General features: G+C 44.9%; 4 protein-coding genes across 5 annotated transcripts; 2 read left to right on the forward strand and 2 right to left on the reverse strand.

Annotated features, from left to right (window-relative positions):
• Positions 1 to 12,959: 12,959 nt before the first annotated feature.
• Positions 12,960 to 15,855, forward strand: LOC147974621 (uncharacterized). Its single transcript, XM_087519521.1, has 3 exons — positions 12,960 to 13,487; positions 13,574 to 13,746; positions 15,795 to 15,855. The coding sequence occupies exons 1-3, from the start codon at positions 12,960 to 12,962 to the stop codon at positions 15,853 to 15,855; spliced, it is 762 nt and encodes a 253-aa protein (XP_087375647.1).
• Positions 15,856 to 16,733: 878 nt separating this feature from the next.
• On the forward strand, positions 16,734 to 39,690 carry ILA (putative protein kinase regulator ILITHYIA). Its single transcript, XM_048713447.1, has 60 exons — positions 16,734 to 17,032; positions 18,363 to 18,736; positions 18,825 to 18,956; positions 19,123 to 19,504; positions 19,727 to 19,870; positions 19,950 to 20,134; positions 20,290 to 20,416; positions 20,506 to 20,579; positions 21,211 to 21,287; positions 21,376 to 21,412; positions 21,579 to 21,745; positions 21,862 to 22,045; positions 22,114 to 22,191; positions 22,831 to 22,950; positions 23,036 to 23,095; positions 23,956 to 24,078; positions 24,402 to 24,477; positions 24,552 to 24,730; positions 25,253 to 25,558; positions 25,665 to 25,781; positions 25,871 to 25,972; positions 26,043 to 26,183; positions 26,306 to 26,470; positions 26,589 to 26,765; positions 26,858 to 26,980; positions 27,212 to 27,292; positions 27,375 to 27,491; positions 27,579 to 27,751; positions 30,491 to 30,568; positions 30,641 to 30,788; positions 31,315 to 31,437; positions 31,523 to 31,579; positions 31,662 to 31,772; positions 31,894 to 32,085; positions 32,215 to 32,388; positions 32,800 to 32,910; positions 33,000 to 33,069; positions 33,143 to 33,221; positions 33,305 to 33,407; positions 33,491 to 33,661; positions 33,790 to 33,912; positions 33,993 to 34,106; positions 34,450 to 34,556; positions 34,627 to 34,678; positions 34,761 to 34,867; positions 34,958 to 35,017; positions 35,109 to 35,223; positions 35,408 to 35,518; positions 35,612 to 35,749; positions 35,825 to 35,947; positions 36,104 to 36,175; positions 36,370 to 36,482; positions 37,243 to 37,401; positions 37,475 to 37,571; positions 37,648 to 37,830; positions 38,304 to 38,498; positions 38,583 to 38,750; positions 38,837 to 38,969; positions 39,172 to 39,259; positions 39,403 to 39,690. The coding sequence occupies exons 1-60, from the start codon at positions 16,903 to 16,905 to the stop codon at positions 39,440 to 39,442; spliced, it is 7,866 nt and encodes a 2,621-aa protein (XP_048569404.1). The 5' UTR covers positions 16,734 to 16,902; the 3' UTR covers positions 39,443 to 39,690.
• A 573-nt stretch (positions 39,691 to 40,263) lies between these two features.
• LOC125550452 (hypothetical protein At1g04090-like) lies at positions 40,264 to 42,948 on the reverse strand. 2 transcript variants are annotated; one of them, XM_048713448.2, is made up of 3 exons: positions 42,382 to 42,948; positions 42,178 to 42,313; positions 40,264 to 42,033 (listed from the first exon to the last, which is right to left on the reverse strand). In XM_048713448.2, exons 1-3 carry the CDS (start codon positions 42,712 to 42,714, stop codon positions 40,376 to 40,378), a joined length of 2,127 nt encoding a protein of 708 aa, XP_048569405.1. In that variant the 5' UTR covers positions 42,715 to 42,948; the 3' UTR covers positions 40,264 to 40,375. The 2 variants fall into 2 exon arrangements, with proteins under 2 accessions (XP_048569405.1, XP_048569406.1); XM_048713449.2 differs by having other exon boundaries at positions 42,178 to 42,948.
• A 138-nt stretch (positions 42,949 to 43,086) lies between these two features.
• On the reverse strand, positions 43,087 to 46,515 carry LOC125550453 (uncharacterized). The gene is made up of 2 exons (XM_048713450.2): positions 45,813 to 46,515; positions 43,087 to 43,347 (listed from the first exon to the last, which is right to left on the reverse strand). Exon 1 carries the CDS (start codon positions 46,408 to 46,410, stop codon positions 45,814 to 45,816), a length of 597 nt encoding a protein of 198 aa, XP_048569407.1. The 5' UTR covers positions 46,411 to 46,515; the 3' UTR covers positions 43,087 to 43,347; position 45,813.
• Positions 46,516 to 70,465: the final 23,950 nt, after the last annotated feature.

Here is a 70,465-nt window from a genome sequence, read left to right on the forward strand (position 1 = left end):
TTACCTACGCATCAAAACCACAACGATAGTTTGTCAAGTTGGTGCTGTTTTAACCTTCGCAAGGACCGGGCGTAGCCACACTTGGTTCAACTAAAGTTGGAGAAACTGACACCCGCCAGCCACCTGTGTGCAAAGCACGTCGGTAGAACCAGTCTCGCGTAAGCGTACGCGTAATGTCGGTCCGGGCCGCTTCATCCAACAATACCTCCGAACCAAAGTATGGCATGCTGGTAAGCAGTATGACTTATATCGCCCACAACTCACTTGTGTTCTACTCGTGCACAACATCAACGCATAAAACCTAGGCTCGGATGCCACTGTTGGGGAACGTAGTAATTTCAAAATTTTCCTATGCACACGCAAGATCATGGAGATGTATAGCAACGAGAGGGGAGAGTGTTGTCCACGTACCCTCGTAGACCGAAAGCGGAAGCGTTAGCACAACGCGGTTGATGTAGTCGTACGTCTTCACGATCCGACCGATCCAAGTACCGAACGCACGGCACCTCCGAGTTCAGCACACGTTCAGCTCGATGACGTCCCGCGAACTCCGATCCAGCAGAGCTTCACGGGAGAGTTCCGTCAGCACGACGGCGTGGTGACGGTGATGATGTTGCTACCGACGCAGGGCTTCGCCTAAGCACCGCTACGATATGACCGAGGTGGAATATGGTGGAGGGGGGCACCACACACGGCTAGGAGAGATCAACTGATCAACTTGTGTATCTAGAGGTTCCTCCTACCCCTGTATATAAAGGAACAAGGGGGGAGGGGGGCTAGGGGGGCCGCGCGCCCTGCCTCCTCTCTTCCACCACTTGGCCCATGAGGCCTGAAGGAGTCCTGGATTAGGGGGTATTCGGGTAGCCGGACTATACCTTCAGCCGGACTCCTGGACTATGAAGATACAAGATTGAAGACTTCGTCCCGTGTCCGGATGGGACTTTCCTTGGCGTGGAAGGCAAGCTTGGCGATGCGGATATTCAAGATCTCCTACCATTGTAACCGAATTTATGTAACCCTAACCCTATCCGGTGTCTATATAAACCGGAGGGTTGTAGTCCGTAGGCAATCAACTCCATACACAACAATCATACCATAGGCTAGCTTCTAGGGTTTAGCCTCCTTGATCTCGTGGTAGATCTACTCTTGTACTACCCATATCAGCAATATTAATCAAGCAGGAGTAGGGTTTTACCTCCATCGAGAGGGCCCGAACCTGGGTAAAAAACATCGTGTCCCTTGTCTCCTGTTACCATCCAGCCTTGACGCACAGTTCGGGACCCCCTACCCGAGATCCGCCGGTTTTGACACCGACATTGGTGCTTTCATTGAGAGTTCCTCTGTGTCGTCGCCTTTAGGCCCGATGGCTCCTTTGATCATCAACAACGATGCGGTCCAGGGTGAGACTTTGCTCCCCGGACAGATCTTCGTCTTCGGCGGCTTCGCTCTGCGGGCCAATTCGCTCGGCCACCTGGAGCAGATCGAAAGCTACGCCCCTGGCCATCAGGTCAGGTTTGGAAGCCTAAACTACACGGCTGACATCCACGGGGACTTGATCTTCGACGGATTCGAGCCACAGCCAAGCGCACCGCACTGTCTCGATGGGCATGATATAGCTCTGCCGCCGAACAGCGCCTTGGAGGCCGCATACGCATCGGTTTCGACCATTGATTCAGAGCCTACTGCGCCGATCGAGGATCAGCGGTTGGACGCTGCCTCAGGGGCTGCGATCTCAGAGGCGATCAAGCCGAACGCTAGCCCCGCACTCTGCACTACCCGTGACTCCGAGGATCCAGACTCCTCCCCGGACTCCGAACCCCCCGCGCCCCTGCCAATCGAATCCAATTGGGCGCCGATAATGGAGTTCACCGCCGTAGACATCTTTCAGCATTCGCCTTTTGGCGACATCCTGAATTCTCTTAAGTCTCTCTCTTTATCGGGAGAGCCCTGGCCGGACTACGGTCAGCAAGGGTGGGATACGGACGATAAGGAAATTCAAAGCCCACCCACCACCCACTTTGTAGCCACTGTCGACGATCTAACTGACATTCTTGACTTCAGCTCCGAAGACATCGACGGCATGGACGACGATGTAGGAGACGAACAGGAACCAGCACCTGTAGGGCGCTGGAAGGCCACCTCGTCATATGACATATATATGGTGGATACTCCAAAAGATGGAGATGGCGATGGAACAGTGGGGGATGACGCCCCCAAGAAACAGCCAAAGCGCCGGCGTCAGCGGCGCCGCTCTAAATCCCGCCAAAGCAAAGACGGTGATTCCGGCACAGGAGATAATACTACCCCGGATAGCGCCGAAGAACACCCACCTTAGCAAGATTCGACACAGGAAGACAGAGAAGCCAGCCCTCATGAGAGAGCGGCAGACTAAGAGGTCGAGGATGATAACTATACGCCTCCCTCCGAAGACGAGGCAAGCCTCGATGATGATGAATTCGTCATACCATCAGACCCCGCCAAACAAGAGCGTTTTAAACGCAGGCTTTTAGCCACGGCAAGCAGCCTCAAGAAAAAGCAGCAACAGCTTAGAACTGCCCAAGATTTGCTAGCTAACAGATGGACTGAAGTCCTTGCGGCCGAAGAGTATGAACTCGAACGCCCCTCCAAGAGTTACCCGAAGCGCAGGCCGCCACCCCGATCAGAGGAGGAAGCACCTACATCACCAGCGCATGACATGGCAGACCGGCCACCTCGCGGCCGCGACAGAGAGGCCTCTCGGCCCTCCACCCAAGCCATGCCCCGACGCCGCTCAACTAAGGCACGGGAAAATGCGCCCGACCTGTGAGACATGCTGGAGGATAAGGCAAGACAAACAAGACCGATCTACGGATCGCGCAGGCGCCCTACGGCATGTGACAATGATCTTCACGCCGGATACAACAAATCCGGCCGGGCCGAACACAACAGACATAGCTCTTCCGAGCTGCGTCGTGATATAGCCCAGTACAGAGGCGCCGCACACCCGCTATGCTTCACGAATGAAGTAATGGATCATAAAATCCCAGAGGGTTTCAAACCCGTAAACATCGAATCATACGATGGCACAACAGATCCGGCGGTATGCATCGAGGATTATCTCCTTCACATCCACATGGCACGCGGCGATGATCTACACGCCATCAAATACCTCCTGCTCAAACTTAAAGGACCGGCCCGGCATTGGCTTAACAGCTTGCCAGCAGACTCAATCGGTTCTTGGGAGGACCTGGAAGCCGCATTCCTTGACAACTTCCAGGGCACTTACGTGCGACCGCCGGATGCCGACGACTTAAGCCACATAATTCAGCAGCCAGAAGAATCGGCCAGACAATTCTGGACACGGTTCCTAACAAAGAAAAACCAGATAGTCGACTGTCCGGACGCAGAGGCCCTAGCAGCCTTCAAGCATAACATCCGCGATGAGTGGCTTGCCCAGCACCTGGGACAGGAAAAGCCGAAATCCATGGCAGCCCTCACGACACTCATGACCCGCTTTTGCGCGGGAGAAGACAGCTGGCTAGCTCGCAGTAGCAACTTATCAAAGAACCCTGGTAATTCGGATACCAAGGACAAAAGTGGCAGGACACGTCGGAATAAGCAAAAACGCCGCGTTAACAGTGACAGCAATGAAGACACGGCAGTCAATGCCGGATTCAAAGGCTATAAATCCGGTCAGCGGAAAAAGCCATTCAAAAAGAATACTCAGGGCCCGTCCAGTTTGGACCGAATACTCAATCGCTTGTGCCAGATACATGGCACCCCCGAAAGGCCAGCCAATCACACTAACAGGGATTGTTGGGTGTTCAAGCAGGCAGGAAAGTTAAGGGCCGAAAACAAAGACAAGGGGCTGCACAGCGACGACGAGGAGCCCAAGCCGCCGAACAACAATGGACAGAAGGGCTTTCCCCCACAAGTGCGGATGGTGAACATGATATACGCAACCCACATTCCCAAGCGGGAGCGTGCGCTACGGGACGTATACGCGATAGAGCTAGTCGCCCCAAAGTTCAACCCATGGTCCTCCTGCCCGATCACTTTTGATCGAAGGGACCATCCCACTAGCATCCGTCATGGCGGCTTCGCCGCATTGGTTCTTGACCCAATCATCGACGGATTTCACCTCACAAGAGTCCTCATGGACGGCGGCAGTAGCCTGAACCTGCTTTATCAGGATACAGTGCGGAAAATGGGCATAGATCCCTCAAGGATTAAGCCCACAAGAATGACCTTTAAAGGCGTTATACCAGGTGTAGAAGCCAACTGTACAGGCTCAGTAACACTTGACGTGGTCTTCGGATCCCCGGACAATTTCCGAAGTGAAGAGTTAATCTTCGATATAGTCCCGTTTCGCAGTGGCTATCACGCCCTGCTCGGACGAACCACATTCGCAAAGTTCAATGCGGTGCCGCACTACGCATATCTCAAGCTCAAGATGCCAGGCCCTCGAGGAGTAATTACGGTCAATGGAAACACTGAACGCTCCCTCCGTACGGAGGAGCATACGGCGGCTCTCGCAACGGAGGTACAAAGTAGCCTTCTCAGGCAATTCTCCAGTCCGGCCATTAAAAAGCCAGACACTGCCAAGCGCGCCCGGAGTAATCCACAGCAGGACCGCCTGGCACACTCTGAGCAAGCGTAGCAATGTGGCCCCAACCCCAGCTTTCGCGACATAGCGAAACCAGTACCTCGCGTACATAACTACGCCCTTGAAATACCATGGGCACAGGGGAAGGGGCACAATAACGGCACGCCCAAGATATGGCTTAAAATGTACTAGGGGCTGCCGGATTCTTTTTTTAATTTTTTCTTACTTTCAGGACTCCATACTTCAGACGACCCGTTCGGCAATTCGACTGCCGCACAAACGATGCAAGATCCAGGGAGGCAGACAAGCCATGCCGCATCATGGAACTCCCAGGTGGTCTCTGTTACGAGCGTTATACCTGTTTCGAATACAATTCCGCGGCCTGCCCCTGGTCAGGACATACTGAATAGTCCAATATATTTTGCTTACCGCACTACTTGTATCGTTCGACTTTGATAAATAGCCTCTCTATAAACAATGCTTAGCTTTTTGTCTATTTTTTGCATTACTCTCTTTTATATATGTTCATTAATGACATGTTGCACCCGTACACTATGGTACGGCAAGTACGCCAGGGGATTTAGTACCCTTTAATATGGTGTGAGAAGTCCGTACACTTTCACAAGTGCGGCACCCCGAACTTATAGCACTATATGCATCGGCTCCGAATCATGATTTGGGTCAATAGTTGGGTTTGCCCGGCTCCTATGTTTTGGTGCCTTACGTTCCGCTATATCGGCTAAGGTAGCACTAGGAGAACCACTGCGATTGTGCCCCGGTTGAGCTGGGTTAAGCACCTCAGTGGAGAAAGCTAAAACTGACTGTCATGATGAGGCGAGAGACCGGTCGCTGTTCGAGAGGTTTGTCGAGTCCCTAAAGACTTATGCCGCTTCAAGCGAGGAGCCGGATTTGTCCGGCCAAGGCGTGGATAGCGCCCTGAACTCGGTCTTCCGAACTAGGGGCTTCGCCGAAATTTAAAATTATAAAGTTCTATGGCTAAGTGAGAGTGTTCAAGCATTATAGTCCGATTGCCTGGTTCGTTGTGCTGAGCACCTCCCTCGAAGGACCCAACTATGGGAAAAAGAGCGCTCAGGTTTATCCCGAACACCCCAGCACTAGTGGCATGGGGGCAGAAGCCGACGACTGGCCATCTCTCAATTTTTTGATAAACGGCCTCATAGAAAATAATATTTTAAATTCAACAAGCATTGCTTAAGCGCCTATGAACAAGTTTTCAGCGCACAGGATAAAAACGAGCGAGTTTATTCAAAAATTACATCCTTGGTACATTCATCCGCCACAAGGCGGGCACCCGCAAGAACATCCTTGTAATAGTTCTCGGGCTTGCGATGCTCCTTCCTCGGCGGCGGCCCGTCCTTCACAAGCTTCTCACCGTCTAGCTTACCCCGGTGCACCTTTGCATGGGCAAGGGCCCGACGGGCACCTTCAATGCAGACGGAGCGCTTGATGACCTCGAGCCTTGGACAGGCCTCCACCAGCCGCCGCACCAGCCCGAAGTAGCTCCCAGGCAGGGCCTCTCTGGGCCATAGCCGAACTATGAAGCCCTTCATGGCCTGTTCGGCCGCCTTGTGGAGCTCGACCAGCTGTTTCAGCTGGTCGCTCAAGGGCACAGGGTGTCCGGCCTCAGCATACTGAGACCAGAACACCTTCTCCGTCGAGCTGCCCTCTTCAGCTCGGTAGAATGCGGCGGCGGCGGATACGCTGCGGGGAAGATCTGCGAATGCCCCTGGAGAACTCCGGATTCGGGTAAGTAACAAGTAGTTTACTTTTATATTTCTGCTTTGCATAAAGAATGCCTTACCCGCTGCTATCTTCTTCATCTCCTCCAACTCTTGGAGGGCCTTTTGGGCTTCGGCCTTGGCAGACTTGGCAGTCTCAAGGGCCGCCGCGAGCTCGGACGCTTGGGTCTTTGACTCAAGCTCCAAACTCTCATGTCTTTTCATGAGAGCCTGAAGCTCTTGCTGCACCTCGCCGACCTGTACCCCAAGTTTCTCTCGCTCGGTGCGCTCCGCGGCCGTTTTCTTTTCGGCCTCGGACAGCGCCTGCTTGAGGGTCGCCACCTCAATCGTGGCACCTATAATAAGCAGTGCAATCCTGTTATTTTTTTGCAATCACGCCTCTCTATAGGCACTTTTTCTGTAAGGTATTTCCTACCTTCTTTTTCCTCGAGCTGCCGCTTGGCAAGGCCGAGCTCTTGCTCGGTCCGCTTGAGGTCCTGTTTCAGGACACCCACCTCCGCAGTCAGTGCGGCGCTGGATAGCAGCGAAGCCTGCACACACATATTGACTCTTTATTGTTAGACTCCTGCGAAATTTACTAGATCCTCTATTCGGCTTTTCTTTCCGAACGCCAAACAGAGCATCAGGGGCTACTGTCTACTATTTTTATATATTTTTACTTACCTCGAAGCCTATTAGAAGGCTAGCGCAAGCTTCAGTCAGTCCGCTCTTGGCGGACTGAACCTTCTGGATCACCGTACTCATAATAGTACGGTGCTCCTCGTCGATGGAGGCGCCGTCAAGCACCTCAAGCAGATTGTCCGGCACCTCCGGTTGGACGGAGGCCGCCGGCTCAGAAGGCTTGCTCCTCTTGGAAGGAGTTCGCCTACCGCGGTCCGGAACTGTTGAAGATTCTGGCGCGGTGTCCGGCACAAAGCCGGACTTGGAGCCCTGGGGGGTCTTGTCCCCTTTACTCCTGGGGTCCGGGAGGTCGCCTTGCGGCTCCTCCAGGACCACCTCCTCCTGCCCCGGAACTCGTTGCGACGCCACTTCGGTGTCGTCCGCAGTGCAGGGGGAGACAGCGGGCGGAATTGAGTTCACGTCCAATGAATCCAGGGAGTCGCTCAACGACTCGTTGAGTTCGGCCCGAGGCAGACTGCATAATTATGTTCGACATTAGGGAAAGCTGTGCAACAAAGGAATGTCATGAGTTACTCTGATATCCGAATACTTACGATTTCACCGGACGCTTGGCCCTATCTGGCCACTCCTCTTCGTCCTCTTCGGCGTTGGGGGAGTAGTTCGGCGGAGGGGTCTTCCTCTTCCTGGACCCTTCGGCCTCCCTCGTTGAGGCGGCCTTCCTTTTCTTCCCCCACCCCCCCCCCCCCCCGCTGGAGGGGGAGAGTTTTCTTCTTCCTCCTCCTCATTTTCGCGGGAGGAGGGCGTCTCGGACTCGTCAGATGACGACACCACCACATTACGGGCACTCTTTCGAGTCCCCGTGGCCTTCTTCTTCTTGGCCTTCTTCTCCGGCACCACATAAGGCGCCGGCACCAGCAGCTTCGCTAATAGAGCTGGGGCTGGGTCTTCGGGCAATGGAGCCGGACAGTTAATCGATCCGGACTGCGCCTGCCAAGCCTGTCAAAGGTGAGGGAGTTTAGATCCCACATAGAGTCAAACTATGAAGAAACTTAGCATCCTGTAAAAGGTGAAAATAGCTTACCTCGCTGGCGTGACACCGCGAGTTGTATCCACGGTCCTCGGAAGCGGATGTGGGAGCCTCGGCGCCTTTGGTTAGCACCCTCCAGACGTCTTCATACGTCGTGTAGAAGAGCCTGTTAAGGGTTTGGTGCTGCGCCGGGTCGAACTCCCACAGATTAAAATCCCGTTGTTGACATGGGAGGATCCGGCGGACGAGCATAACCTGGACTACATTGACGAGCTTGATCGACTTGCTCACCAGGGACTGGATGCATGTCTGTAGTCCGGTCACCTCTTTTTCGTCGCCCCACGACAGGCCCGTCTCTTTCCAGGACATAAGCCGTGTGGGGGGTCTGGATCGGAACTCGGGGGTTGCGATCCACTTCGGATTGCGCGGCTCGGTGATGTAAAACCACCATGATTGCCACCCCTTCAAGGTCTCCACGAAGGAGCCCTCGAGCCATAGGACGTTGGCCATCTTGCCCGCCATGGCGCCTCCGCACTCCGCCTGGCTGCCGTGCACCACCTTGGGCTTGACGTTGAAGGTCTTGAGCCAGAGGCCGAAATGGGGGCGGATGCGGAGGAAAGCCTCGCACACGACGATAAACGCCGAGATGTTGAGGACGAAGTTCGGGGCCAGATCGTGGAAATCCAGGCCATAGTAAAACATGAGCCCCCGGACAAATGGGTGGAGTGGAAAACCCAGTCCGCGGAGGAAGTGGGGAAGGAATACTACCCTCTCATGGGGCCTTGGGGTGGGGAGAAGCTGCCCCTCCTCGGGAAGCCGATGCGCGATGTCTTTGGACAAGTATCCGGCCTTCCTTAGCTTTTTAACATGGCCTTCCGTGACGGAGGAGACCATCCACTTGCCTCCCGCTCCGAACATTGCTGGAGAAGGGTGAGGTGGGAAGTGCGGGCTTGGGCGCTGGAGCTCGAGTGCGCAGGAGATGGATAGGCAAAGGAGGAAGAATGCGTAGGTAAAAAGGTGGATCCTTATCCCCTTATATGGGCGGATGCGGTTATGCGTCCCCACCTGCCTAGTAAAACTCGCTTGCCTCCCAAGCGCCGTGATAAGTGGCGCGATTGGATTACCCACGTCTGTATTGATGAGAATCCCGTAAAGGGGGTACACGATCTCTGCTTTAACAAGACGTGCCAAGGAAACCGCCTCGCAAAACATGCTGAGGTGGAAAAGTAAAAACGATCCGAGTAAAGGACTTGGCCGTAGTGTGATGACGCACTGCGGAATACGTCAGCAGATTTGATTTGTGTTTATATCGTTCTCTCTATGGCAACATGTGGAAGCTTATTTTGCAGAACCGGACACTACTCTTGGTGTTTACAATCTTCTATGAAGGACTTGGAGGAGGAACCCGCCTTGCAATGCCGAAGACAATTTGCGCGCCAGACTCTCGTCATTGAAGTCTGGTTCAGGGGCTACTGAGGGAGTCCTAGATTAGGGGTGTTCGGGTAGCCGGACTATACCTTCAGCCGGACTCCTGGACTATGAAGATACAAGATTGAAGACTTCGTCCCATGTCCGGATGGGACTTTCCTTGGCGTGGAAGGCAAGCTTGGCGATGCGGATATTCAAGATCTCCTACCATTGTAACCGACTTTATGTAACCCTAACCCTATCCGGTGTCTATATAAACCGGAGGGTTGTAGTCCGTAGGCAATCAAATCCATACACAACAATCATACCATAGGCTAGCTTCTAGGGTTTAGCCTCCTTGATCTCGTGGTCTACTCTTGTACTACCCATATCAGCAATATTAATCAAGCAGGAGTAGGTTTTTACCTCCATCTAGAGGGCCCGAACCTGGGTAAAAAACATCGTGTCCCTTGTCTCTTGTTACCATTCGGCCTTGATGCACAGTTCGGGACCCCCTACCCGAGATCCGCCGGTTTTGACACCGACAAGGCCCATTACTTCTTCCTCGTATTCCCGCAACTCCCCGGTACCCCCGAAAATACCCGAATCACTCGTAACCTTTCTGATGTCCAAATATAGTCGTCCAATATATCGATCTTTACGTCTCGACCATTTCGAGACTCCTCGTCATGTCCCCGACCTCATCCGGAACTCCGAACTACCTTCGGTACATCAAATCACATAAACTCATAATACAATCGTCACTGAAACTTTAAGCGTGCGGACCCTACGGGTTCGAGAACTATGTAGACATGACCGAGACATGTCTCCGGTCAATAACCAATAGCGGAACCTGGATGCTCATATTGGCTCCCACATATTCTACGAAGATCTTTATCGGTCAAACCGCATAACAACATGCGTTGTTCCCTTTGTCATCGGTATGTTACTTGCCCGAGATTCGATCGTCGGTATCTCAATACCTAGTTCAATCTCGTTACCGGCAAGTCTCTTTACTCGTTCTGTAATACATCATCCCGCAACTAACTCATTAGTTGCAATGCTTGCAAGGCTTATAGTGATGTGCATTACCGAGTGGGCCCAGAGATACCTCTCCGACAATCGGAGTGATAAATCCTAATCTCGAAATACGCCAACCCAACAAGTACCTTCGGAGACACCTGTAGAGCACCATTATAATCACCCAGTTACGTTGTGACATTTGGTAGCACACAAAGTGTTCCTCCGGTAAACGGGAGTTGCATAATCTCATAGTCATAGGAACATGTATAAGTCATGAAGAAAGCAATAGCAATAAACTAAATGATCAAGTGCTATGCTAACAGAATGGGTCAAGTCAATCACATCATTCTCTAATGATGTGACCCCGTTAATCAAATGACAACTCATGTCTATGGCTAGGAAACTTAACCATCTTTGATTCAACGAGCTAGTCAAGTAGAGGCATACTAGTGACACTCTGTTTGTTTATGTATTCACACATGTATTATGTTTCCGGTTAATACAATTCTAGCATGAATAATAAACATTTATCATGAAATAAGGAAATAAATAATAACTTTATTATTGTCTCTAGGGCATATTTCCTTCAATCCCGTTATCAATGACATCAATGTCCATGGTCAGGAAACCGTAACCATCTATTGATCAACGAGCTAGTCAACTAGAGGCTCACTAGGGACATGTTGTGGTCTATGTATTCACACATGTATTACGATTTCCGGATAACACAATTATAGCATGAACAATAGACAATTATCATGAACAAGGAAATATAATAATAACCATTTTATTATTGCCTCTAGGGCATATTTCCAACAATTAGTTCCAATATTAGTGGGTGTACTTGATACGTCTCCATCATATCTATGATTTTTTATTGTTCCATGCTATTATAGTATCAATCTTGGAATATTTGTATGCATTTATATGCTATTCTACATCATTTTTGGGAACTAACCTATTAACCCAATGCCTAGTGCTAGTTGCTATTTTTTTTGCCTGTTTTTGGTTTTTCAGAAAATCAGTACCAAACGAAGTCCAAACGCTACGAAACTTTTTACGATTATTTTCTGGACATAAGAGACCTTAGAAGCTTCGGGACGAGATCAGACGGCAAACGAGGAGACGACAAGGCAACAGGGCGGCACCCTGATGCCTTATGGGCCCCATGTGGCTTTGTCTCACCTAATTCCACTTCTATAAATTTGCAAACATTGGAAACCAATAGGGAGCCACCCAAAATAACTTTTTCGTCGTCGTAAGCTTCTGTTCTTTCGTGGTCCCATCTAAAGGTCTTTACCGGCGCCCTGCCGGAGGGGAAATCAATCATGGAGGGTTTATACATCAACCTTGCTGCCCTATCGATGATGTGTGAGTCAGGGAGCAGTGAGTTTCTCTGCCAAGCCCAAAGACCAAAGCAACACACAGTGGATATTTTGATTTTACCTAGCAGCAGGTAGCGACAAATGAGACGACGGTATGAGTTCCCAATACGCCTTACGATGAGGCTTCTCTCTTATTGTCATTACACGCCTTAGCGAAACCTGCGACTGCAATTCACATGAACACGCTGTACTAATAGGCGTTCCTGGGATTGTGGGTAAACGGTAAGGACGTGTTTGGTTGCCCGCATGAGGCCCAGCCTGGCCCGGGCGGGAAGAATCTGGCCCGTTTCGTTTCCTGCATTCACTGTGCGGCCCGCATCGCACGAAGCTTAAAGCACGTCCAGGCCAGGCCCAATGGCAGCGCACGAATCGGCAGTAGCTCGCGAGCCTGGCCAGGGCGAGGCAGGGGAGGGCGACACGCTTCTCCCCTCGTGCGAGTAGGGGAGATGGCGCGAGCTCGCCCGCGTCGCTGAAAAATCGGCGGGAGGATTTCGGCTCAGCTCCCGCCGCTGCACCCCCTATTTAGCCCCTCACTCACCGCCCCAACTCCCGCCACCATTCTTTCTCCGTTTGCGCTTTCTCGCCGACGCGCATCGGCACCGACGAGCAGGTAAGCGGCGCATCTTCATCGGCTGGCTGTCCACGGCGTCGGAGCTCCTTCACCGGCCGGCGTTCATCTTCCACCACCGCCCCCTCGTCCTCAAGCTGCAGCCATGGCCTCTGTGAGTTCAATCCCCCTTTCTCTCTGTTCCTTCTAGCTAGATCCGAGCTGCAGCTAGGGTTGATTAGTGGTCTGATTTGTGAGCTGATATGGTTGGTTGCTATGCTGTGGTTGCAATTTGTGGTAGGGCTAGATGTTCAAGAATGTGGTAGGCTAGATTAGTAGTAGAGTTTGAAGTTGAACCTTGTGCTTGTGTTGAATCATGCTTAGATCTGTGATTTGTAGCTATTGATGGTCCATTTGTAGCATGTTGTTTGTTCTAGATGTATGTTCCTGCTCATAGATTGTCTGGTATGCTTAGTATGATAGTGATGAAGCATGTGCTTGCTATGATAGTGATGAACCATGTACATGTATGCTCCTGCTTTCATGGATTGTCCGGTATGTTGTGTGATATGCTCACTGTCAATGCGTGCTACGATTGTAGGACATGACCATGCAGACGCAAGATCTTAGTCAGGCCCTTGTCGTGTCCGACAGCCAGTTTGCTCCATCGTTTGTCGAGGACTCACAGCCTATGTCCGAGATGGCACCTGATTCAGAGGTGTTCGAGTCTGATTCCCTCTATGTGCCAGTAGTGCTCGTTGAGCCAACTACTGCTGCTGCTGCCGCTGCACTCAAGTTAGCAGTAGCAAAGGCAAAGAAGGATAGTAAGTCGAACAACATGAAGTGGCAGCCGTTCATGTCCAAGTTCGTGCTGAACAAGATGTGTGAGCTCATCTCTAGTGGAGTTAGGACTGGCAGGGGCTTCAAGAAGGTGCACTTGAACACCGTTGCGAAGCAGGTGTTCGAATTCTGTGGGCAAGAGGTGTCTGCCACCCAGGTGTACAACCACCTGAGGAAGTGGAGAAGTCGACGGATCCAAGTGTCCAAGCTGAGAGACCTTAGCGGTGCCTCATGGGATGAGAACACTTGCTCCATAGTTCTGGAGGCAGAGCACTACGCCGGCCATGTCGCGGTTAACTCACAGCCCTCTTCCTTTTCATACTGTCCACCATTGCCTACTCCTAATCGCAACTAACAACACTTGTGCTTCATTCTTAGGACCACCCAAGGGACGCTGAGTTTCTCAACACACCCATCCAGAACTACAACCAGATGCAACACATCTTCTCCTTTGGGCTGGCAACTGGGAAGCATGCCATGGGCTCGGGGGAGCCTCTTGGTTCTCCCATGCCTGACTTCCCTGGGACCCCGGATATCGAGATCCTTGATGGCCCTGACAAGCCCGCTACGAAGCCCTTCGACAAGCCATTTGACCCCATTGATAGGAAGAGGAAGAGAGGAGGCCGGATGGAGGAGGAGATCAATGTCTTCTGCAGCATGACTGAGGCGGTGAAGGAGGTGGCAACAACCATCAGGGAGTGTGAAAGCACAAGTGCTCCCTAGGTGGTTTTGATAATTGATGACAACATATCTCTTGTTGGACTAACATTTCTATCTAGCATGTTTCAGATAAGTTCAACAATGGAGTGGCATGGACTAAAGGTTGTGGGAACTCCTTCAAGATGCTAAGGACAAAGGATTGGCTAAAGCTTCAAGCTCAAGACTCTTCATTTTACATTTTAGTGATCCAAGATCACATTGAGTCCATAGGAAAAGCCAATACTATCAAGGAGGGATGAGGTGTTGCTTAATGAGCCTCTTGCTTCATGTGCTTAATGATATGCTCCAAAATCCTCAGCTACTTTCCCACTTCCACATATGACCTAAACCCAAAGCCAAACTCGGACCTACCGATTCTTTCTATCCGGCGCCACCGAGTTTCACATGTCATAAGCCACTGCCAAACCCTAATCAGTTCGGTCTCACCGATGGGATCTCGGTCTCACCGAGATGGGCTTGCAAACTCTCTATTACCTATTGCAATATTTTCGGTCCCACCGAGATATGCAATCGGCCCCACTGAGTTTGCTTGGCCAACTCTTTGTTTCACTTATTACCCAAATCGGTCCCACCGAGTTTGAGTAATCGGTCAAACCGAGTTTTGGATTTACCCTAACCCTAGCACATCGGTCCCACCGAGTTGATCCAGTCGGTCCCACCGAAAATCTCTAACGGTCACTAGGTTTCCTATTTCGGTCTGACCGAGTTTGTTGATTCGGTCCCACCGAGATTGGAAAACTATGTGTAACGGTTGGATTTTGTGTGGAGGCTATATATACCCCTCCACCTCCTCTTCATTCGTGGAGAGAGCCATCAGACTAAGTCTACACTTCCAGCATCCTATTTCTGAGAGAGAACTACCTACTCATGTGTTGAGGCCAAGATATTCCATTCCTACCATATGAATCTTGATCTCTAGCCTTCCCCAAGTTGCTTTCCACTCAAATCTTCTTTCCACAAAATCCAAATCCTATGAGAGAGAGTTGAGTGTTGGGGAGACTATCATTTGAAGCACAAGAGCAAGGAGTTCATTACCTACACACCATTTGTTACTTCTTGGAGAGTGGTGTCTCCTAGATTGGCTAGGTGTTACTTGGGAGCCTCCGATAAGATTGTGGAGTTGAACCAAGGAATTTGTAAGGGCAAGGAGATCGCCTACTTCGTGAAGATCTACCGCTAGTGAGGCAAGTCCTTCGTGGGCGATGGCCATGGTGGGATAGACAAGGTTATTTCTTCGCGGACCCTTCGTGGGTGGTTGCTTCGTCGTGGACCCTTCGTGGGTGGAGCCCTCCGTGGACTCGCGCAACCATTACCCTTCGTGGGTGGAGCCCTCCGTGGACTCGCACAACCGTTACCCTTCGTGGGTTGAAGTCTCCATCAACGTGGATGTAGGATAGCACCACCTATCCGAACCACGGGAAAACATCCGTGTCTCCAATTGCGTTTGAATTCTCCAAACCCTTCCCTTTACATTCTTGCAAGTTGCATGCTTTACTTTCCGCTGCCTATATACTCTTTGCATACTTGCTTGATATGTATTGTGAATGTTGAAATTATGCCTAAACTCCACTTAAACCGAAAAAGCTTAAAAATTGCAACTTTAGCATGAAGTGTCTAATCACCCCCCTCTAGACACATCTACTTCTAAATCCTACAGAGTGCAAGCCCCTCGACGTCCACCCTGACCTGTATGGCGCTGTCATGACCCAGGGTGGCTTCAGCGACGAGGCTCTCATGGCAGCTCTCAGCCCACTGCTTGACAACAAGGCCCAGGGTGTTGGGTTCGTTGCAATGGCCGACGCTCACAGGGTGCTGTGGCTCAGGAGCTGGCTGGGCAAGCACTACTACTAGAGTAGTGCTGCCTGTGAGCGTGCATGATCCCCGACGGCGATGGTGGTGGCGACGACGACGATGACAATGACGACGTACATTTTGTGTAGCTAGGGCTCAAAAACTATTTGATGGTCTGTATATTTTGGTGATGTGGTATATACTAATCCTTCACGGTGACAGTGAACTTGTGGTGGTAGGACGACACCCTCTTTTGGATGTGGTGGTAGGTTAACACCAAGGTAGTGTTAGGAAGAACTTGCTATGCCGTATGATCATGCATGCATGCATGCTTTACTTCTCTTCTGCTCCATTATTGTTTGTGTGCTACTTTGCTTGCTACTTGTGCTCCATTGATTTGCTGCTTCATCTCTTGCTCTTGTGCATTGCTAGGGCAAGTGGTATGCTCTGTTCATTGGTGAGGTTCCGGGGGTTTATAGTTCATGGAAAGAAGCCAATGCACAAGTGGCATCATATAACAACAACAACTATAGAGGGTTTAAGACTAAGCAGGCAGCAGAACAAGCTTACTCCGCCTGGGTGCGAAAGCACGGAGGCAACAGTGTCGACAGTGCCAAGGTTGGAGCTGTCAAAGTGGAAGCTGCTAAGGTGGATCGTCAGTTCGGCCTGAAGCTGAAGAACTTCATCATTTTCGCCGAGTTCGTCACTATTGCTGTGTTGTGGCGTTGGTGTGCTAGGTGTGATCATTGTGGGTAAGCTCACCAACTAGGGTACAAGGTAAGCACAACATGTACGCCGTATGCAACCAACACCGTGTTCATGTACCGCTAGGGCCAATGCAGCCAACCAAACAAAGTGCACTTGCGTATTACCTAAATCCTCTAGTTTTTTTGGGGGGTCAATGGGCAAAATAGGATCCTCTAGTTTGATAAAAATAATACCCCCGTACCCCCACAGAATAAACAAGAGAACTCCAAGCCAATCACGCCCTGACGAGTGGGCTCCACACAGCAGCCAGTCCAAAACCCCTAACAACTGCGCCGTAGTCCTTCCCAAGTCCCAACCCTGCGCAGCGTTCCCCCATCCTCCTCCCCTCCCTCGGCCGCCGCAGGCCGCACCACACCACGCCACTCCGCTCCATCTCGGCCTCCCTCCCCGCCCAGCCGCTGCCACGCGAGCGCGCCGGCCCGCGCGAAATGGTCGCCCAGGACGCGGCCCCGGAGGAGGCGCTGCGCGCCGCCGCGGCCGAGGTCTCCACCCCGTCCGCGACGCGCCGCCTCCGCCTCTTCCGCGACACCCTCCCGCCTCTCCTCGCGAAGGCCACAGGTACCGGCGCGCGCCGTCTCCCTCTCCCCGCGCTTCTCCCTAGGGATCGCGCGCTCCGCCCCGCCCGCCCGCAGATTAGCCTCCCGTGCGCCTCCGCTCGCTCCCGTGCTCCCTCCCTGCTTTTGGCAGCGAGGCGGGCTCCGCGGTCGGAAATGTTTCGTAGTGTTGACGGGCGGGTTCGCCCTGGATACGTGAGAACCGGATCTCCCCTTCTCCCGCGATGTGCTGCGTGTTCGTGTGTTTGCTAAATTCCGCTCGACTTGCGGCGGATCGTAGCTTGGTAGCTTCGTTCCTGTGTGCTGATGTGCTCGTTGCGCCAAGGCGGACTCGAGGCCGAGATTAGGGTGGATGCCTTTGCTGCTCGTGTTATCATCCGCGAGCAGGCAAGACCATAGGGTCAGACCCACTGCATAGGCGTCAGCTCCACAAAACTACTGGCTTAGGTCTCAAAATGGGTAGTGATTTGTATTGTGTTTGCTGAATTTTGTTGGGTTCACATGGACCCGAAGTTTGTATGGTGGCTCCGCTCCTGTCCGGGAGCTGCAGTGGGACGTTAGCTGTTGAGATCACAAGTAGGCCGTAGGTGGGTAAAGCGGGAGTCATTGGTAGCTTCTGGAGTTGCTTGCTTGATATTGCATCGTTGTCTTCTCGCTGTAAGATTTTTGAACCAAGGGGACAGAGCTTGTAGGAACCCGTGACTACATCTGCTTGATTTCAAATGGTTGCCCTAAAGCAACAATCTCCAGTTGGGCCTCAGATTCCCCTTGCTTTGTATCTCGTTTTTGCTTCATCTGCAAACTGTAACCGAGTGGCAGCAGTGCTGAACAACGAACCCATTCTTTTTCTTGTATTTGAGCTAGCTTTTACCAGAATAGAGTGTGTTCCTCCCTTGACATATACCTGGTTCTTTTGTGATTGAAGTATTATTCAGTTCATAGATGCATTCCTTATCAACAAGAATAAAGCACCCTGCTGGATGTATTATGGGAGGTTATCACAGTAGAAGAGATTATTTGTCATAATGTATAATGCCTTTGTGACTCACTCACCAGATCTTTCATTTCAGTATATGTTTCTCGCATTGCTAAGATATTTTTACTTGTAACATACCCGAGGCATTGTGGCTGCAACTTTTTTCTGGTGGCTAGCCCATTAATTTGTTGGAACTGGTATTTCTTACCTTTTAATCTTGTTTGTTTGGCTCTGCCGGGTCATTCTTATCGTGCATCTAAACTGATATCTCTGCCATTCATTGCGTAATGTTTGGTTACTTCTTTTACACACAAAAACACAAATGCATTTCTCATAGGTTTTTCTGTTTTCCCTGCAGAGTCGCCGTCAGATACCGCATTGTTAGTTGATCTCATTTTCCAGACATTGCCTTTATATGATGACCGTGCCTCAAGGAAAGCGGTAGACGATATGGTTATTCGGGCTCTCAGTGAATCCACCTTTATGAAGACGTTTGCTGCTACACTTGTTCAGTCTATGGAAAAGAATCTGAAGGTTACGAGCCCTCTTGCTTGTTTCAAGCTTCTCAGATGGTCATGCTATCTTCTGAAATGGACCCAGTTTGCCACACTCTCTAAAGGTGGTTTCTCTAGACTGGCCAATGCACAGGCAGTGTTATCTCAGGTCCTTATGAATGGTTCTTTTCGTCAGCGTCGGACCTGCAAGCAACTATTCATCCGTCTTTTCTCTGAGGTATTTTCCAGAAATAACTGAATAACTGCAGCATATAGGCTTAGTGGAATTAGCTTCTGGCAGTTTCTTATTTGGTTTCATTTTCCAGTCTGTTGGAATGTATAAGATGTACATAGAGGAGGTCAAAGATTTGAGGATTGCAACAAAGGATTCTCCTGCATTCATAAATCTAATACTGGATTTCACCGTTACTTCATCGTCATTGTTCTCTGAATATAAGGTAAACTTCCATCCTTGTTTGCCTACCAATTTATACTTATCATTTATAAGTTGTCAATTTATCTAACCACTCCAAAATTATGGTACCCTATAACCTACTTTTCTCCCTCCTCCCCTCTGAACACCAAGTTTACTTCCATTTTTGACAATTTACTATCTCTTTTCAGCAAGTATTCCTTGATTTGTATGTCAAAACCATCTTGAGTTCAAAAGACCGTCCATCAGAAGCAGCCAGTGAAGCTTTTAAGCCTCTTTTCGTGGATATTGGGCATGACGATTTTAAAAATGTTATTCTCCCATCATGCATAAAGATGCTGAAAAGAAATCCTGAGATCGTGCTAAAGTCTATTGGACATCTTCTATTGACAGTTCGTTTGGATCTAAGCAATTATGCCATGGAGTTCATGCCAGTTATTCTGCCTCAGGCACGTCATTCAGATGAAGAGAGGAGGAATAATGCTTTGAATATTGTAGGAACATTAAGTGATAAGTCCAGCGATCCAGACACTCTACCCTCCATGTTCAATGCTATCAAAGCAATTTTAGGAGGTAGGGCATATATAGATTTCTGTTTTCTTAAACTGGTTAGCTTCTCATATTATCTTATCCCCAGTTGATGTTCTAAAATTTGCAACCTTAACTCGTGCTTAACACTGAAATTTTGTACTAGTATATAATTCATATACTCCTTCCGTATCAAAGTTTAGCCTACAAAAATGTCTTATATTTTGGTACAGAGGTAGTAGATCTTAACAAGCTTGATCTGGGCAGGTTCAGAGGGGAAACTATCACTACCATACCAGAGGATTGGAATGTTGAATGCTTTAGAGCAGTTGTCAAGATTTCCTTCCAAGCAAATAAGCAGACTCGCCCCCTCAGTATCCAGCTTTCTTCTAACGTGTTACAAGGGTGATGGTAAAGTTCAAATGTTCCATTTTGTGCTTCATACTCTCATCCTATTGCATAAATTCATGGTTTTGCTATCTTGTGACAGGTATCGAGGAAGTGAAATTGGCAACTCTCTCGACTCTGGGTTCATGGGCTTCAGTATCATCTGAAGCTGTACAACCAGATGTTGTTTCATTTATAACTGCAGGATTGAAAGAGAAGGACACTTTAAGAAAGGGGCATCTAAAATTAATACGAGTCATATGCAGAAAGTCTGATTCCCTGACCAAGGTAACATAGTTACTTTGAGGTGTCTATAAAAAGAACCATCTTCCTGTTGAGTTACCATTTTTGTTCCAAAAGAGTGGTTTAAACAAGAGACTCCGATGAAATGTGCGTACTATTATTTATCCATACTGATTATTGTTAAAATTGTGGGTGCGCAGGTTACATATTTGCTGGATCATTTGATTCAGTTGTCAAAAACTGGCTTCAGCAAGGCAACACAGCGGTTGGATGGAATCTATGCACTCTATGCAGTATCGAGGCTTGCTGCTATTGATGCCAAAGCAGGTATGTCTATGATTCCTATTATACCGATGATCATTTATTTATACTTTGAATTATCTTTTCTCATAAATATCATTTAAATGGATATGCAGATGGTTCTATTGTGAAGGAGAAGCTCTGGACATTGATTGCTCAAAGTGAACCCTCACTGATCTCTGTTCAGTTGGTAACTCCGACGTCCTTTAAGTTTCCAACGAAAATAGTAATATTATCTTGACTCCATATTTATTGCCCTTGCATGACTGGTTCATGATGTAAATCTTGAAGTAGTTTGCTCTATTTAAGGGCGTTTTTTGGTTCAAAGGAATTAGATCCTTCAATTTTTTTTCATATTGTGCTAGTTTGGTTTGTAAGATTGAAAACTATACTGGAAGTCCCTATGATCCACTTCGCATGCAATTCTAGAGGAAATTTTCTGTTGAGTCCAACCTCATGGAAATTTTCCTTTGTTACAACTCAACTAGGGCATACACCAAATCCTTCAGGAAAGTTCCTTTGTTTTTCCTGTGGTGCAACCAAACAACATCTATTACAGATTCCGGTGTTTCCATTTCATGTAGGATTCAACATGCCATGACATTCAATTTATACGTTTCTCTCATTCCTACGTTTTTGAAATCCTGCAAACCAAAGAGGCCCTAAGTATTTATTTATCAACTTCGCAAATTTTAGGGATGTGTATGGTTTGGTAATCGGCAAATTCTTATAACAGTTTTAAGTTTTCAGATCTTTCGACGCTACCTTGAAAATGAAGCTGTTGCAATTGATTCTTTAAACACTCCATCTCTTGTTTGCAGCTTTCCAAACTGACAGACGAAGATTGCTTAACATGCGTGGATCTTCTTCAATCACTGCTTGTGGATCATCTTTTTCGGTCTTGCTCTCGTGCTCTTAAATTGGATTTTATGTGTTAGAGCAGCACCCTCTTGCTTCCCTCGACTTATATTTCTTTTGAACTGCAGGATCCAGGAATATTTTTCAACCCAGTCATTGCTACAGGTATGTTAAACGGGCAAAATGCTCCAAACTGTTTTGACTTTGCTTATGTAAAGTATTTTTTTAAACTCCTGATATGTGCACCAGCTTTTGTAGGAAGTATTTACCCTGTGAATACAGTTATGTGGCTGTAGGCTGTGCTAATCTTTTTTTCTTCTTCTTTCTGCAGGTGTTAATATATCTAGTTTGCCATCCAAGTTGGGCAGTTAGAAAGATAGCTTATGATGCTACTAAGAACATCCTTTCAAGCTCCGGTGCCTTGGCTGAAGATCTTCTGTTCTTGTTCACCAGTTGGTTATCATTAGTTGGAGAGAGAGTGTTGATACTGAAACAAAGGTAGTGCACTACTGCATTCTGCAAGACATCTTGCTCTGGCTGTGTTGAACTGTCGATATTTCTTCTTCATCTTGTCCCTCTAAATTTGCATCCCTGACACTATCTTTTTCAATCAGTGATATGGATAGCTCTGGAGATTTACAACTACCATTTATTCCATCTACTGAGGTCCTTGTGAAGTGCTTGTTCTTGATTGCACCTTATGCAATTGACCATAGCCAGAGATCATATGCTCGACTTATATTGTGTTCCCACCACCCTTGTATTTCAAGCTCTGGTTCTCCTGCTGGTGTATGGAAGGTTGGATCCAGCTAGCTATCTTTTCCCCACATTTTGATCTGTCTAACTGGCTGCTTGTCTAATTTCAGAGGTTGCAGAAAAGGCTGAAACAACAAAATATCTCCTTCACTGACTTAATTTTCCCCAACATTAAAGTTATCTGCAAGGTAATTCTGAAATTTGAAATTTTAGTTGGAACATGCTACAGGCTTACCTTTATTTTCTGACAGCTACCATCTTAAACTTTCTATTAACGTGCACTAGTGTTCTGGTACTGCAAAGGCAGATACTAAGCCTTGATTTGATGCCTTCTGAAATTAGTATCATATGTATAGAAGTGCAACGGGCTAGTAAGAACAGTTGATTTCCTTCGTATTTTCAAGTGCCAGTTTGTTATAGCACGCTACTTTCTATGATTTGGGGTTTTAAGCATCAGTGAGTAACCTAGTTGCATTTGTTAATTTGCGAGTAACAAAATAGGTTGAGTTGCTCTGGTTTCCTTGGCAAAGTTATATGTATTCATATGGTTGAATGTGAATTATTTAGTTTGTTTAAAATTTGATTGAGAAACATATTAAAATGAACAACATTAAAAAATGGGAATGTCCTTGGCTGGTTCATGGGGAAAAATCGACCATTTTTTGGGTGGTCCCTAGTGGCCTATCCAACACGCAGCTTTATTGCAAGGTACTTAGGTTGCCATATTTAATTATTTGAAGCCCAGTTATAGTATCTTTTATTATCCACATTTTCCCTTTGCACCATCGGCTTGTTTTGGGTCGATGACCAGTACAGTTTCTTTTCAGGAATTGCTTTCAAAGGATGGTCTATTTAGTTCGAACAAGCAAAAACAGCGAGCAGCACTATGTTCATTAGCAACGCTGATGTCAATATCACCCAATGATACATTTGTAGAGTTTGAGAAGGTCTATTTTTTTCTACTAGTCAGGGTTTGAAATGAAGCTTGTAATATCTTCTTCTAACAGTGTCTTTACACTGTTAATTTTCCAGCACTTCATAGAGCTTCCAGACCGCACTTTGCACGATGGCTTCTCTGAAAATGATATCAAGGTGAACTTTGTGAGCTTAATGATAATTATATTTGAATAGAGAAGATATCAAAGTCTTACGGTGATGACTTGGCCCATGTACTCCCTCCGGCCCTTTTTACTCTGCATATAAGAATTGTCCGAAGTCAAACTTCGCAAAGTTTGACCATATTTATATGAAAATATATTAACATATACAATGCTAAATTTATACAATATGAAAACTAAAGTAATGACGCATCTAATGTTGTTGATTTCACATTCTGAATGTTCGTATTCTTTTCTATAAACTTGGTCAAAGTTTACGAGGTTTGACTTCAGACAAATCTTATATGCGAACTAAAAAGGACCGGAGGGAGTACTTAGGTCATGATGTTCCATATTTATTTCTAAGGTCACACCTAATTATTTTGGACCAATGTTTAATGCTATTTTGAATATGGATGAAACTGTCATCTTTTTTCTGTTCTCATCTTCTCATATAATGACCTGTCTTGATTAGTGGTTCTGCAAGCCATAGTCAGCTTAATTAGGTATTACCACACCAAAAAATGGATGTACTAATTATGTCATGCGAACCCTGACCCATCTTAGGTTGAAAATGGGTTAATGTAATTTTGTCATGCTAACCCTGACCTTGACCTGTCTTGGTGACTTAAGCGCTGGTTTCTGTATAATTACATGTCATGACACACAGCTCTACCCTTCTGATATATTTCATGCTTGAAAGGTTCTGTTGAGCCTTATTTATGCAATGCGACGTCATTGTACTTGTTATTTTCGTGCCTTCATCAACTCTTATTATTTCAAACGGGTTCCTCTCTTAGGGTGGATAACCCTACTGTAGGAATGTGCTGAAAGGTTATTCTTAACCCATTGTAGATATTCTTTACTTCGGAGGGGCAGCTGTCAACTGAGCAAGGAGTTTATGTTGCTGAGGCTGTTGCTTCCAAAAATACAAAGCTTGCAAAGGGACGTTTTCGTGCATATGATGGTCAAGATGCGGTAATTCTTGTTCTTTACTTCCGAGGATAAAAAAGTAAAAAATATCCTGTAGGGCAAGATTTATTAAGTTTGTATTTCAGTACATCATGTTGCTTTTCTCTGTTAGTTTCTGTGACATGATATTTTGTATCATTTTATTTTGAATATTTAACTACGGTGAGGTTGTGGAAAAAACATACGTAACGGATAAAATATAGCTTAACCATATCACGTTGGCACCTTATTACGTCATTACAAATGCTGTGGAGCTAGAATCATCTGGCTCATCATAATATAGTGACATTGTATACTAATCTTGATTTTGGCTTCGCAATACTTTATAGGAGCCTGCAAAAAGTGATAAGAGAGAATCCTCTAGCATTGGCAAGAGAGAAACTGGGAAATTTACAAAAAAGACAGGTATTTCGGCTGTTGTTTCTTGAACAGGTTGTTTAGTTCTCTGTTCGATAAAACTCATGTTTACAATCTTGCAGCTCCTGTTGACAAATCTAAGACTGCAAAAGAGGAGGCCAGGGAGTTGCAATTGAAGGAGGAAGCATCTATACGTGAGAAGGTTGGACATGTGCAGGAGAATCTTGCGCTAATGTTGGATGCTCTTGGTGAATTGGCTATTGCTAATCCTGTATTCACTCACGGTCAACTTCCTCATCTGGTTAGCAATCCTATCTGCATTGTCCAGCTTTTTATTTCTGTTACCATACATACACCATGTTTTTATTGTGCTTCATCACAGTATCAAACGTGGCTGATAAAACCTCCCAAACAGTACCTTCTGTAGTGCCTTTGTATTTAAGCCCAAAAGCTGCCAAAAAATGTCAAGTAGCTTGTATATAAGTTATCAATGTAGGTGAATTGGACAAAAATTCTTCCCTTTATTTCTAACGACACGAGGTATATTAAAAATGTTCAATTTGAAAGGGTTTAGCCTAGATGGACGTCTGCCCTAGGCCTAGTGTTATGTCTTGTTGTAACAGTGGTACACATTTTGGACAGCCAAACAGAGGTGAACAAGGGATAACTGGCTAATGAACTGAATGTTAGATATGCAACTAAAAATTATGTTAATATCTATTTGGTCAGTCATTGTCTAATAAAGCATATATTTATTAGTATTGTTTGGTTTTTATTTAATATTTTTCCAGATATGACCTTGTTGTGATGGTTTTCCTTGCAGGTAAATTATATTGAACCGTTGCTAAGTTCTCCAATAGTAAGTGATGCTGCATTTTGTGCCATGTTGAGGCTAGCTCGCTGCACAGCCCCTCCGCTTTGCAATTGGGCGACTGAGATTGCTGCTGCTATCCATGTAATGTCTGTCGAAGATTTTGAAGCAGTTTTGGACCTTATGCCTGTGATTATTATGGAAGAAGATAGCAAAAAGAGGCCGCCATCTGGCCTCTTTGAAAAAATTGTAACTGGGCTGACAGCTGCATGCAGAATGGGACCTCTTCCAGCAGATTCATTTACTTTTGTCTTTCCGGTATTTCTTCAATTTCATCAGTAGTCCTATGATAAGTTAACTTCTGTTCCTCTTGGCTTTTCCCTTGCCCCAATTTCTTGTCATTAATGTACTCATTTCTGGTCAGATAATGGAGAGGATCCTTCTTTCTTCGAAAAAGACATCTCTACATGATGATGTGCTTCAGATACTATCTATGCATATGGATCCAATTTTACCTCTACCTCGACCTAGAATGTTATCAGTTAAACATTCTTAACTCTTCTTTGAAATATCTGTTTGCATTGCTTTTTTCTCCTGTTATTTTCACTAACTTTTTTTGGGTGGTGCTAGGTTCTTTATCATGTGTTAAGTACTATTCCTGCTTATCATCCTTCAGTTGGACCTATGCTGAATGAGTTGTGCCTGGGTCTTAAACGTGATGATTTAGCACAGGTTATTTCTTAATTCATTTAAAAGCTTAGTAGTTTGTTTCTTAATTCTTACACTGTTCTTCTTTATTCAGGCTCTTATTGGGGTATATGCAAAAGAAGTGCATGTTAGGCTTGCCTGCTTAACTGCTATAAAGTGTGTTCCTAGCCACTCTGTACAACGGGATTTGCAGGTTTCAACCAGCCTCTGGATTGCTGTTCATGATCCGGAGAAGGTTGGTAACACCTTCCTACTAAATGCTACCATTAGCCCTTCTTACATCATTGATTTTTTTTCAACTTTTTTTTGCAAGAATCCTAATTTTTTTGCACTCTATGACACACATACTTTATCTAGGCGGTAGCTGAATTAGCAGAGGAGTTATGGGATCGCTTTGGTTTTGATGTTTGTGCTGATTATTCTGGCATTTTTGATGCACTTTCCCATAAAAATCACAATGTCAGAGCTGCTGCAGCTGAGGCTCTGACGGCTGCATTGGATGAAAATCCAGACAAAATACAAGTAAGTCTCAAGTATTGCGAATTTTGCTGCATTATCTGTGTACTAGTGTCATTGCAGAGGCACCAGAATATCTATTGTGGCACTGGCTAAATAATTTTTGTTAATATGGTCATGGCAGGATACACTCTCTACACTTTTTTCGTTGTACATTCAAGATCTTGGTCCTGGAGTTGAATTTGGAGATACAAACTGGCTTGGAAGACAGGGTATTGCATTAGCTCTCCACTCGGTTGCAGATGTTTTAGGCTCTAAAGATCTTCCTGTTGTCATGACATTTCTCATATCTCGTGCCTTGGTAAGTCCCCCCCCCCCTGTACATGTACATCTTATGATTTGTATGCCTATAAGTACATTGGATGTTTGGTGCCTCTTACCTTTAATTTACAGGCTGATCCTAATCTGGATGTTCGCGGTAGAATGATTAATGCTGGCATCCTTATTATTGATAAACATGGAAAGGAAAATGTTCCTTTGCTGTTTCCTATTTTTGAGAGCTACTTGAATAAAAGGGTAAGTTTCTGTGGTACAGCATTGCAATTTAGTTGATACTCCCTCCGTCCTGAACTAGTTGTCATAGATTTGTCAGATGCGGATGTATCTAGACATGTTTCATTTTTAGATACATCCGTATTAGAAAAATCTTAGGTAACTAATTTGGGACGGTGGTGATACTATATATAATTATTTTTAGTCTGCAATATCCATAATCTACCATTCTCTAATTTTTCTCATATGTTACAGGCATCAAATGAGGAAACATATGATCTTGTCAGGGAAGGTGTTGTTATATTTACTGGTGCTCTAGCAAAACATCTATCGAAGGTTAAATACTATGAGATCGTGTGGTTTGTTTGTTTAATTCAAAAGAAATAAATATATGGTACTAATATTGATCTTCCAACAGGATGATCCTAAAGTTCACAGTGTTGTTGAGAAGTTGCTAGATGTACTTAACACCCCATCAGAGGCAGTTCAGAGAGCGGTGTCAGACTGTCTGTCCCCACTTATGGTCTCAAAGCAGGTGAGTTGTGTTGTTCACATTCAGCAATCACTTGTGATTTCTTGTTTGTCTGCTTTATGTTGCAATGTGTACTTGTCTAAAAATTAGGAAGAAGCCCAATCTCTTGTATCTAGACTACTAGATCGGATGATGAAATGTGAAAAGTATGGTGAGCGGCGTGGTGCAGCCTTTGGTCTTGCAGGGGTGGTTAAAGGATTTAGAATTACTTCATTGAAGAAGTATGGTATTGCTGCAACATTACAACAGGCTTTGGAAGACAGGTATGTGCCCTTCTTACCTCTTCCATGCGTAGCATAATATAGTGATAAGTACTCCCTCCGTTCCAAATTACTTGTCGCAGGTATGGTTGTATCTAGATGTATTTTAGTTCTAGATACATCCATTTCTGCGACGAGTAATTTGGAACGGAGGGAGTACATATTTCCCCCCTGAACTACTGCATGGTTTAATTCTTAACCCTCAGGTTCAAAACTGGTTGAATTACACTTTAATTTCCAATGGAGTTTAAATGTGCCCTTCTCTGTTTCTGCCCTGCTTTTGTCCCGCATCTACGCATTCTCAGCTCGTGACTTGGCGCCAGCCACCACGTGTGCTACAGCCACCCCTTTTACCTCCCTCGCTTCTCTCTGTCCCTTCCAGCCATAATTTGCTGGGCATCCAACAGTTCCCAAGGGGAGCCCATAATGCCAAATAAGTCGATGAGGCCATACTGAACCTGCTAGGGGGTAGGCAGTGGTGAGGCGCCACTGTAGTTGGTTGATGCCATGGTGGAGCATCATTGGCGAGGGGCACACAAAGAGGTGGAGCCATGGTCACACAAGCCTGTAATCAATTGAGGCGAAAAGTTGTGTAAACTTATTAGAGCGTGCACGCAAAATTAATTGCATAGGAACCCACTTGGCCTTTTTTCTTCCACATGTGGACATCCAGCCTGGATAAAACCACTAACATCCACCAGGGAGGGTTCTCGCTCAAACCGACAGTGTACCACTGTTGAGTACTCCCTCCGTCCGGAAAAGCTTGTCCCTTGGGAGTACTTCCTGTCCCATGCTGCTGTTGAGCCACCCAGTCTCCTGCAGGTGGCTTGCTGCTGCTAGTGCCCAACAGTGACGCCAATGGTCATGATGCTTAATTGCAAGTGAGCGTGAGGGAAACATGGTGGGCTGAGACAACAGTACACATGGTGTGCTGCCATGGAGAAGGGAAAAATGGAAATGAAAAAAGGGGAAAGTATACAGAGTCACTCACCACTTATGCAATACTGTGAGGGTTAAGTGGACGGAGTTGACAAGTTCAAAGGCAGCATTTAGATGGTTTTAAAGTCCAGGGGGGGACATAGTCACATAGTAACATGTGGGCCTCTCCTTTTGAGGCAGTTGAAAAGCGAATGTAATTATTACTTTCAGTCAATAGTTGAGTGGATGTTTTTTTCCTAGTACACGCAGGAGAGCTGTGTGTCATTCCATTAAAACAGGGGGGAGACTCCTGCACCAAAGACAGATGGCACACACACACGCCCTGACAAAACTAGCAAAGAAACGCCACACAAACAGAAGCACATGATCGGCATGCCCAGGGGGAGGGGGACTAAGAGTCTGCTGTGAGTGACCTTAAGAATAGCTCGCGGAGTCCCTGGGCAACAGTCGAACACCATAGCGCGCTCTCATTTGCCAGTCTGTAAAATCAAGGAGACACATGGTCTAGCGCCATTGGACACAAAATTGTTCCTATGTTTCCAAATCTCCCAAGCGCCTAAGATGATGAGAGAATTAAGCCCTTTCTGGAATTCCTTGGGTACTCCTTTGCATCCGCTGAACCACCAGCTTGAGAAGCGAACTGCAGTAAGCTGGGGCGCAATGGCAGCCAAACCAAGCCTTTGAAGATTCGACACCCAAACCTGCCGAGCGAAAACGTATGACACAAGGATTGTTAGCCATAATCTTGACTTAGCGCATTCGTTAGCGGACGTGTGGCTGTGCCGTTGTGAAGAACCGCACGACCGGCGGACGTGGTTCATCTAGTTAGTTAGATGTGATCCATTGAGTGGATAAGGGCTGGACGTGCATGTAGGAATTAGTTGCATGTAGTTAGCATCCAGTTGGTTAGTGGGCCGATGCTAGTGGTGTGCGTGCGCCTGTGCAGCTGGGTATAAAAAGCCCCCTGATGTACTGATCGAGGTGCTGGTTGGTTGCCGAGCCACAGTGAGAGGGGCCTAAGGAAGATGTAGTCTCCGTCGGGACCGTGGTGTGCGCCCGGTCGACGTGAGAGTTCTTCCGGGTTGTGCTGCGTGTGTGTGTGTGTGTACATGTATGTGTTTGAAGGAGTTGAGTTGAATAGAGGCCAACATACAGGCCGTTCGTCGCCGGGAAACCAAGTGTCTTTTGTTCATCTTCTTCTACCTCCGTCTGGCGTTCGTTCGCCGGGAGGCTGGTTCGGCGTGTGTCGCCGAAGAGCAGGCCCAACAGTGTTGGATTGACAATTCCACCTGATCACAAAGTGGACAGGCCACAGGGTGCAGTAGTCTCCTCTCTTGGCGAGGCAATCAGCGGTCCAACGACGGTTATTAATAGCAAGCCAAATAAAAAAACTTACAAGGCAACGGGCCCAGCTTTTCCAAGGCGCAAATCAGACCATAGGAAGAAAGCATTGTGAGCAGACTTGCTGGATTATGAGCCCGACTGTGAGCCGTCATCAATGCTGGTCAGGAATTTCTTGTTGAAGGGTCAGACCATCCACCAAGTCCGAATATGCCAGTATTCATTTCGGACTTGTACAGTCCAAGGAATGTTGCAACCCTACTTGACTTATTTTCATCTTCAATTTGGTATTTTGAAGGCATAGTGCCTCGCTCATGTATTACAACCAATAGGATTAGTCATTGCTTCAATTTTTCTTATCACTTTTATTCTCATCACAAGGGCTGCCTTCCTTTGAAAAGATAGTATTAGATATATCCATTGTTTTATGAATGTTCACCATACTGAATCTGCTATTTCCAGAGCGTCTGCAAAATCCCGTGAAGGAGCATTACTTGGATTTGAGTGCCTGTGTGAAAAGCTTGGCAGACTATTTGAGCCGTAAGTGTAGAGCTATTTACTTTGTAAAGATTTTCTGGATGAAAATGGTTCATTATGATTCTTGTCTTGCAGTTATGTCATCAAGATGCTACCCTTGCTACTAGTGTCTTTCTCTGATCAAGTTCTGGCAGTGCGTGAGGCTGCTGAATGTGCTGCTCGCGCAATGATGTCTCAGCTCACCGGTCATGGTGTGAAGCTTGTCCTTCCTTCACTTCTGAAGGTGCACATGTCTCTTTCTTTTAATGCTACCAAACTGCATAATTTCTGCATTATACTGAACAACTACCCACGGTCACGTGCTCTTCGTACAATTGAAGTTCGATGCATTTGCGGAATGTTTGTTTGTTTCTCCATTAACACACTGCACTATTCTTAGATTTTAGCTTGTATATGTAGACAACCTGGCTCAGAAACAACTAGTTAGATGCATTTGCATATTATCTACATGTGTCTTTTCAGTTAATCAACCAGAGAGAACCCAGCATCCCAATGACTACCTGTTATTCCTGTTTTGTGCACATTCTGATGATGCTACTTCCTTGTTTGTATCTAGCATTTACACTTCTTGTTTTGTTCTTCTATTACCGTGTTTGTTACTATTTCAAGTACAAGATGAGTAGAGCATATTATCATATCCTTGTTGAAATACAAGGGACCTATGCCGGTACAAAAAACTGAAGAAGTCCTTGTAATATGTGTTTTCTTAAAATGCACATATCTGGATGAGTTTCATGTACTTCTTCCAGGGCCTAGAGGATAAAGCATGGCGAACTAAGCAAAGCAGTGTTCAACTTCTTGGCGCTATGGCATATTGTGCTCCTCAACAGCTATCTCAGTGTCTTCCGAAGATTGTCCCAAAGCTAACAGAGGTATATGATCGGATTTGCATTTGGAACTTATAATCTGCATATACCTTAGTATGCCTTTTCATGTCATGTATCATCTATTCTCCAGGTACTAACAGACACACATCCTAAAGTGCAAGCAGCGGGACAGACAGCCCTCCAACAGGTAATGCTTGCTTGCTTATTTCTCATAGATACTGGGATGCTCTTGTGCCTGATCTCTGATGGGTACTGTTTTATTTTTCCAGGTTGGAAGTGTCATAAAAAATCCTGAAATAAACGCACTTGTCCCGATTCTTCTGTCTGCTCTGACAGATCCGAATGACCACACAAAACATTCTCTTGACATCCTTCTTCAGGTGAACTTAGATTTGAGATAATGTTCATCCTGGTTTTTCATTTCAATTGCGTGCATCACCTTGTTGATAAGGAGGGATTATCATAACTATCTTTACCTCATATGACTTCTGTTCTTGGCAGACGACTTTCATTAACTCCATAGATGCACCATCACTTGCGTTGCTGGTGCCTATTGTGCACAGAGGATTGAGGGAGAGAGGTGTTGATACTAAGAAGAAAGCTGCTCAGATTGTTGGAAACATGTCTTCTTTAGTTACAGAACCAATGGATATGATCCCGTACATAGGATTGCTCTTGCCTGAAGTCAAGAAGGTGATTTCAACGCCAATCCTGCATAACTAGCATTTTGAAGTGATTTCTTACTATCACTTGTACTAAGATTTTGATTTTGTTAAGTCAACCATATTTGATTCTAATACTCTGATTGATGATATTTTGTAGGTTCTAGTGGATCCCATTCCTGAAGTCAGGGGAGTTGCTGCTCGAGCTCTTGGGTCTCTTATAGTAGGAATGGGTGAACAAATATTCCCAGATCTTGTGCCATGGTTGTTAGAGACACTAAAATCTGATAATAGTAATGTTGAACGATCTGGAGCTGCCCAGGGACTAAGTGAGGTTGTTTACTTTTCCATGGCTTGCTTCAAACACTTTTGTTTGTAGTATCAGTATGACCTTTTTTAGATTTAGCAGTGTGTTATCATGGGATGGTTTGTTTCGTAACTCTTCTGGGAGCATCAACTGCAATAGACATTCAATCTAACATTTGTAGCCAAGATAATCCACACATGTAATTTTTACACATTGCTTGTCAGTTCTCCCTTGTCTGACACTTCATTTGATTAGGGGAATTTATCGCTTCATAAAACTATTTTTTATTCCTGAAGTTTGTTAATGACTGCCCAAATGTAGTACCGTGGGAGTTTGAAGGAAGGCCAATGTTTCCAAGTTTCCTTCTACAGTTAATAGCTGGTGTGGTTTGATTCTTTCTCTTAGTTTATAATTGTGACACATGTTGTTAACTTCCAGGTTTTAGCTGCTCTTGGCAAAGATTACTTTGATCAGATTCTTCCTGACATCATCCGGAACTGTTCCCATCAGAAGGCTTCTGTTCGCGATGGACATCTGACACTTTTCCGCGTAAATTTACCCAGTTCCCTATCCATTTCTCGTACGACTATATTGCTTGTAATGTTCTAGCTTGTTCCTTACGTGTATTTCTTCTATAGTATCTGCCGAGATCCATGGGTGCAATTTTTCAGAATCATCTGCAGGCCGTTCTTCCTGCTATATTAGATGGTAAGATAGTTGAACTTCGATGTCTGATGATCTGCTCCTACGACATTGATTCTCTAATTACTACTCTTGGCAGGCCTTGCTGATGAGAATGAATCTGTTCGTGATGCTGCACTTTCTGCGGGTCATATCTTTGTGGAGTACTATGCAACGACGTATGCCCTCACATTTATGTTGGATGGCCATTTTGTCAGTAATGCTCTTGATATATGATGCCATTTTTCTTTTTGTTAAATAGGTCTTTACCTCTATTGCTTCCTGCCATTGAGGATGGGATATTCAGTGATAATTGGCGTATCCGACAAAGTTCTGTTGAACTTTTGGGAGATCTTTTGTTCAAGGTCACTACCTCCTTTAAGTAGCACTGTATTCACATATTATGTTTTCTATATGGTCTACAATCTAGTAATGTTGCCATTTATAGGTGGCTGGAACTTCTGGGAAGGCAATCCTTGAGGGTGGAAGCGATGATGAAGGTGCTAGCACAGAGGCCCAGGGACGTGCAATTGTTGAAGTTCTTGGAAGGGTGAAACGCAATGAGGTTCTTGCTGCCGTTTATATGGTCCGTTCTGATGTCAGCTTGACCGTCCGGCAGGTATATGTTATATTTTACCCTTTTGTGGAAACTGGTGAATTCGGTTGTTTTGTTTTATGCTGTTTGAATATGCAACTGTTCCGCATTCCAGAGCACCCTTTTTCTAGAGCTTCTATTTTTCATGCTAGGCCGCGGTACATGTCTGGAAGACAATTGTAGCAAATACTCCAAGAACTCTGAAGGAGATCATGCCAGTACTTATGGACACCCTTATTTCATCTCTTGCGTCATCTTCCTCGGAACGGCGGCAGGTTCGTTCTATTTCATATACGGTTTGATCTTTCTGGAGAACTGTCCTGATTTTGATTTAACTATAATACTATATGCTCAGGTTGCCGGGAGAGCACTTGGAGAGCTTGTTAGGAAGCTTGGCGAGAGAGTTTTGCCCTCTATTATTCCCATTTTGTCACAAGGACTCAAGGATCCAAATGCTAGCAGAAGACAAGTAAGTATTCTTAGCTTGATATTCTTACAGAGTGGCTTAAAATTTGCAATTTAGGACTTCCGTGGAACTATTACCGAGGTTTATGTTGATCGCTCTATTTCCTAGTAGATACTGAATAGAAGTCTTCATATGGTTTTGTTGAATTCTGTTTTCCTATTAAAGTTTCTGAGATTGAATAGGAGGTCTTCATATGGTTTTGTTGATTTCTGTTATCTCATTGAAACTTCTCTCCAGCCAGCGGTTCCATTTGGAACTGTGCATTGATGTGCTTTCTTAATATATTTTGGATACGCCTTTTATCGTCTGGGAATGATCAGTGCACTATTAAACTTTTGCTCTTCAGGGCGTTTGCATCGGCTTGAGTGAGGTTATGGGAAGTGCTGGGAAACATCAACTATTAAGTTTTATGGGTGAACTTATTCCTACCATCAGAACTGCTTTGTGTGACAGGTTTGCTTTTTGGCTGTATAATTGTGTTATTTTATAGTGAAGTCTCACTAACAGCATGCGTATGTAACAGCACGCAGGAGGTTCGGGAATCTGCTGGATTAGCATTTAGTACCCTATATAAGGTAACACAACGGACTGCATTCTTATCATGGATAATTTGTTAGACTACATGTTTTATTTTTAACTTTCTTACCTTCTGTTTAGAGCGCTGGATTGCAAGCAATTGATGAGATTGTCCCCACACTGCTACGGGCCATGGAAGATGACGAGACATCTGCAACAGCCCTTGATGGCCTAAAGCAGATTCTAAGGTCTTTTTTTTTGTCACCATTCATTTAGTGAAATATAATGTTTTCACTTGAGCTGCTGAGATATGCTGATCTTTTGACATGGTTTTACAGCGTCCGAACTGCAGCTATTTTGCCTCATATATTGCCCAAATTAGTCCAGCCCCCTCTCTCGTGAGTGAACCGCTCATGCTACATTTTATACGTTTGTAGTTTTTCTTTATCAACTTACGTTCCTTACACATTACCTTTGTTGGGGGTGTAGTTCATTCAATGCGCATGCATTGGGAGCTCTAGCTGAGGTTGCTGGGCCAGGTTTGAGTTCACACATTGGAACTATCCTCCCGACATTGATACTTGCTATGGATGATGAAGATGTGGTGAGTGGCATATACTAAAAACACACTTCAGATCTAGCTTATCTATTAGTCATTTGATTGTTATTTGTACTCTTAGGTTCAATGCATCAACCCATTATTCAGTTTGTCCATTTTACCAGTAAAAGTGCTATATGCAGTGTATTTTATTACTGCTGACAGTAAATATTTCTCTTGGAAATTATAGGATGTACAAAGCACAGCCAAAAAGGCTGCTGAAACCATTGTGTTGGTTATTGATGATGAAGGAGTTGAGACATTAATACCTGAACTTCTGAGAGGAGTCAATGACAATCAGGTTGGTTCACCTGAGAATTCTGTGTGAGCATGAAACAATATTACGCCTGCTGTTCATTTGAATGATTTCACAGTTTATTTTTTGTCTTACCAGGCATCTATGAGACGGGGCGCAGCCTACCTTATTGGTTTCCTCTTCAAAAATAGTAAATTGTATTTGGCTGATGAAGCTCCAGATATGATGTCTACCCTAATTACTTTGTTGAGTGATACTGATAACGCTACTGTATTGGTGAGCACTCATCATCCAGCACTCTCCTGTTTCAGTTTTTTCTACTTCCGAGACTTACTTACAAATGGTCAACAGGCCGCTTGGGAAGCATTTTCAAGAGTTGTTGGCTCTGTTCCAAAGGAACAGCTCCCTACACATATAAAATTAGTGCGTGACGCTATCTCTACAGCCAGAGATAAAGAACGTAGGAGGAGAAAGGTGCTACTTTGAACTTCTACATTTATGATGTTGCATATGTGGCAATACTTCTCACTTGCTTGCTCGGAAAATATGTTGCTACAATTTTCTTTTCAGAGGTTCTCCACGGTTAAATATGTTCTGCATGATATTTTAACACTACGGATTCAATTTCAGGGTGTGCCTGTTCTCCTACCTGGATTATGTCTTCCTAAAGCACTGCAGCCATTTCTTCCTATATTTCAGCAGGTATCTACTCGTGGAGAACTATTAGTTGTATTATAATCATATCCTTTTATGCCGAGCATCGAGTTGCAGGCATGGTGAACTTCTCGAGTGAGAAATATAAAGTGCATTACAAAGTCAAGACTAGTCTTGTTTTCTTCCTTCCACAAATTTAGATGTTCAGCACATTTTATACCACATCTTCTGTTGAACTCCAGGGTTTAATTAGTGGGTCGGCCGAGACAAAGGAGCAGGCAGCAGAAGGTCTGGGAGAGTTAATTGATGTTACAAGCGAGAAAACACTTAGGGAAGTCGTCGTGCCAATTACAGGGTATGACTTTCTTATATTTGTCGAAATAATTATTGTGCCATGGTTTCATCCTTTCTTTAAGGAGCCACATGCTTGCTTTACAGTTCAAAAAACAGGTATAACAGAAATATTTGCAGCCATCAGCCGTGTTACTAGTTGCCACGCTGAACCTTATCTTCTATAGCATATTATTCTTGCGAAATGAACGAGCACCTCGTAAGTATATTGTTAACGCTCCACAAGTTCAATGGTAGTAGTAGATGAAATATTTACCCCAAGCTGCTCCTTGTTGATAGGTACTTCTGTTATTTTGTTTTTTCTTTTGTATGAAAATGTCAACTCCAAATTTCTGCACAAATCTGCTGTGTGGCCATAAGCTTGAACTTGAATGCAGAGCCTGATCCTGGAATGCATTATTGAATTTTATACTTTGCATAAATGACTATGGGAAAAAAAATCTATAAGCCTTTTGCACTTCAGTTCACACAACCTGCGTAGCCAAATTAAAATCCTACACTTTAAGCATATTCGGCACAAAACAAGTCATATTACTTTACGTTGTAGTTGCACCTTGTAACTTACGCTTTGTTTGATTTACCACTACATGGAACAAACCAAGAACAGCAGGCAGAGACAGGCTCTGTGACACTGATACAAATCCGGCCTCTAAACATTGTGAAATTGCATGGTTTCTTGTTTACTCCTGCATGCTGGACTATCTTTTTGGTATATATAGTTATACAGGCTTGTTGCTCTAATATATGTTTTGTTTTGAGTGTAGACCTCTTATACGCATCCTGGGAGACCGATTTCCATGGCAAGTTAAGTCAGCTATCCTATCAACCCTGACTATTATCATCGCAAAAGGTGGTCTTGCACTTAAGCCCTTCCTTCCACAACTTCAGACAACATTTGTTAAATGTCTACAAGATAGCAACAGGTTGGTATGGTCTTCTCTTTCTGTATTTCTTTCGATGGTTTCATCTCTTTTCACATGAATGTATGATTTTCAGATCTGTCCGCACGAGGGCCGCATCAGCTCTTGGAAAGCTTAGCGCATTAAGCACAAGAATTGATCCTTTAGTTAGCGATCTTTTGTCCATGTTGCAGGTATTTTCGATATTAACCCTTTATTTTGGGAAGAGATGCAACTATCTGTGCAAAAGTAATTTAATGCTTTTTTCAGTCAGGAGATGACGCTGTTAAGGAAAGTGTGCTGTCTGCACTTAAAGGTGTTGTTAGGCATGCTGGCAAAAGTGTTAGCTCTGCAATCAGATCACGTGGGTGTACTCTTCTCAAAGATTTGCTGCAGGCTGATGCTGATGATGTCCGCAGTTCTGCTGCAAAAGCAATTGGTACATTATCTCAGGTATGGTAAATTGTGGCACCTTTTCAATCTTTACAGATATTATCAGAAAACCTTGGTGTATGCCTTGTGGTTGTGGCGTTCAGCTGAAATTAATTATCATTGTGCTCATTGAAAGTGAACCATAACTATAGGTCATGTTGTAAAACAACCCTGAAAGAAAATTGAAATATATGTATGTCGAGTAATCCGGCAAAGAAAATGGATGTTCTAACGTGGAGCATTTTACTTCAATATACTTTGAGCAAGGCATCAATGCATCAGCAAATTACACGATAAGGTGCAACAAGTTGATCATGGTATTGTTTGGAAAGCAACTCCCCTAGGGAATTTAATGTTCTCTGTTGCAATTGCATACAACTATTCAGTCATCGTCTTGCCATTGTTTATCTGTGAAGGAACCATACTCCTGTCACAGTTGTTGGATTTTTTTTCTGAAGTCTTCTGTGTACTGAATATGCTTGTGCTTTCTTTAGTACATGGATGAGACCGAGACCACCGATCTGGTGCAGACCCTGTTGAGCATGGGCACATTACCAGACTGGTGTACCAGACATGGTGCTTTGTTAACATTCTCTTCCATATCAAGGCATTGTCCAACAAAACTGTGCCATTCAACATCATTTCCATCTATTGTTGATCTTCTGAAAGATTCGCTAAAAGATGACAAGGTATTGGCTCAATTTGCACTCCTTTGTTACTTCAAGTATCACTGTGCTTCCATGTGTAGTAACTCTTGTCTGTTTGTGGAGAAGTTCCCTGTTCGTGAAGCCTCTACGAAAACTCTGGGGAGGCTACTTTGTTACCAGTTACAATTTGGGGGCAGCACGTTGCAACTTGTTCAATTGCTCATCTTGGCCTTGCGTGATAGTTCAACCGAAGTTAGGAGAAGATCGTTGTCCTGTATCAAAGCTGCTGCGAAGGTTTATAATTAGACCTATTTCGATATGTGCATTCGTACCTCTATTCAAAAGTATTATGATGGTAATCTTATGGTTCTTTGCTGCAGATAAATCATTCAGCTCTTGCCACACATATCTCGATATTGGGCCCGGCAATTGGTGATACTTTGAAGGATAGTAGTTCGCCAGTACGCATAGCTGCAGAGCGCTGTGCCGTTCATGTTTTCCAGTTGACCAAAGGTACATGCATGTCTTCTAGGTCCCTGTTTTTCTATTGTGTCTTCGTTCATACTGTATGTATTTAATGCCGGAGACTACTGCGAATAAACTTTATGGCAAACTTCAGTTGGGCTTATTGTAAAGCTTGTATTTGTCTGAACTTTCAGCCTGTTACTTGTTTAATACTACTAATGTTCAAAACCAATTTACTACCTCTTTCCAGGGGCAGATTACGTTACTACTGCGCAAAAGCATCTCACCAACATGACAGGCTTAGAAGTAAGAAGACTTGCAAAGCTTCCTGTGGAGAGGTAAGAGAAATCTGACTAGTCTAGTACCTTCACCACGTGGATGCCCGTAATGGCTTGCATGTTTTTTCTTTTCATCTTAGCTAGTGAATCTGGATAGAACTTAATAGGGAACTTGGAACTTATTCCATGGCTTTCCACTGCAGTGACGACAGTGAAAGCAGTGACGATGACAGGAGAGCATAGACACTGCCCAGCCACAGCGGCCTCGAAGGACGTTTTTTGTGCCTGTCCATTCATACATCTTATAGGTAAACCGGTAATGGAACAGCGTGGTCAATTTTTGCCTGACCCTTGATGTAAACACCGTTTTTGACAAGTTACAGTACTAGAGGAAGGGGTCGGTGTTGTTTCTATTTCTTACTACAAATGAACAATGTTCATATCCGTATAATATTATTGAATGAGGCTAATCAGCAATAATTTTACATTTACTTGAGGTTGAGCACTTGCATGAAATCTAATCCCCTTGTTCACTTACTGTGCAAGCAAGAATCTGCTGCTGGCGCATAGAACAATCGACTCTGACGTGATACGATAAAACCAATGAATGTTGCAATCTAAAAATATGGATCTCTTCCCAGTGCTCAAAAATATGGATCTCGTCCCAGTGCTCTCCTCCCCTACGCTTCTCATCCGATGCCTCTTGCCCCTTGACAACCTCCTAAATTTTGCGGAATGTGTATTAGAGTTTGTTCTTTTGTACCCCTCTGTCTCAAAATAAGTGTCTTAACTTAGTACAACTTTGTAAAATAAGTGTCTTGACAACTTTGTACTGAAGCTAGTACAAAGTTGAGACACTTATTTTGAAACAAAGGGAGTATTTGTTGTTTTGAAGAGGTTGCCCTCTTTAGTTGGAACTTCCATTGGGACTTCCGGTACCTCATCTGTACCAGTAGAATTTCTAATCAAGCGCGGGAGTTGTTTGCTAAAAAGGGTGACTTAGATTTCGAAGCTACTCCAATCTTCCGTAGGTGCTATCCGCGGTTTTGAAAAAGGTTGTCCTCTTTAGTTGGAACTTTTTCACTTCCATTGGACATTGGACGATACAAACGCTCACAATTCGAATACAATCGTCCCAACAATCAGGATATCAAGCCAACACACTTCACTCTACGCCTACCATCTTTCATCTCCCTCCCACATATTCTTCTCCTTGGGCCCGGTCGGCCCTTCCTCTTTGGAGAGCTCGTTCGGCATCTTGTTCAGCATGTTCTCCGCCGGACAACTGAGCCGCTGGGGCATACTCTTCACCATCCGCTCCGTCCCCGTCCTCGACCTGTAGATCACCGTCGGCCCCCACTCCCGCATGAACTGCAGCCACTGGGGCTCGGCCACGACGCCCTCTCCCAGGTACTCCGCCGCCACCACGCGGTACTTGACGCTGGAGTCGACGGACAGCTTGCTCCGGGCGGCCTCGTTCAGGATCCCGACCCCGAGCGCCGCCGAGCCCTGCAGGTACACGCCGGCGCGCGGGTAGCTCGCGTGCCCGTTCCGGGACGAGTACACCGCAGGCCTGTTCCCCGCGGCGTACTCCAGCTTGGCCGCGTCCACCCACCTGCCCCCGCTGTGCTGCGAGTAGTAGACGGCCATGAGCTCGCCGGTGAAGTTGCTGACCCGGAGCGTGAAGTGCTCCCAGTCGCCGACGTGCTGCCCGGTCGTGCCCAGCGGGAGGTTGATCGGGCCGAGCTTCAGCCTGGCCGGGCCGTTGAACGGGCAGAATACCCACATGGCCACGTCGGTGCACGCCCCGCCCATCGCCGGCTTCACGTGCGCGTACAGCTCCGCGCTCTCGATGTCGCCGCGGATGACCGCCTGCCTCCTCTTGCCGCCCGGTATGTCCATCCAGTACTCCCCGTCGTTCCACCCGCCGCCCGGGAGGTTGGACCCCTCGGCGTCGATCTCCTCGCCGACGGCGCCTCCCCCTTTCTTGAAAATCTTGGCGCCGTTCTTGAAGTACCAGGCGACGGACGACGGCAGGTAGACCTCCTTCGGGTGGAAGTAGAGCGTGGGGCCGTAATGCTGGATCACGGCGTGCACCTGCTCCAGGGTAGGCATCGCCGACAGGTCGAGGTCGACGTTCTTGAGGCACGCGAGGCCCTGCTCGCCCGGGGCCGGGGAGGAGCACCCGTCCGCGGCGGCGCACCAGAAAGTGCCGGCGCCGATGCCCTTCTCCCGCATCCCTCTTTTCAGCGGCCTCACGCCACGCACGGCGAAGGCCTTGCCGGGCGACGCGGACGTCGGGCGCGTGAGCTGCAGGTGGAGCAGCGAGCCGTGCGGCTCGCACTCGTCGGTGAGGTCGGCGCGCACGCAGCCCACCGCGTCGAGCGGCGGTTTGCCGGGCTCCGTCGTGACGAGGATCCCGAGCGCCCGGTACCCCTCCGGCGGCACGGGGAGCCAGAAGTAGGCGTCGCTGCGGCCGTAGCCGACGCAAGAGCCCGCGCCCGCACTCGCGCCGGCGGCACCGGCAGTTGCGTGGAAGGCCCAGACGAGCTCATAGTCCCGCGGCGCGCGGAGGGGCGGCTCCGCGGAGCGCGGCGGGTCGGCGGCCCTGGCGACGATGAGGTGGCCGTGGAGTTTGCGGCTGTTGGGCTGGCAGTAGTGGCCGAGCAGGGTGAAGCCCTCGGGGACGCCGACCGGCCGGTAGAAGGTGGCGCCGTTGCAGCGCTGCAGCCGCGCCGACGGCGACAGGGTGCAGATTCTGTCGAAGGCCGTGGCCGCCGCGAGCTCCAGCTCCCCTCCGGCCACGCGGATCCTCCCCCGCGCGAACCCGCCACCTGCAACAATGGGAGAGGCACGTCGGTCGAACCCACACATCAATCAACGAATCAATGGAAACCAGAGCCTACTAGAGTAGAAACCAATAATGCAGGGAGGCGAAAGCGAAATCGAGGACGGGGACGGACGGTCGGCACGCGTACCTTGCGGCCACGTCGGGAGGGGCTCGGGGAAGGAGAAGGGCTCCGGCGCCGGGTCCTCGGCGGCGCCGGCGCCGGCGCGGCCAAAGTAGCGGCCCAGCATGTCTGTCTCGATTGGGTCCGTGCGGTGGTGTTTGGGCTGGTGACAGGAGAGCAGAACGTGTCACTCAACCCGGATCAGCTGCTAACTAGAGTAGCTAGTCCTACCTCTGCCTGGGATCTGGTGGAGACGACAAGATCTAGACCCGGCTGGCTTGGAGGGACAACTATGCCAAAGCCATCCGGATGAGATGAGAACTTGAGAAGTGAACGGGATGATGCCTCGCTCGCACGCTGGGTTTTGGATTTGGTTTTGCTGCGATGCCAAGATGGGTATGATGCCGGGGCCCGGCCTCTGTGTCTGTGTGACTGACCCGCGCCAAAAGGCAAATGCAGATGCCCTGTCCGCACCAACCCTGGATTGGTGGATACACTGGTACTGAATAAACGATGCCGTGCTCTTTTCCGTCCCATTGGACGACGCATCCCAAGCTTTTGCATCGGGGAGGTCGTGGGGGCCGCGCGCACCCTCTATTTCGAGGTGGCCCGTCCGTGCATGCTTTTGCCCGTCGGCGAGTGCGGTACACGACGGTCAGCGCCCAGATATTATTAGTACCTACTCGCAACTTTTGTGCACGGCGGAGCGGCTGGCACGTCGATATCGACACCGACCGTGCAAGGTAGATAGACAAGGCGGCGCTTGAACTGGCACCCTTGGCTTGAGGATCGAACATTGTCCGTGGCAACGACACAGGTGACACACAACAAAGCAAGCGTTGCACGGGGAAACTAGCAACGGCAACCTTGTCCGTGGAAGGACATAGTAGAACCAATTTTGGTGATACTAGAACGACCGATGATAAAATACAACTCTACGACAAACCCGACAACAGATTGCTTGGGGTGAACTCAAGAATGTTCATGATACAGCCAGCCTACGTACGGTTCATGCCTGCTTACCATGGGTGGAAGAAATGAATTGTATCATTACAGTATCTTCTAGTGTTTCTCCTCTGAGCGACTAGGTAGGTTATTTATCTTCCTTTCAGGGCAACAACTCTTTCTGGGAGACCAACTCATATGCTTTGCTTCAGATCAGGGGCATCACATGTATGTATAGAGGGGATCATCAAGCTGCAAAAGGAGAGGGAATGTACCGGTTAGAGAATTGCAAATAAAGTTATGTGCCTGTCCTAAGGGCCAGTTCTTTTGGGCAATTCTCCCAGAATTGACCCCCTCCCCAGCTTCTCCCAGAATTGCCACTCCAGCTTCACTAATTAGCTAGGAATTGTAAAAAAATATCAAGTGGCAATTCTGGGAGAAGTTGGGGAGGGGGTCAATTATGGGAGAATTGCCCAAAAGAACTGGCCCTAAGTACCAAGTCTGGCACCGCAACTGCAACACCTCTAATTGCTGCTGGCGATGCAAAATTACAGTATCTATTGATGCATGGTTCAAGGCAAAAAGATCACATGGGGACGCGTCTGCGGACGTATAAGGGCCCAAATTTGCCCAGCCCGGTTTGTAAGATGCTCTGCCTCTTAACAATGGACTAGCATATGCATACCCAAGTTCATGTACCTACATGCCAAAAGAAGAATTTGATAACACGGCAATAGGAATGAATATCTTACAAAGAAGTTGATCAGAAATGCCATTCCCCAAGAGTACGTAACCAACGGCATCTGAAGACGACTTCTCTCTAAGAAAATTGTGATCCATAAATCACTCTTCACCACATTCTGACAATGCAAAGAATGTGCCTCTAGAACTCAAGGGCTCAAACGCCCAGGCAGAGTAAAATCAAGCAAGTCGATTTGGGGTGGGGGTGTTTCAGAGAATATGATAGTATATCCTTTATTAAACTAAATATATTGATTGAGCAGCGATCGGTGTAGTAGTACAATATACTTACTCCGTTCCTAAATATAAGTCTTTTTAGATATTTTAATATGGATCACATACGGAGCAAAATGAGTGAATCCACACTCTAAAATGCGTCTATATACATCTGTATGTAGTCCATATTATAATCTCTAAAAGGACTTATAACGGAGGGAGTAGAATCTACTGCATTGATTTAGCAGTGTTGCAATAAGTCGATCAGTGATTGGTATTAGTACAATCTACAATATATGTACTGTATTTAGTAATATGTATTGGTAATATACCCCATGAATCACGTTCTTCTCAGGTCTGAAGAAGCAACCATTACTCATACAGTGCTATATTCTGATGAATCACTAAGTTGAGATACATTAAACCCACATGGCTTATGTGGTCAGCTATCTCAAAACTGAATATAAAAAATGTTAGCGTACATTGGAGAGGCAGTTTTTCCTGGAAAAAAAATGTTAGGATGCATGTCCACCGTCTATTAAGAACCCTCATTAATGAATCCTTTGGCTTGGTGTCTACTGTCTAGAGCCTAGCCTAAAACAAATAATCCTGATGATCAATGCACAGAATGATAGAAATCATGACAACTGTTAGGTTTCAAGGGTGTTCAACTATAGTGCACACTTCTTGGACATCGAAGCTAATAAACCCTTGTCCACATCAACAGACTAACACGAATTAGTTCAGATGGAGCTCAGCTGATCCTTAACAAAAGTATCAACACAAAATAGTTGTGAGAATTCTGAAAGCCAAAAGGCGATATATTCTCTGTTCCCCTGATACAGAGATTCAACACGTTCTCAGAAACACAAGGAAAAGCTAATGGGGCCTGCTACCGCAACTTCAAATTCGTAGACAGAACAAGGAGGAAACTAGCTAAATTGTAGAAATCATGACGACTGTTAGGTTACAAGGGTGTTTAACTGTAGTGCACACTTCTTGGACATCAAAGCTAAGAAACCCTTATCCACATCAACAGAGTAACATTAACTAGTCCAGATGGAGCTCAGTTGATCCATAACCAAAATACAAACACAAAATAGTTTGAGAATTCTCAAAGCCAAAAGGGGATATATTCTCTGTTCCCCTGATACCAAGATCCAACACGTTCTCAGAAACACAAGCAAAAGCTAATGGGGCCTGCTTCTACAACTTCAAATTCATAGACAAAACAAGGAGGAACACTAGCTAAACTGTTGTATTCTTGGACTACAGTCTAGATTCTATAATCTACACAAAACTGTTTCGATATACAGGCACATATCTAATGGCATTGAAGCACACTTCTGTATTCCAAAGTTCATGACAGTTAGATTAGGCGACAGTATCATTGAGTGTCCCACACGCCTTAGTGAACCGCACCCAAATCTGCAGATAGTTATTCTAGCCAATAATCAGAGTCATAAATCTCGACATTTTAGATTAGCACACGTGAACAAAAGCATCAAACCCAAGAATACGGCATCTAACAACTTAATGCAGCTTTAAGCCACTAATAATAGACGTAAATCTCATGCATCAATAGTCTGATCTTGCAAAAAGTCAAGCTCATAACTGCATCAGTGGATCCAGGATGCAATTTTAACAGAATCCACCATGCTGATCTATTCACTTGTATAAGATTCCAGAGGTGCGAAATCTAGCGCGCGTAGCAGCAGCGGAATAAAAATAAAAATAGAGCAAAAGGATCGATTTAGTACCTCAATTGGTTTTGGGATCGGGCATGGCGAAGAGGCCGCCGCCGGGCCCGGCGGCGGCGCGGGGCGGCGTGAAGCCGAGCAGCTTCTGGAGGTTGGTCCGTATGCTCATGGAGCAGAGGAAGTAGAGGAAGACCATGGCGCAGTCGGTGGGGTCGTTCCCGGGGAGGCCGCGGTGGCTCATGCGCTGCACGAGCGGGACGGGCGCGAAGGGCAGCTTGGCGACGGCGCGGCCCTCGAAGAGCGAGTTGAGGAGGCCGAAGACGACGAAGAGCACGGCGGCGACGACGGCGCCGGACTTGAGCTTGGCGAGGGAGAGCTCCCGCGAGGCGTCCTTGAGGCTGGACTCGACGCGGTCCATCTTCTTGGCCCGCGAGGAGGCCGGCTGGGAGGAGGGGGCCGCGCCGGTGCCGGACGAGGTGGACTTCATGGAGTCGAGCTTGCGGGAGTGGCGCTCGATGGAGGCGCGGAGGGAGTTGTAGGTGGCGGTGCGGTAGATGAGGAGCCAGGAGATGGCCTCGCAGAGCACCGCCGTGGCGCCCGAGATGGCCACCACCGAGAGGCTGTCGCCGTAGCGGAGGGAGGAGAGCGCCGAGGCCATGGTTCTTCTGGTGGGCTCGTCGCCGCGGCCGGCCGGCGGGGTGGGGTGGGGGTGGGAGAGGGACGGGGCAGAGAGATCTCGATTTGGCTGCGGGGAGGGAGGAAGCACCGCGTTCGGGATGTAGTTTGGGCAGTTGGTTGTTGTGCGCGTGCGGTTCGGCCGTGTGGGCTACGGACACTCGATGAGGGCGGCGAGGTTGCGGCGTGGCGGCTGACATGCGGGCCGTGTGGGGAGTTGGAAGGAAACTTGAGATGGTCTCCTTGAAAAACCAAGAGCAACCTTGTTTGGAAGAAAAAAAAACACTAGGCTGTCAGTTTGATGGCTTGGAAGCATGTCAAGTGGTGCGTCCAGTCCAGTCGCCATGTGCTAGATGATTCCTTTGAATTTCAGCTTTTTTTATCTGATTTTCCTAAGTGTTGGAGAAAAATTACGCGAAAAGAAATTATGCTTCTACAAGGAGCATTCATAGAAGCACATGTTTCTTCCGCAAACAAAATACTATACAGAAGCACATATTTACTTCCGCAAGAAGTATAGTTGTGCTTCTAAAAAAAAGTGCTTCCAGAGAAGCATAAATTTGCTTTCGCGAGAAGGTGCAAATGCTTAGACGAGGAGCACAACATGTGCTCCAAAAAAAAAAGGTGAAAACCCTTGCTTTGGGGCTCCATTTATACTTTCGGGTTTTAGTTGTTGTTGTTTTGCGCAAATTGTTTCTTTTTATGGTTTTTTGTATTCATTTTATTTTTATGAAAAAAATTCATCGAAACCTACCAAAAAATGTTTGGGCTTTAGACACATGGTTCATGAGATAAAAATGTTTTGAATAGAAAAATTTACCAAAAAACGAAAACACCCAGATTGCGACAAGTCATGCATAGCCTGAGAAGGTAGGGTGACATTTGTAAGGGATCCCCTTAATATAACTAGTGATTTCATTGAAAACCTATTTGCCGCCGTTGTGGCAAACCATCAAGGCACACCTATTGCTCGTATATTCCCTCAAAGAAAAAAATATATTGCTCGTATATGGGCCGGCCCACGTGTCAGTTTTGTATGTGTGAGTAGTCTGGTTTTAGGACCCTAGATGGTTCCTGAAACTAAACCAGTTTTTTATTACGGTTTTCAGTTGTATTTTACAAAATGTTTAATATAATTAAAAAAATGTTTGGCTTTTTTAAAAAAAATTGAAATTTTGAATTTTGTTAATGTTTCTAAAAATTGTTTAATTTTTCTATGTTCATAATTTCAAAAAAATGTGTTTCAATTTTTTTGTTTGAAGATTCAAAAAATGTACTTGTTTTTAAAAATATGTTCACAAATTCAAAAGGTGGTCATGGTTTCAAACAATTTTGGAATTCTAAAACATCTTCTTATTTTTTGCAAATTATTCACTGATTTAAAAGGATGTTCACAAATTTTAAAAGTGTTTGCATTCAAAAGATTATCCACTTTGAAAAAAATCATGTTTTTTTAAATATTGTTTGGGATCTGTAGCATCCTGAATCTCATCAGCTCGAGTGGCAAGCAGCGCGCGCTCGCGAGCATGATCTCCTATGCTTGGCACACCTCGCATGCATAAATTTTTGCGGAGTTTTCGGCTGCGTTTGGCAGCAAGGTATTTTCAAAGTTTTGTGATAATACTGCGGTTTTTGAAAAAAACAATGGTTTTGAATACTTTGATGTGTTTGGCTTTAGAAAAAACTGAAGTTTTATAAACCACAGTATCCCAGAAACCATGGTATTTTTGTTGTATCGGAAAAAAAGGTCTGGACCTCTTTTTTCTAAACCGAACGAAGCGCAATCGACGTCGCCGTCTACGTCGAGATAATTATACCTGATGAGATCGCCTCCTACTTTTTCTCTGTCTGTTATCTCGTAAACCAATATCTATTATATCTCCTGCTTATTAGCCGAATTCGTTTGATCGTGTACGTATAGTCGGTCTCTTGGGTGATTCTTCTTCCAGCCGGGAGTACAAAGGGCGCACATACGTGCACATAGAACTTTGACCCGACTGGAAGTACATGCACGTATAGAAATAATATGATTACTGAACTTAAGTTGCCACGTGCTCTTGGTCAATCATGTACGTCCTGTTTAAATACTTGGTCAAAACTTTGGTAAAACAGCAGCAGCCAAACACATGTAAAACTGAGAAAAACATTGGTTTTAAGAAACTGCAGTATTCCTTGCCCATCCATCAGAATACTACGGTTTTCAATTACCACAGTTTTTTAAAAACTTTGCTGCCAAACTAGGCCTTCACTGTTTTTCAGGCCATAGTATTACTCACCCTGCTAGGCTAGCCCAGTCGGCCACTGCCTATGCGAATGGGCCACTATTTTGGTGCAAAACACGTCAAATAGGACCTCCTGGTTTCCTTCGCCCCTTGGTGTAGCTGGTTAATAAACTTTTTTCTTTAGAGAAAGCTTTAAATGATCCCGGCTTTCAATTTATGAAGCCATAAATCAGTTAGGAAATAAAACAGTTGAATAGATGCATTGGGGTTACTGGAGGAAAACCCGCGTCAAGTAGTCGGGGCTTCAGCGCCCACGATTGGGTTGGCCTGTTTTCCTTTTTTTCTGTTTCTATTTTTCTTTCCTATTTATTTTTTATTATTTTCTTAAGAAATTTTAAAAAGTTTGTGGTTTTTATTTTTTTCAAAATTTTAGATTTTTTTTCAATTCTGTTTATAAATTGAAAAAATAGAATTTTGAAAATTGTTCGCTTCTTTTTAGAAAATGTTCGAAATTTGTCAGAGGAATGGATGTATTTATCTGACAAATATTTCCGGATGGAGGGAGTATTATTTTGAAAGTTTGTTCACAAATTAAAACATGTTCAATTGTTCAAATGTGTTCACAATATTTTAAAAAAATGTTATCAAATTATGTTTGTAAATTTAGAAATATTTGGGGGAATTTTTGAAAAATGTGTTTTTCCCAAAATCTGCACTTTTTCATAAAACATTCCCAATTAAAAAAAATCCAAATTTCAAACTTCCATCTATCTTTGGAGATAGTTCATTACAGTTTCGTGGTCTTAAGCAACCAGTAACGCCCATCGGTTGTAGTGGCTAACAACATTCATTCAGCAACGAGAGGTCATGAGTTTGATCCCAGGCGATTGCTACTTTTTGACGACTGTTACGACCCACACAATACAACTACGCGTCTGCCAATGGGCCGGCCTAGTCGAAGGTTATCCCCTAGGCAATCGGTCGTAACTAGCGTCATATAGGAGCTCCCGTTGCTAGAAATCAAACTCACTACATCTATAACAAGATACAAAGAATTGGAAAATAAAGAGCACAACTTGCTAAAGATGTAGCACTCCACGCAATGACACCGAAGAAATCTTGGCTGTAGAAGCAAAGCAAGGCACAACCGACCTGTTGGGAAACGTAGCAGAAATTCAAAAAATTTCTTACGTGTCACCAAGATCTATCTATGGAGAAACCAGCAACGAGGGGAAGAAGAGTGCATCTACATACCCTTGTAGATCGCTATGCGGAAGCGTTCAAGTGAACGGGGTTGATGGAGTCGTACTCGTCGTGATCCAAATCACCGGAGATCCTAGTGCCGAACGGACGGCACCTCCACGTTCAACACACGTACAGCCCGGTGACGTCTCCCATGCCTTGATCCAGCAAGGAGAGAGGGAGAGGTTGAGGAAGACTCCATCCAGCAGCAGCACAACGGCGTGGTGGTGGTGGAGGAGCGTGGTACTCCAGCAGGGCTTCGCCAAGCACCGCAAGAGACGAGGAGGGAGAGGGGTAGAGGTGCGCCAAGAAGGAGAGAAACTCGTGTGTATTGGGCAGCCCATACCTCAACTATATATAGAGGAAGGGGAGGGGCTGCGCCCCCACCTAGGGTTCCCTCCCTAGGGGTGGCGGCAGCCCCCTAGATCCCATCTAGGGGCGGCCAAGGGGAGGGGAGAGGGGGAGGCGCACCAGGGTGGGCCTTAGGGCCCATCTGCCCTAGGGTTTGCCCCCTTTCCCTCTTCCCTGCGCCTTGGGCCTTGGTGGGGGGCGCACCAGCCCATCTGGGGCTGGTCCCCTCCCACACTTAGCCCATGCAGCCCTCCAGGGCTCGTGGCCCCACTTGGTGGACCCCCGGGACCCTCCCGGTGGTCCCGGTACGTTATCGATAAAACCCGAAACTTTTCCGGTGACCAAAACAGGACTTCCCATATATAAATCTTTACCTCCGGACCATTCCGGAACTCCTCGTGACGTCCGGGATCTCATCCGGGACTCCGAACAACATTCGGTAACCACATACAAACTTCCTTTATAACCCTAGCGTCATCGAACCTTAAGTGTGTAGACCCTACGGGTTCGGGAACCATGCAGACATGACCGAGACGTTCTCCGGTCAATAACCAACAGCGGGATTTGGATACCCATGTTGGCTCCCACATGTTTCACGATGATCTCATCGGATGAACCACGATGTTGAGGATTCGATCAATCCCGTATTCAATTCCCTTTGTCTAGCGGTATTGTACTTGCCCGAGATTCGATCGTCGGTATCCCGATACCTTGTTCAATCTCGTTACTGGCAAGTCTCTTTACTCGTTCTGTAACACATCATCCCGTGATCAACTCCTTGATCACATTGTGCACATTATGATGATGTCCTACCGAGTGGGCCCAGAGATACCTCTCCGTTTACACGGAGTGACAAATCCCAGTCTCGATTCATGCCAACCCAACAGACACTTTCGAAGATACCTGTAGTGTACCTTTATAGCCACCCAGTTATGTTGTGACGTTTGGCACACCCAAAGTATTCCTACGGTATCCGGGAGTTGCACAATCTCATGGTCTAAGGAAACGATACTTGACATTAGAAAAGCTTTAGCATACGAACTACATGATCTTTGTGCTAGGCTTATGATTGGGTCTTGTCCATCACATCATTCTCCTAATGATGTGATCCCGTTATCAACGACATCCAATGTCCATGGTCAGGAAACCGTAACCATCTATTGATCAATGAGCTAGTCAACTAGAGGCTTACTAGGGACATGGTGTTGTCTATGTATCCACACATGTATCTGAGTTTCCTATCAATACAATTCTAGCATGGATAATAAACGATTATCATGAACAAGGAAATATAATAATAACTAATTTATTATTGCCTCTAGGGCATATTTCCAACAGTCTCCCACTTGCACTAGAGTCAATAATCCAGTTCACATCGATATGTGATTAACACTCAAGGTCACATCCCCATGTGACTAACACCCAAAGAGTTTACTAGAGTCAATAATCTAGTTCACATTACCATGTGATTAACACTCGATGAGTTCTGGGTTTGATCATGTTATGCTTGTGAGAGATGTTATAGTCAACGGGTCTGAATCTTTCAGATCCGTATGTACTTCGCAGATTTCTATGTCATCTTGTAGATGCAACTACTACGCTACATTTGGAGCTATTCCAAATAACTGTTCTACTTGGAGCTATTCTAAATTGTTGCTCCATTATACGCATCCGGTATATCTACTCAGAGCTATCCGGATAGGTGTTAAGCTTGCATCGACGTAACCCTTTACGACGAACTCTTTTACCACCTCCATAATTGAGAAAATTCCTTAGTCCACTAGTTACTAAGGATAACTTTGACCGCTGTCCTGTGATCCATTCTTGGATCTCTCTTGTACCCCTTGACTGACTCATGGCAAGGCACACTTCAGGTGCGGTACACAGCATAACATACTGTAGAGCCTACGTCTTAAGCATAGGGGACGACCTTCGTCCTTTCTCTCTATTCTGCCGTGGTCGAGCTTTAAGTCTTAACTTCATACCTTACAACTCAGACAAGAACTCCTTCTTTGACTGATCTATCTTGAACGCCTTCAAGATCATGTCAAGGTATGTGCTCATTTGAAAGTACCATTAAGCGTTTTGATCTATCCTTATAGATCTTGATGCTCAATGCTCAAGTAGCTTAATCCAGGCTTTCCATTGAAAAACACTTTCCAAATAACCCTATATGCTTTCCAGAAATTCTACGTCATTTTCTGATCAACAATATGTCAACAACATATACTCATCAGAAATTCTATAGTGCTCCCACTCACTTCTTTGGAAATACAAGTTTCTCATAAACTTTGTATACACCCAAAATCCTTGATCATCATCAAAGCGTATATTCCAACTCCGAGATGCTTACTCCAGTCCTTAGAAGGATTGCTGGAGCTTTGCATACTTATTAGCATCTTTCAGGATTGACAAAACTTTCCGGTTGTATCACATACAACCTTTCCTCAAGAAAATCTTCGAGGAAACAATGTTTCGAGATCCTATCTGCAAGATTTCATAAATAATGCAGTAATCGCTAATATAATTCCAACAGACTCTTAGCATCGCTACGAGTGAGAAAGTCTCACCGTAGTCAACTCCTTGAACTTGTCGGGAAACTTCTTAATGACAAGTCGAGCTTTCTTAATGGTGACATTTACCATCATTGTCCGTCTTCCTTTTAAGATCCATATGTACCTAACAGCCTTACGACCATCAAGTAGTTCTTCCAAAGTCTACACTTTGTTTTCATATATGGATCCTCTCTCGGATTATATGGCCTCGAGCCATTTTGGAATCCAGGCCCACCATCGCTTCTCCATAGCTCGTAGGTTCATTGTTGTCCAGCAACATGACTTCCAAGACAGGATTACGTACCACTCTGAAGTAGTACGCATCCTTGTCATCCCACGAGGTTTGGTAGTGACTTGATCTGAAGTTTCATGATCACTATCATAAGCTTCCACTTCAATTGGTGTAGGTGCCACAGGAACAACTCCCTGTGCCCTGCCACACACTAGTTGAAGAGATGGTTCAATAACCTCATCAAGTCTCCACCATCCTCCCACTCAATTCTTTCGAGAGAAACTTTTTCTCGAGAAAGGACCTGATTCAAGAAACAATCCCTTATTGCTTTCGGATCTGAGACAGGAGGTATACCCAACTGTTTTGGATGTCCTACGAAGATGCATTTATCCGCTTTGGGTTCGAGCTTATCAGCCTGAAAGTTTTTCACATAAGCGTCGCAGCCCCAAACTTTTAAGAAATGACAGCTTAGGTTTCTCTAAACCATAGTTCATACGGTGTCATCTCATCGGAATTACGTGGTGCCCTATTTAAAGTGAATGTGGTTGTCTCTAATGCCTAACCCATAAACTATCGTGGTAATTCGATAAGAGACATCATGGTATGCATCATATCCAATAGGGTGCAGTTATGATGTTCGGACACACCATCACACTATGGTGTTCCAGGCTGTATCAGTTGTGAAACAATTTCCACAATGTCTTAATTCTGTGCCAAACTCGTAATTCAGATATTCATCTCTATGATCATATCATAGATACTTTATCCTCTTGTCACGACGATCTTTCAACTTCACCCTGAAATTACTTGAACCTTTCAATAATTCAGACTCGTTATTCATCAAGTAAATATACTCAACATCTACTCAAATCATCTGTGAAGTAAGAACATAACGATATCCACTACACGCCTCAGCACTCATTGGACTGCACACATCAAAATGTATTACTTCCAACAAGTTGCTTTCCAGTTCCATTTTGCTGAAAACGAGGCTTTCAGTCATCTTGCCCATGTGGTATGATTTGCATGTCTCAAGTGATTCAAAATCAAGTGAGTTCAAACGGTCCATTTGCATGGAGTTTCTTCATGCATATACACCAATAGACATGGTTCGCATGTCTCAAACTTTTCAAAACGAGTGAGCCCAAAGATCCATCAACATGGAGCTTCTTCATGCGTTTTATACCGATATGAATTACGTGGCAGTGCCACAAGTAGGTGGTACTATCATTACTATCTTATGTCTTTTGGCATGGACATGTGTATCACTACGATCGAGATTCAATAAACCATTCATTTTAGGTGCAAGACCATTGAAGGTATTATTCAAATAAACAAAGTAACCATTATTCTCCTTAAATGAATAACTGTATTGCGATAGACATAATCCAATCATGTCTATGCTCAACGCAAACACCAATCTCGATGGTAGAGGGAGCGTGCGATGCTTGATCACATCAAGCTTGGAAAAACTTCCAACACATATATTGCCAGCTCACCTTTAGCTAGTCTCCGTTTACTCCGCAGCCTTTTATTTCGAGTTTACTAACATTTAGCAACCGAACCGGTATCTAATACCATGGTGCTACTAGGAGTACTAGTAAAGTACACATTAACACAATGTATATCCAATATACTTCTATCGACCTTGCCAGCCTTCTCATCTACCAAGTATCTAGGGTAATTCTGCTCCAGTGGCTGTTCCCCTTATTACAGAAGCACTTAGTCTCGGGTTTGGGTTCAACCTTGGGTTTCTTCACTAGAGCAGCAGCTGATTTGCCGTTTCATGAAGTATCCCTTCTTTCCCTTGCCCTTCTTGAAACTAGTGGTTTCACCAACCATCAACAATTGATGCTCCTTCTTGATTTCTACTTTTGTGGTGTCAAACATCGCGAATATCTCAAAGATCATCATATATGTCCTCGATATGTTATAGTTCATCATGAAGCTCTAGCAGCTTGGTGGTAATGACTTCGGAGAAACATCACTATCTCATCTGGAAGATCAACTCCCACTCGATTCAAATGATTGTTGTACTCAGACAATCTGAGCACAAGCTCAACAATTGAGCTTTTCTCCCTTAGTTTGTAGGCTAAGAAAATTGTCGGAGGTCTTATACCTCTTGACGTGGGCACGAGCCTGAAATCCCAATTTCAGCCCTCGAAACATCTCATATGTTTTGCGACGTTTCAAAACGTCTTCGGTGCCTCAACTCTAAACCGTTTAACTGAACTATCACGTAGTTATCAAAATGTGTATGTCAGATGTTCGCAACATCCACAGACAACGTTCGAGGTTCAGCACACTGAGCGGTGCATTAAGGACATAAGCCTTCTTATGAAGCAATGAGGACAATCCTAGTCTGCATAATTGCTACTATCAACTTTCAACTAAATTTTCTCTAGGAACATATCTAAACAGTAGAACTGAAGCGTGTGCTACGACATAATTTGCGAAGACCTTTTGACTATGTTTAGGATAATTAAGTTCATCTTATGAACTCCCACTCAGATAGACATCCCTCTAGTCATCTAAGTGATTACATGATCCGAGTCAACTAGGCCGTGTCCGATCATCACGTGAGACGGACTAGTCAACATCGGTGAACATCTTCATGTTGATCGTATCTACCATACGACTCATGCTCGACCTTTCGGTCTTCTGTGTTCCGAGGCCATGTCTGTACATGCTAGGCTCGTCAAGTCAACCTAAGCGTTTGCATGTGTTCCGAGGCCATGTCTGTACATGCTAGGCTCGTCAACACCCGTTGTATTCGAACGTAAGAATCTATCACACCCGATCATCACGTGGTGCTTCGAAACGACGAACTTTCGCAACGGTGCACAGTTAGGGGGAACACTTTCTTGAAATTTTAGTGAGGGATCATATTATTTACTACCGTCGTTCTAAGCAAATAAGATGTATAAACATGATAAACATCACATGCAATCAAATAGTGACATGATATGGCCAATATCACTTTGCTCCTTTTGATCTCCATCTTCGGGGCTCCATGATCATCATCGTCACCGGCATGACACCATGATCTCCATCATCATGATCTCCATCATCGTGTCTTCATGAAGTTGTCTCGCCAACTATTACTTCTACTACTACAGCTAACGGTTAGCAATAAAGTAAAGTAATTACATGACGTTTATGTTGACACACAGGTCATAAATAAATAAAGACAACTCCTATGGCTCCTGCCGGTTGTCATATTCATTGACATGCAAGTCGTGATTCCTATTACAAGAACATGATCAATCACATACATCACATATCATTCATCACATTCTTCTTGGCCATATCACATCACATAGCATACCCTGCAAAAACAAGTTAGACGTCCTCTAATTGTTGTTTGCATGTTTTACGTGGCTGCTATGGGTTTCTAGCAAGAATGTTTCTTACCTACGCAAAAAACCACAACGTGATATGCCAATTGCTATTTACCCTTCATAAGGACCCTTTTCATCGAATCCGATCTGACTAAAGTGGGAGAGACAGACACCCGCCAGCCACCTTATGCAACTAGTGCATGTCAGTCGGTGGAACCGGTCTCACGTAAGCGTACGTGTAAGGTTGGTCCGGGCCGCTTCATCCCACAATGCCGCCGAATCAAGATTGGACTAGTAAAGGTAAGCATATTGAACAAAATCAACGCCCACAACTACTTTGTGTTCTACTCATGCATAGTAACTATGCATAGACCTAGCTCATGATGCCACTGTTGGGGAACGTAGCAGAAATTCAAAAAATTCCTACGTGTCACCAAGATCTATCTATGGAGAAACCAGCAACGAGGGGAAGGAGAGTGCATCTACATACCCTTGTAGATCGCTATGCGGAAGCGTTCAAGTGAACGGGGTTGATGGAGTCGTACTCGTCGTGATCCAAATCACCGGAGATCCTAGTGCCGAACGGACGGCACCTCCGCGTTCAACACACGTACAGCCCGGTGACGTCTCCCATGCCTTGATCCAGCAAGGAGAGAGGGAGAGGTTGAGGAAGACTCCATCCAGCAGCAGCACAACGGCGTGGTGGTGGTGGAGGAGCGTGGTACTCCAGCAGGGCTTCGCCAAGCACCGCAAGAGACGAGGAGGGAGAGGGGTAGAGTTGCGCCAAGAAGGAGAGAAACTCGTGTGTATTGGGCAGCCCATACCTCAACTATATATAGAGGAAGGGGAGGGGCTGCGCCCCCACCTAGGGTTCCCTCCCTAGGGGTGGCGGCAGCCCCCTAGATCCCATCTAGGGGCGGCCAAGGGGAGGGGAGAGGGGGAGGCGCACCAGGGTGGGCCTTAGGGCCCATCTGCCCTAGGGTTTGCCCCCTTTCCCTCTTCCCTGCGCCTTGGGCCTTGGTGGGGGGCGCACCAGCCCATCTGGGGCTGGTCCCCTCCCACACTTAGCCCATGCAGCCCTCCAGGGCTCGTGGCCCCACTTGGTGGACCCCCGGGACCCTCCCGGTGGTCCCGGTACGTTACCGATAAAACCCGAAACTTTTTTGGTGACCAAAACAGGACTTCCCATATATAAATCTTTACCTCCGGACCATTCCGGAACTCCTCGTGACGTCTGGGATCTCATTCGGGACTCCGAACAACATTCGGTAACCACATACAAACTTCCTTTATAACCCTAGCGTCATCGAACCTTAAGTGTGTAGACCCTACGGGTTTGGGAACCATGCAGACATGACCGAGACGTTCTCCGGTCAATAACCAACAGCGGGATCTGGATACCCATGTTGGCTCCCACATGTTTCACGATGATCTCATCGGATGAACCACGATGTCGAGGATTCGATCAATCCCGTATTCAATTCCCTTTGTCTAGCGGTATTGTACTTGCCCGAGATTCGATCGTCGGTATCCCGATACCTTGTTCAATCTCGTTACTGGCAAGTCTCTTTACTCGTTCCGTAACACATCATCCCGTGATCAACTCCTTGATCACATTGTGCACATTATGATGATGTCCTACCGAGTGGGCCCAGAGATACCTCTCCGTTTACACGGAGTGACAAATCCCAGTCTCGATTCGTGCCAACCCAACAGACACTTTCGGAGATACCTGTAGTGTACCTTTATAGCCACCCAGTTATGTTGTGACGTTTGGCACACCCAAAGTATTCCTACGGTATCCGGGAGTTGCACAATCTCATGGTCTAAGGAAACGATAGTTGACATTAGAAAAGCTTTAGCATACGAACTACATGATCTTTGTTCTAGGCTTATGATTGGGTCTTGTCCATCACATCATTCTCCTAATGATGTGATCCCGTTATCAACGACATCCAATGTCCATGGTCAGGAAACCGTAACCATCTATTGATCAACGAGCTAGTCAACTAGAGGCTTACTAGGGACATGGTGTTGTCTATGTATCCACACATGTATCTGAGTTTCCTATCAATACAATTCTAGCATGGATAATAAACGATTATCATGAACAAGGAAATATAATAATAACTAATTTATTATTGCCTCTAGGGCATATTTCCAACACGACCATCCCAGAGGAGTTATGATCCAGGATGCCAAAATGCTTGCATAAAAGGTGTCATCATTGCATGAGATACTTCATGAATCTAGAAAAAAGAAATAACAAGGGGTTGTCAAGGTTTACTTTGAGAAGACTTATGATAAATTAAACTAAAATTTCCTGTTCCATGGTCTGGAAGATAGAGGCTTAGTGATTAGTGGCTGGGCTGGTTTAAGACTATCATCTCAAGCAAGTATTACCAGAAATTATTTCCGAAGAACAGTCCGCTTTTGTGCCAGGAAGGTTGATCACTGACAATATCATTACGACATATGAATGCTTGCATTTAATGAAGAGGAACAAAGCAAAGAAAAACCAGCATTGTGCCCTCAAACTGGACATGATGAAAGTCTACGACAGAGTCGAGTGGGCATATTTACAAGCCATTATGATTAAACTAGGCTTCACCTCTGGATGGGTGGACATTGTTATGGAAATGGTAAGCTCGGTAAATTTTCCAGTTCTGTTTAATGGGAAGAAAATTTTAAAATATTTGTGTTTTTTCAAATTTTTAGAAAATTTTGTTTTTTTCAATTTTGTTTAGAAACTGAAAAAAATAGAATTTTGAAAACTGTTTGCTTCTTTAAAAAATTGAAATTTCAAAACAAAACAATAGAATTTTTAAAAAATACTCCTTTCATCTGGTAATGTTTGTTAGAGAAATGGATGTATCATCTATACGATACATCCATTTTTATCCATTTCTCTGACAAGTATTTCTAGATGGAGGGAGTATTATTTTAAAAGTTTGTTCACAAATTAAAACATGTTCAATTGTTCAAAATTTGTTCACAGTATTTAGAAAATGTTCATGTTTTCAAATTTTGTTCGTAAATTTAGAAAAATTTGGGAAATCTTAAAAAAAGTGTTTTCAAAAAACCATCACTTTTTCATAAAACACTCTCAATTTTAAAAAAAAAATGCAAATTTCAAACTTCCATCTATCTTTGGAGATAGTTCATTATAGTGTCACACAATACATGCATCGACGCGTTTGCCAATGCGTCGGCCTAGTCGGGGGTTGTCCCATGTGCGGTGCTCGACAATCGGTCGTAATGAGCGTCGTATAGGAGCTCCCGTTGCTAGAAAGCAAACTCACTACTTCTATAAAAAGAAACAAAGAAAAGGAAAAAAACAAAGCAGAAATTGAACTCGGTGCCCAGGCTCATCTGCTTCTGCTCAGAAAAAAATCAAAATAAATACTAGAAAAATTCAAAAAAAATCCAATTTTTTTGGGTGGTAGATAATTTGATGCGTGAGGTCCGCTCTAAATTTCAACTCATTTGAACACCTGAGCAGCTCTTAGCGAAAAAGACAAATCGGGTCAGAACAGTGCGTGAACAGTAAACATTTTTACAGACCCCGATTTTGTCTTTTTTCTCCGAGAGTTTCTCAGATGTCTAAATGAGTTGAAACTTGATGCGGGCCTCACGCATCAAATTATCTACCACCCAAAAAAACTTGGATTTTTTTGAATTTTTTTAGCATTTGTTTTGATATATTTTTTTCTGAGAGGGGGTGCAGATGAGCCTGGGAGCAGAAACTCCGCGTGCCAAACAAAGAGCACAACTTGCTAAAGATGTAGCACTCCATGCAATGTACCGAAGAAATCTTGGTTGTAGAAGCAAAGCAAGGCACAACCGACCATCCCAAGGGAATTATGATCCAGGATGCCAAAATGCTTTCATAAAAGGTGGTTTCATTGCATGAGATACTTCATGAATCTAGAAAAACAACAACAACAAGGGGTTTGGTTGATTTGGCACAATGCAATAGCTACTAAAGGAATATAATATGTTGAGAGGAAGTGCACTGGTGACCCTTTGTGTCGCTTTTGTCTTGAGAGAGGAGTCTTAATCACCTCTTTTCTGGGTGCTCTGCAGCGAAATATATATGTGCATTGTTTGTAAATGTTTGACCGTTGTATCTAGACCCATTTTTTCACTCAATATTTTTGGTGGATACCAAAATTTATCCCACAAAGCAGGAACCTGCATATTGTAGGTGTCGCTGCTTTGTGCTGGGCAGTTTGGAAACTACACAATAGAGCATGTTTTGAGAAAAAGTTGGTTTGACCTAGTTGAGTTTGTTTGCTATGCATGCTCGTTTATGTGTTACTGGGTAGGTCTACAAAATGATGGAGATCTTCTGGTGCTAGAGAGGGGAGCTAATATGCTACATAATGCAGCATTGAAAATCCATGATGGTAGAAATGTTGGGAGCAGGGGTGATGCACTAACGTTGGAAGCAGGAGAAAATTCAAATGATGAACATAATGGAGCTAAGAACGATTTTGACCATGAAGCCATGGAGGAAGATGTTTGATTTGCCAACGATGCTTTCAAAATGGATCATCATTTTGGCGAGCACATGTGAGTGTTGATGCTAGGGGTTATTTCCCCCATGTAAAGAAGTTGTTTTAGATGTTACTAAGTTCTTTTGCTTTGTTTCAGCAGCTAGGGGTGCATGCAGTAGTAGGTTGGTGCCTGTTTAGGCGTTTTTGGACCCTGTTTTATGTTCCTTGCAATTTTTTGGCTCCTTTAGTCAATGTTCCGTTATCTCTGATAGTGAATCCTGATCCGAAAGTTGGATCGAATGGAAAAAAGGAAGCCCTTTGGGATTGAAGGGATTCAACACCTTTTGAAAGGACATGCGGTGCCCCCATGTGTGGTTTTGGTAACATTGAGTTATATTTGAAGGATTTGTCCATAGAAATTTCTTGAAGTCCATGTGTTGGTTTCAAGGAGTTTATGTGTTGACTAAGGTGCTATTAAGGAATTATCCAAAGATTGGTCATGTGAGAGTTGAGCTTATTGCAAGCATATCTTGAAGAAGAAGATTGTGTGATCATTCATGCTAACCTTCAAGTCAACATTCAAATGAAGAGAGTTGGAAAGGTTCAAGGTTGATCAAGACTAAGTCAAGAGTGAATCAAGTTGATCCACTCACAAAGCGTAGAAGATGTACCGAGAGGGATCAAGTGATCCCATGGTATGGTAAGCATTGTCCATTACACTTTGTGTACTAACCCATGATCTACGTGTGAGTTCTATGTGGGGTTAGGTTTGTTTCCATGGGTTTGCATCAAGAGGAATATCTCATACAACCCATGGAGGATGACATCAAGTGGTGATCGTCATCAAGTTTGCGGTGTGCAAGTTCAAGTGGAGCATCACGAAGAGATCATCTTTGAAGCTTGCCGCCCATTGTGGTGTCAATGGACTTGTGAAGGTGTGCCGAAGAGTGACTCACCCATAGTGAGTATGGGGGAGCAATCAACTAGCCTTCATCGAGCCAACACAATCAAGAAAGGTGGTCCAACTTGAGGGAGTCAAGATCATCATCATCTAGCTCAAGTGGACTTCGTGCAAGGCAAATGTTTGCCCTTGATAGGTTCTCTATTTTACCGGTCTCATGATGGTAGTTTGGAGACCGGGTTATAGGGTCGATTTTCGTACTATCAAGGGGGGCTCTCAAGTGAGTAGCTTGATCGTATCGTTTGTAGAGAGCTCAAACCATTGCATGCTTGCATCATCTTTCTTGGTTCTTGTTTGGTTTTCTCCTTGTGATATTTTGAGCTTATGGTCATCTTCTTGACAAGCTCGAGTTCATCGAAAACGGAGTTCACATGCTTCTTCTATTGCGTTTTCGGTGTTGGAGGTTTTACCGGTCTTATTCGAGGAAGGGTTCTCACCATTTTCTTATGGGCCTTTTATAATTTGCTTCATATTGTTATTTCTATCAAGATTGTGTTATCCCTTATCGTTAGCTTTTCAGCAAACTTGGTTTCGTTGAATTCGGAGTCCGCTTGTAGAAGTTGTGTCAGTTTTGGTGTCCTTAAAAACGTTGCAGCGCTCATGGGAGCGGTACTACCGCTTAGAGGGGATGTAATTTTTTACTACCGCTCTTTGGAGGGTACTACCGCTTGGATCGGTACTACCATGGCTACTTCCGTGGCTACTTCCGCTCTGGACCAAAAACTCGTCTTAAGTCCAGCGGTGGTAGGCACGGATATATATTTTTAGTACCGCTCGCAAGCAGTTGTACCGCTACCCCTAGCGGTAGTACCGCCCCGGTGGTTCTACCGGCCTTTTGCCTCCTCGATGGTGTTTTTCAAAGGGTTTCCACCGCCCTAGCGGTAGTACCGCTCCCATGAGCGGTAGTACCGCTCTATGCGGGTTGTGAGCATAACAGTTGGATTTCCCCACCTATAAAAGGGGGTCTTCTTCCCCAATGAACCTTATCCTTGGAGCTCGTGTTCTTCCCCCATTGTTGACCTTCTTCGAGCTTGCTATCTCTCAATCCCTCCATGGATTCTTGCTAGTTTTGGGGGGGGGGAGAGGAGATCTAGTTCCACATTTCCACCAATAAATTTCTCCTCTATGTGAGGGGAACCCCTTGGATCTAGATCTTGGAGTTCTTGGTGTTCTCCTTCTTGTTCTTCCTCTCATTTACCTCCCTAGCATTAGTTGCTTTGGTGGGATTTGAGAGAGAAGGACTTGGGCACTCTGTGTGCCCTTGCCATTGCATTTGGTGCATCGGTTTGAGTTATCCACAATGATACGTGGAAGTTACAAGTTGAGAAGCTTATTACTCTTGGGTGCTTGGTACCCTTTAGCTTGTTCCTCTTGGGTGCTTGGGCGCCCTAGATGGGTTGTGATGTTCGGAGCTCAATCATTATGGTGTAAAGCTCTGGGCAAGCGTCGAGGTCTCCAATTAGGTTGTGGAGATCACCCCGAGCAATTTGATGGGTTTCGGTGACCGCCCCCAAGGGTTGCCAAAGGGTACGGGTTCGGTGACCGCCCCCAAGGGTTGCCATTTGTACGGGTTAGGTGACGGCCCTCAAGGGTCCCTTAGTGGAATCAAAACATCTTGCATTGTGTGAGGGCATGAGGAGATTACGGTGGCCCTAGTGGCTTCTTGGGGAGCATTGTGCCTCCAGACCGCTCCAAACGGAGATTAGCATCCGCAAGGGTGTGAACTTTGGGATACATTATCGTCTCCGCGTGCCTCGGTTATTGATACATCTCTAGCGTATCTACTTTTCCTAACACTTTTCCTCTTGTTTTGGACTCTAATTTGCATGATTTGAATGAAACTAACCCTAGAAAAACATTGTTTTCAGCAGAACTACCATGGTGTTGTTTTTGTGCAGAAATAAAAGTTCTCGGAATGGAACGAAACTTTGCGAGGATTTTTTATATCAATAGTAAGAATTTCTGGATCCAAGACCCACTAGAGGGGGGCACCTGGGTGAGCACAACCCACTAGGGCGCCCCCCCCTCTCCTGGCGCGCCTAGGTGGGTTGTGCCCACCTAGTGGCCCCGCAGACCCTGAAACCGACGCTATAAAATCCTATTTTTCCAGAAAAAATCAGGGAGAAAGAATTATCACGATCCACGAGACGGAGCCGCCGTCACCTTCTGTTCTTCATCGGGAGGCCAGATCTAGAGTCCGTTTGGGGCTACGGAGAGGGGGGTCTTCGTTCTTCGTCATCACCAACCCTTCTCCATCGCCAATTTCATGATGCTCCCCACCGGGAGTGAGCAATTCCTTCGTAGGCTCGCCGGTCAGTGAGCAGTTGGATGATATTCATCATGTAATCAAGTTAGTTTTGTTAGGGCTTGATCCCGAGTATCCACTATGTTCCTAGATTGATGTTGCTATGAATTTGCCATGCTTAATGCTTGTCACTTTGGGCCCGGGTGCCATGATTTCAGATCTGAAACGTTTATGTTATCACCATTATATCCATGTTTTAGATCCGATCTTGCAAGTTATAGTCACCTACTACGTGTTATGATCCGGCAACCCCGGAGTGACAATAGTCGGGACCACTCCCGGTGATGACTGTAGTTTAAGGAGTTCATGTATTCACTATGTGTTAATGCTTTGTTCCGGTTCTCTATTAAAAGGAGGCCTTAATATCCCTTAGTTTCCAATAGGACCCCGCTGCCACAGGAGGGTAGGACAAAAGATGTTATGCAAGTTCTTTCCATAAGCACGTATGACTTTTTACAGAATACATGCCTACATTATATCGACAGACTGGAGCTAGTGCCGCATCGCCCTAGGTTATAACTGTCTCATGATGAATATCATCCAACAAGTCACCGATCCAATGCCTACGAATTTATCCTATATTGTTTCTGCTAAGTTACTACTGCTATCATCACTGTTACGCTTGCTACAAAATTACTGATATCACTATTATCGTTACTGTTGCTACTGCTATTACTATCAAAACTATCATACTACTTTGCTACTGATCACTTTGCTGCAGATAATTAATCTCCAGGTGTGGTTGAATTTACAACTCAGCTGCTAATACCTTCAAATATTCTTTGGCTCCCCTTGTGTCGAATCTATAAATTTGGGTTGAATACTCCGCCCTTGAAAACTGTTGCGATCCCCTATACTTGTGGGTTATCAAGACCTTTTTCTGGTGCCGTTGCCGGGGAGCATAGCTACATTTGTCGAGTCACTTGGGATTATTATCATATTATCACTATGAAGAATCTGAAGGATGCAAGACTAAGAATTTTCCCTCAAAGACAAGGGAAGGTAAGGAACTGCCATCCAGTTCTGCTTTAGATTTAACTTTTGTTATAAGTAAACTTGCAACACCACCACATGCTATTAATTCTGATATGTCGCAAGTTATTGATGATGCTACTTGTGCTATGGATAATGCTTATGATGATGCTAGTACCTTGCTTGATAATGACGATGTGCCACTTGGTGAATTTCTTGATAAACAAATTGCTAGAGTAATACAACATGAATCTCCTGAAACACCTGCTAGAACTAGCCCTCCTAGATATGAATTGCCTAAGGTACTGGAAGGTTATATTCTGAGTGAGGAGACAACTAGAGATATTCTTGCTTCCAGAGATAGAGATGATCTAGAGAAATTATTATGCAAGTATAAAGAAAAATCTCTGAATGCTAGAATGAAATGTGATCCTAAGTTTGATACTTCACCTATCTTTATTGATGATAAGGATTATGAATTCTCTGTCGACCTAGAGTTAATTACTTTGGTTGATCCTTTCCATGGTTATGAAACTGAAACTGTTGTGGCACATCTTACTAAGTTGAATGACATAGCCACCCTTTTTACTCATGATGAGAAAACTCACTATTATTATATTCTCAAATTATTTCCGTTCTCATTAAAGGGTGATGCTAAAGCTTGGTACAATACTCTTGCTCCTGGTTGTGTGCGTAGTCCCCATGATATGATTTACTACTTCTTTGAAAAATATTTTCCTGCTCATATGAAACAAGCTGCCTTGCAGGAAATTTTTAACTTTGTGCAAACTAAAGAAGAGAGTCTCCCACAAGCTTGGGGGAGGCTTTGACAACTACTTAATGCTTTGCCTGATCATCCTCTTAAGAAAAATGAAATACTTGATATCTTTTATTATGGACTAACTGATGCTTGTAGGGACTTCCTAGATAGTTGTGCTGGTTGTGTTTCCAGGGAACGAACTATTGGACAAGCTGAAGAATTATTGAATAACACATTGAAGAACTACGATGATTGGACTCTTCCTGAACCACCGCCTAAACCCACTCCGAAGAAGAGGGGTATATTATATCTCGGTCCTGAAGATATGCAAGAGGCAAAGAAATCTATGAAGGAAAAATGTATTAAGGCCGAGGATGTTAAAAATTTACCTCCTATTGAAGAAATACATGGGCTTAATACACCACCAATGCCTAAGGTGGTAGAGGTAAATTCTCTTATGAAGTTTAATGATAATGATAATCCTCACAATATGCATCCTAGTCAATGCCTTTATGAGTTTGAAAACTACATTAGAAAACAAGACCACTTTAATGCAAATGTTATGAAACAATTGAAATACAATTCTGATATGATTGCTCGCTTGAGTGACTTGTTATTTAGAATATCAAATGATGTTAGAGGTGTTGGAAAGCATGCTTCTATGGTTCAAACTCAGTTAGAACAAGTTGCTAAATCTCAAAGAGAATTGCTTGATGAAATGAATAATAATATGCATGACTTTGTTGTTAGAGTTGCAACTAGAGGAGGTAAATCACTCAGGAACCACTTTACCCTGAGGAACACCCAAAAAGAATAGAACGGGATTCACAAAGAGCTAACACTGGTGCACCTAGTCCTTCTAAAAAGAAAAAGAAAAAGATAGGACTTTGCATACTTCTAGTGAACTTGAAATAGAGAAACCTCCTGATAATGATAATGAAGTTTCTATCTCTGATGTTGAAACTCAGTCTAGGAATGAACATCCACCTAGAGATAATGAAAAAGATAATGTTGATGTTCATGAAGACTCTCAACCCAATAATAAAGAACATGACAATGATGTTGAGATAGAACCACCTGTTGATCTTGATAACCCACAACCTAAGAATAAAAGGTATGATAAAAACGACTTCATTGCTAGAAAACACGGTAAAGAAAGAGAACCGTGAGTTCAAAAACCTATGCCTTTTCCACCCAAGTCAACTAAAAAGAATGATGATGAATAATTTGAACGCTTTGCTGAAATGCCGAGGCCAGTCTTTTTGTGTACTCGCTTAACTGATATCTTGAAAATGCCTCCTTATGCAAAGTATATGAAAGATATCATCACAAAAAAGAGAAAAATATTGAAAGCTAAAATCTCCACTATGCTTGATAATTACACTTTTAAAAATGGAGTACCTAAAAACTTGGAGATCCGGGAATACCAACTATACCTTGCTCCATCAAAAAGAATTATGTGAAAACTGCTTTGTGTGATTTAGGAGCTAGTGTTATTGTTATGTCTTTCTATTTATATAAAAGACTTGATTTGAATAAACTCACACCTAATGAAATATCTTTGTAAATGGCTGACAAATCAACTGCCATACCTATCGGTATTGGTGAGGATGTGCCCGTTGTTGTTGCTAATGTTACTATTTTGACTGACTTTGTTATACTTGAGATGCCCGAGGACAACAACATGTCGATTATCCTTGGTAGACCCTTCTTGAATACTGCAGGGGTTGTTATTGATTGCAATGAAATCAAGGTCACTTTTCATATCAATGGTAATGAGCATACGGTGCACTTTCCGAAGAAACAATTCCAAGTGAATGGTATTAATGTTATTGAAAAATCTCCGACAATCACTATTGGAAGTTTTCAAATACCTCTACCTACTGTCAAAAATAAATATGAAATGCTTATTGTTGGGGACATTCATATCCCCATTGAGGTAACTTAGTGATTTACGAAAGTTCTTCAGTTTCATGCCAATCGGAAGTGGTTGTTAATAAGACTTGATCAACCTTATTAATGGATCATTTTTGAACGGTATGAAGTTGATGAATTTAGTAAGCACTACCTTATGTCCCTACTTTTTATTCTCTTTTTTATTATTTAAATAAAATAAAATGCCATGTTTTGTCTGTTTTCTGATTTACCCGTGCAATAAAAAATGACCCAAAAATAAAAGTTCTCAGAATGCCCTGAAAAATTAATACGATTTTTTTGAATTTTTCTGAATTTTGGTGCAAATAATACCAAAGGAAGGTGCACCAGGTGGGCACAACCCACCTGGGCGCGCCAGGACCCCCAGGAGCGTCCTGGTGGGTTGTGGTCCCCACGTGGGCCCCCTCACTTATCTATTTATACCACATCATCACCTACCTCCAGAAAAAAAATCTTCATTGCTCTCCCTCTCCCGTGTTCTTGCTCTCAAACCCGTGAATTTCGATCTCTTTGCTCGAAGCTTCGTTTCCGAAACTGTTTCGGGGGATTGTTGCTTGGTATGTGACTCCACCATTTATCCAATTAGTTTTTGTTTTAGTGGTTTATATTTTGAATTATTAGCTACTCTTGGTGTTGCTGTGGATGAGCTTGCATGTTGAATTCTTAGTGTTCTAAGTAGTTTGAATGCTTGCTTTGGCCTCCATGTATCCCTATGAGTAGTTGGTATCATTCTTGTGAAGTTTTGTTGAGAAAATTTTGTGGGCTAATACATTTCAGAATTTTGTTCATAGGAAAACCATGAATATCTTTAGGAAGTTTGGCTCCAAGAAGAACTCCAAGGGTGTTATTGGGGAGTCATCTGATAGTGATCTCCATCCTCGGAGGTTAGCGGAAGTACAGTCGTGTGAATGGCCGCACACCCCATTCCTGGAAGAGGCTGGGATCCTTCAGGAGTTCATGCAATATGCTGCTAATGCCGGCCTCACCGACTTCATCGCAGATGAGTGTGAACAGCACCAAATCCTCACAAATATCTTTGTTCAGAGTTTTACTTTCCTGCCTAGGAATAATCCTCCTGAAGTGAGCTTCGATTTATATGCTGAAAACCATCAGATACCACTTACTGAATTTTGTAACATATGCATGATCCCTTCTGATGGGAGCTTAGCCGAGCCTAGGCCGATTGAGTTTGAGGCCTTTTATCGCACTTTGACAATGGGAGATGAGAGAGGGGTGTCAGCTTCTACTGCCACTGGCTTGCATTTTCCTGTTGTTCGTTACTTTGCTCTTTTCATTGCAAAATGATTGCTTGCTAGGGAGAAAGTGGGTGCACTTAGTTCACCAGACCTTGCTGTTTTGCGTCGCGCGTTAGAGGGCGACAACACTTATAGCTTGGGAGCTATTGTGGCTTGTCGCCTCCACCTTAATAAATCCAAGGGTAAACTTCATGGTGGGATTTATGCTACTCGTTTGGCGGATCACTTCGAGGTCGAGATACGCCATCATGACTACCCTCTGACCAAGGTTTACTTAGACCGTGCTGCTATGGATCACCACCATTTTACCGATGATAAATCCCCTGATATTCCTATTCCATATAACCTTGTTTTTAGCATTGAAACTCATGATATTATTCCGTTGCCTGCTCCTGCTTTGTTCGATTCTGTTGCCAGAGGCAGATATAGGATTTTGTCTGCGGACATCATCACCTACCGGAACGCTCAGGCTGCTACAGAGGCGGAGGAGGAACCTCCGCAGTGGGATCAGTGGATGCCCGCTCCTCAGTACCCCTACTACCATCCAGACTACTAATCGTCTACCAAGTTAGGCCAAAAGCCTAAGCTTGGGGGAGTATGTGTTTCCCACCGACATTACATTCATGTCCACTTATTCCATCTTGTCGGTGTTCACACTTTTCCATTGTATCATCCATGCTTAGATTTATTTTTCTTGCTTTCTTCTTGTGTGTTTGAAAAACTTTAGAAAAACAAAAAAAATAGTTGTAGCTAGTTTAATTTCCACACATGCTTAGTAGTAATATTAAAAAGAAAACCCAAAAAGATTTCCTTGTTCTTCTTTTTCTTGTTGGGAGCTTTCCCGTATAAATAGTTTTTCTCGTTTTTCCTTTTTATTTGCTTGTTCAAGAAAACCTAAAACTTCAAAAATATTTCAGTGTGTTTCTCTGAACTTCTTTTCCTTTTATTCGAGTTGTGCCAAGGAGAAGACCACGATGAAAATGTTGAGTGGCTCTCATATGAATAACTGTTGAATTAATAAAGAGCCCAATTTACCTTGTCTTCTCCCGTTGAATAAAATGTTTTGCAGATTCCAACTTAGTCCATGGCACTCTTGCACTATTATTATTTTCACATCGTTCTATCATGCAAGTGAAAGGCAATAATGACGACATTCGATGAACTGGCTGTGGTATAGAGAAACTGGTATGAACTCGACTTGTTCTGTTTGTGTAAATATGTTTAACCTAGTATCCATGATTCAGCCCATTATGATTAAACATGTTTGCAATGACAATTAGAGATTATAGTTTCTCATGCCATGCATAAATAGTTGGGAGTGAATAATGATTTATCTTGGATACCAACATTGCGTTAAAATGATTATGATGTAGTATGATGATATGGTATCCTCCTCTGAATGTTCAA

This window comes from Triticum urartu, chromosome 4A (genome assembly GCF_056163025.1).
Source record: "Triticum urartu cultivar PI428250 chromosome 4A, HENAU_Tu73, whole genome shotgun sequence".
NCBI classification, from domain to species: Eukaryota; Viridiplantae; Streptophyta; class Magnoliopsida; order Poales; family Poaceae; genus Triticum; species Triticum urartu.

What these genes read in the sequence shown, in the direction of transcription:
- LOC147974621 (XM_087519521.1), top strand. Translation starts at nt 12,960, where the DNA reads ATGACCATGCAGACGCAAGATCTTAGTCAGGCCCTTGTCGTGTCCGAC. An exon ending in ACTACGCCGGCCATGTCGCG is followed by an intron (nt 13,488 to 13,573) that starts GTTAACTCACAG and finishes CTTCATTCTTAG; the next exon opens with GACCACCCAAGGGACGCTGA. An exon ending in GATATCGAGATCCTTGATGG is followed by an intron (nt 13,747 to 15,794) that starts CCCTGACAAGCC and finishes AGCGTGCATGAT; the next exon opens with CCCCGACGGCGATGGTGGTG.
- ILA (XM_048713447.1), top strand. Translation starts at nt 16,903, where the DNA reads ATGGTCGCCCAGGACGCGGCCCCGGAGGAGGCGCTGCGCGCCGCCGCG. An exon ending in CTGTTCATGATCCGGAGAAG is followed by an intron (nt 26,184 to 26,305) that starts GTTGGTAACACC and finishes TACTTTATCTAG; the next exon opens with GCGGTAGCTGAATTAGCAGA. An exon ending in GACATCTGACACTTTTCCGC is followed by an intron (nt 32,911 to 32,999) that starts GTAAATTTACCC and finishes TTTCTTCTATAG; the next exon opens with TATCTGCCGAGATCCATGGG.
- LOC125550452 (XM_048713448.2), bottom strand. Translation starts at nt 42,714, where the DNA reads ATGCAAAAGCTTGGGATGCGTCGTCCAATGGGACGGAAAAGAGCACGG. An exon ending in CCACCAGATCCCAGGCAGAG is followed by an intron (nt 42,314 to 42,381) that starts GTAGGACTAGCT and finishes TCCTGTCACCAG; the next exon opens with CCCAAACACCACCGCACGGA. An exon ending in CCTCCCGACGTGGCCGCAAG is followed by an intron (nt 42,034 to 42,177) that starts GTACGCGTGCCG and finishes CCATTGTTGCAG; the next exon opens with GTGGCGGGTTCGCGCGGGGG.
- LOC125550453 (XM_048713450.2), bottom strand. Translation starts at nt 46,410, where the DNA reads ATGGCCTCGGCGCTCTCCTCCCTCCGCTACGGCGACAGCCTCTCGGTG.